Source organism: Candoia aspera, chromosome 3, assembly GCF_035149785.1.
Source record: "Candoia aspera isolate rCanAsp1 chromosome 3, rCanAsp1.hap2, whole genome shotgun sequence".
Classification (NCBI taxonomy): domain Eukaryota; kingdom Metazoa; phylum Chordata; class Lepidosauria; order Squamata; family Boidae; genus Candoia; species Candoia aspera.
This window is the reverse complement of record NC_086155.1, coordinates 23,640,258-23,712,346: the sequence shown is the minus strand read 5'-3', so window position 1 is coordinate 23,712,346 and position 72,089 is coordinate 23,640,258. Positions and strand designations below refer to the sequence as shown.

At 41.0% G+C, this 72,089-nt stretch overlaps 2 protein-coding genes and 1 pseudogene across 3 annotated transcripts in view; all 3 read right to left on the bottom strand.

The window, feature by feature from the left end:
- Positions 1 to 7,898, bottom strand: part of PIGT (phosphatidylinositol glycan anchor biosynthesis class T) — an 11,178-nt gene extending 3,280 nt beyond the window's left edge. For both annotated transcript variants that reach the window (XM_063297159.1, XM_063297160.1), the window contains exons 1-9: positions 7,699 to 7,898; positions 6,797 to 6,974; positions 4,977 to 5,104; positions 4,094 to 4,194; positions 3,763 to 3,849; positions 2,590 to 2,677; positions 2,411 to 2,508; positions 1,118 to 1,283; positions 207 to 407 (exon numbers count right to left, since the gene is read on the bottom strand). In XM_063297159.1, coding sequence (XP_063153229.1) covers positions 207 to 407; positions 1,118 to 1,283; positions 2,411 to 2,508; positions 2,590 to 2,677; positions 3,763 to 3,849; positions 4,094 to 4,194; positions 4,977 to 5,104; positions 6,797 to 6,974; positions 7,699 to 7,882 — 1,231 coding nt within the window. In that variant the 5' untranslated portion in view covers positions 7,883 to 7,898. The remainder of the gene's footprint in view (positions 1 to 206; positions 408 to 1,117; positions 1,284 to 2,410; positions 2,509 to 2,589; positions 2,678 to 3,762; positions 3,850 to 4,093; positions 4,195 to 4,976; positions 5,105 to 6,796; positions 6,975 to 7,698) is intronic.
- An 8,382-nt stretch (positions 7,899 to 16,280) lies between these two features.
- On the bottom strand, positions 16,281 to 42,899 carry DBNDD2 (dysbindin domain containing 2). The gene is made up of 4 exons (XM_063297146.1): positions 42,638 to 42,899; positions 24,000 to 24,155; positions 23,252 to 23,398; positions 16,281 to 17,184 (listed from the first exon to the last, which is right to left on the bottom strand). The coding sequence occupies exons 1-4, from the start codon at positions 42,681 to 42,683 to the stop codon at positions 16,982 to 16,984; spliced, it is 552 nt and encodes a 183-aa protein (XP_063153216.1). The 5' UTR covers positions 42,684 to 42,899; the 3' UTR covers positions 16,281 to 16,981.
- Positions 42,900 to 56,949: 14,050 nt separating this feature from the next.
- LOC134492974 (large ribosomal subunit protein eL20-like) lies at positions 56,950 to 57,690 on the bottom strand (annotated as a pseudogene).
- Between the last annotated feature and the right edge of the window lie 14,399 nt (positions 57,691 to 72,089).

Here is a 72,089-nt window from a genome sequence, read left to right as displayed (position 1 = left end):
ATAACAAGCAGCCCTAAAGGTGGATGGTAATCTTGGGCAATCCTCTAGATCTAAGTACCAATGGATACAAATTGGTTGTGGAGCAAACAAAGGAAAGACTAAGCAACAATTCTGCATTTCCACTGTTCTCTTCAAGAGGCAAGGGATTTCTCCTAAAAAGAAAAAGGATTAGAAAAAGCACGTATTAGAGGAAGTTTCTATCTTACTTGGTTTATTTTCCTTTCCTTTAGTGATAATGGTCAAGGTATGGATGTAGAGCCGTAGGTACCAGGGCACAGTCTCCAGCAGAAGCACAGGGAAAGCTCGATATGGATGTGCGTTATACACAAGAGTGCTGATTTCTCCTGTTTGGAGACCATAACCACTCACATAGCGCTGAGCATGGAGCACTGGTACTGCCAGGCCCACTGAAGAAAATAAACAAGACATGAGTTAGAAACACAGCTTCAGCATCTGTATCAATTGAAATACACTTAAAGCAATAGATTTTGCAACCAACATGATTTTCTGCCACCCGCCGCCCTCCATATATGTGGACGTGCAACATGCATCATCTTTATTAGCTGGGAATGATGGGCACTGTAGCTCCAAAAGATCTGGTGGTGCGGGGAAGGTTAGAAAGAAGCCACTTCCATTCAGCTCTCATTATTAACATAGAGACTGATGTCTTAAAACCTTAAAGGGAAAGTTCTATTTCCTTACTTACACAGGATTCCCCCATTGTTTGCATATTAGGAGGAAGGGCTATTTGTTTCCTACTTTTTATAATATGTGACCAAATCACTGCTTGATGATTTGAACACCTCTGCTAGGAAGGACAGTACACATTTCTCTGAATTTCTAGAGTTTTCATGTTGCTCCTTTAAAGAAAATTCTCCTGGATGGTTGGGAATACCACCAGATCTTCTACTGGTGTCCCAGTTCAAAGTAAAAAAATAACCTGAACCACCCATGGGGAAAATTCAGCTCTAAATTATTAGGCCATGGAATATGAGAGGACTAGTTAAGTATTAGTCCTAGTTAACAGACTCAACTGGCATAGCACAATGGTATCCTTTGTACTGATACACAGTCATCAAAATAGCAGAGGGAAGCCAGGAAACCACCGATCACTCACAGTTATCCTGAGGCCGTTTCCATCTCAACAGCACATTGAGGCTGCGAGATGTGTTGAAGAGTGTTGGATTCAGAAGGTCATAGACTGCATAGGTTCTCCTCTCTCCCTGGACAGTTGCTTCATAGACAGATAAAGGAGTTGGGGAAACATCCAGTAACTCTTGCTCCTGAGAATATAAGCAAATTCATTTGCCTTCAGAAATATACTCTCTACGTATGCCATCCTCATCATACCATAGCTATCTAAAACATGCTCAATGCCTCCTTCCACATGTGTGTTCAGCAGCAACTTCTTATATTTACGAGGGGAACTAGGCACAAGCTGTTTAGGCAGTCTCTCTGTGTATTCAGAATCACAACAGCCCAAGTTCCCCAATTCAGTGGAAACTCTACCAGTAAGACACTCTTCCAAGCAGCACACAGAAGCATGAAGGTTGGAAAACATACATAGCAAGGCAAAGGTGCTTTTTCTATGCACTGAATGTGTGCACATCAAGGCAGTCTCTTGAACATTTCTCCATTCTCACATATTCATGAGAATAACATTTTTTTCAAAAGAGCATGTAACAACCATTTCAGAAGTCAATTAAAACATCAGAACACCTAAGAGAACCAGTAATTGCAAATCCTTACACATAACACTATAGAAGCATGACCACCTTGTAAAAAAACAACCAATTTAGAGTCACTAATGTAGCAAAACCAAGTACGATACCCACAGTCCTATACACTACCAAAACTACAACAAAAACTAAAAATGGCATATATAAAAAAAATTACACGATACTGCCCTCACTAACAATAAGATTTTACTACTGAAGATACCAAGCACTTCCACTGCAAAAAGCTAAATCCCTGACGTACACTGGTTACCCATTCAGTCCAGTTCCATCTGGAGCTTCTATCGGGTTTTTTTTTCACCCACTGAGCTCAGTTTGAAGACCATTTCAGGAGATAGTTACACGATGGAAATACAGATAATGCTGGGGAGGGCAAACTGCTGTGTCCCACCCCCCACCCCCTGGCTATTATTATTTTATTGCAGATACACTACAGACATTGCCAAAATTTGGTTGAAATATGATAAGCACTCCTCCCCGCCCTCAGGCTTAAAACACCTATTTTACCTAAAAGGACCTCTCCAAAGCCTAGAAAGTTTCAAAAAGTCTTGTTCCCTCCAGTGGCATCATCCTGATTTTTTTTTTAAAGTCTAACTCAGGTCAAAAAAAGGCTGCTCATTTCAGTTTCTTAACATTCCATCTATATTCAAACATGGTTGACAAAGAAAAGTTACCTGGGTTTTGCTGGAAATATCAACGTAAACCTTGCTTTGAGATGCCAGAGGACAGGCTTCGGTAAGCGTGCGAGAGAAAATCTTTAAGAGCGACCAATCTGAAGAGAGATCAACACAAGGTCAGCTAAGGGATGAATCAGGACGAGCAGTAACAATACAGAGACAGGAGCCTGAGTTACCTTTCTTGCCCTGGGCACTGGCAAAACTATCAAAGACCACAGTGAGGATCTGCCTGAGTTCCCAAGATAAGCTCAGGCAAGATTTGTCCTGAAAGAAAAAGGGCAAAGGGAGAAAAAACACCCACATTTTAAAAATTTTAACATGTTAAAAACTATAGCAATCTCAACATTTCTTCTCAAAATTTCTGGAGAAATCTGCCCTGAGAATTGTAAATACTCCAGCAAAACAAATTTTACAATGTGGGAAATCCTAAGGCATGTAATGCCTGCGGTCTCCCACCACAACATAAATATACAGGGAGAACTTCTTTCTTTTGGTTCGTAAGAGCCCCAAAATAACTGCTTTGAACATTTCAGCTAAACTTGCTCATTACCAGTTGTAATTTTGCAGAACCAGTCTTTTATTCCAGGGTTTTTCAACCTTGGCAACTCTAAGCTGTGCAGACTTCAACTCCCAGAAAACAGGAACCCTGTTTTATTCAACCTGGATTTCAACACAGGCACATATCATTTGGTGGTATTTTTGTCTGTTAGAAAACACAATCACTGTCTTGGCGGCCAGCACTTTACCCCTGATGTCTATGTGCTCCAACATCTAATAAAACTCATATAAACACACCAACAAACAAGTGAAAAATAAGAAAACCCAACCTAATAGCTGAGGCAAAGCTTCGGATCCCTAGGTCAGTCAATGAAGTTGGTGGTGGAAGATTCAAGTCAGATAAAAGCAAATACTTCTTAATCTAGCTCATAATGAATCCCATAATATAACCAGGGGATGCAGATACAGCAATTGCCATCAACCTGGAGATTTAAAGGGAATTTCCTTCTAATTTTGTGGATGTTAGGCTTCCGGTTATGAAGGTTACCTTTCACCTCTGGTATCAGAGGCAACACTGCCTCTCATTACCAACTGCTGTGGATCACAAGCTGGATGCTGCTGTTGTTCTTGTGGACTTTTCAAAGGTATCAGGTTGACCATGGTGGAAACAGAACGCTGAACTAGATAAACCTTTGGACTGATCTACCAATTTTTTTTTACATTTAATTTTTAAGAGGATCACCTTCAGCTTAATTAAGGAACCAAGATTATAGATACAACATTCTCAAGTCTTGAGTATTCTGTCCTCAACTCTTCCAGCTGACTGATGAACCAAACACCCCAAAACCCACCCTGCAGATGGGACGGATGTGCACAGCCTGGGAGTGATAACTGCTGTGGAACAGTCGCTCAGCCTTCAGCAGAACAGCCAGGCCAGCCTGGAAAATAAAAAGAAGGTTTTTTTTCCCTGCAGAATCCAAAGCAAGCTTAGGAACTATGCAACTATGCACCTATGATACTCTGACCCAATTCCAAGTTACACATACCCACCAAAGAAGAGGCAAACCCCCTAAAGCAATGTTGCAGATATCCAACTAATATTTACAAGAGTAAAAGAAGTCCGGTGGTCAAGGACATGCTGCTGCTTCAAGGCTCAACTAGTGCAGCTGACACATGTCTCACCTTTGAGCTGCAAGGTAACAGTTTCTTCCAGGGTGTGAGGTTTTCGGTGCATACAACTTCACGGGGCAAGACAGCGTATCGTAGGAAACGATGATCTGTTACTGAATGAGGGAGCCAAAGATTAGAACCTTCCCCAACCTGGATTTTGCTAGGGATTATGGGAATTAAAAGTCCAGCACATTCAGAAGGCATCAAGCAGGGAACGCTTGGGTGAGAAGGTTTACAGACATGTGCACGTCCCCTGTAAACTTATATGATTCCAAGGATACACTGAAGAAATGTGGGGCTTGACTATCACTGAAATCTAGTCAACACTTAGCCTCCTCCTTTTTTACTATTTCTGTAAATCACATTATCCTACAAATAGCAGCATATATGGGCTGTGATGTTGCTGATGGACTGGATCTCTTGTACTTTTTGTATGCCTCAGATCAGTCCTGGGGGATGCAGGGAGGGAAAAAAGAGAAACTACTACTGAACATGTGATACCTATTTGTAAAACTTTTGATGGAAAATGGAATAGCCTTGCTCAGAAGTGGCAGCTCAACTGAGAACTCTTCCTAAGGAGGCTGAATAGTACTTTCAGTGAGTTTTACAAAACCTGTTAAAACTCCTTTGTTCCTTGTGGCTTTCTAATGATTATTAGCTCCATTCCTGGTTTGCTGCATGTCATTTTTAAAATAAAGAATCTCAGTGTTCTATATTGTAAACTGCCACAATCACAGTAACGATTTTTTCCAACTATCCAAGTACCCAGATTTTTTTAAATAGCACTATTCATTAAACCATTCTTATTATATTATTCTTACATTTTAATTTATTTTGGTTAATACCTATAGAATTATTTGATGAGATCCTTTACATCTAAGTAAGATAAACTCACCGTTCACCAGTCCCAGTGGCTTGAAGGATGCAGTTGGGATGATTGTGTTGGTGGAATCAATGAAGTTCAGAGAGGCACAGAATATTCCTGAGAGGATGTTACTAAGATCATTCCAAGCTTTGTCAACACTACAAAAGGAAAAACATTTCGTAAGCATTGTAATATGTATGTGAAGGAGTCATCTGAAACTTCTAAGATGATTTGCTAAACCATTTTAAGTAAGTGTTTGGTGTTTTGGCTAGTGAGCATACCTGAAACTTTCACAATGTATTGCAGGTACTCTCAGTCTGTTGGTGCTTAGCGATTTCAACACACATGCTAAGGCTAGTCTTTCAGGATCAGCTCAGAAGTACATGGTCACCTTGATTTCCATAGGCCTGTTACAAATTATATCTTCCTCCATACACCAAGTAGAACATACCCTATATTCGATTTTTGCACTGAGGGGAATGGTCTGTGGGTGAAAGACCCATAGGTGACTTCTTTTTCAGGGATAATCACTATTTGGTTAGAATGCATCCACTGAGGGCTGATTGTGAAGCCCACCCATGGCAGCTGTGGCACCAAAACTTTTGATTGAGGCTTTGATGGTGGACTGAAATGTCAAGCCATCTCAAGCCACAGGACATTTCACTCCTACGTGACCTCTATTCATAAAGCTTGTAGGTATGCTTGGTCTACTTAGGAGCTGCAGGCAGTAAAGGAGGCAGGGAGATGCCTGGAGCATAAGTGGTGGAAATCGAAAAGTATGACCAAATTTCAGGTTACAGCACATTGCATTGTGTATGCCTCACTTTTGAGGGTGGTGAAAAAGAGTTTTTTTCTCCTCCCTCATTGCATCTGAAGAAAAGAGAGCTGTTCCTGGGAGTGCAGAAGTATATGTGGCCTTCTATACAGCTGTCATGCCCTCAGCAGCCAACTATAAAAACCCTGATTTTTTTTTCTCAAAGTGACCCACATCCACATATAGACTGGAGACACCATTACTGAAGAAACTAGAAAGGATATCAGCACATGCTGCTGCTGCTGCTGAACTATCAACCATTGTTTTCAAACCTGAAAATCACCATGGTAGATTCATACAACCCTATAACCCAAAAATACAAAAACAAAAACCTAGATTATGTGTCTGATTCATGCCCATATACATCATATGATGAATAATGGATTATCAGGTCAAGCCTGTCCCAGCTGTCCAGAAGTGTTAGACTATATTTCCCGCCATCCTCTGTACATATGGTCAGGTTGACAGAAGCCAATCAGACGTATCTATAAACTATTATGTACTATAGTACTATGGCCCTACTGGAGGCTCCCATTGACTTAAGACACTGGGGTGGCCTTGGGCCCATCACTCTCTCTCAGCCCAATTCACCTCACAGGGTTGTTGTTGTGGGGAAAATAGGAGGAGGAAGGAGTATTAGGTATGTTCACCGCCTTGAGTTATTTATAAAAATAATAAAGGCAGGATAAAAATTAAATAAATAAATAAATAAATAATCACCATTTCCCTGCCAGCCTTTAAATGAGTAACCAAGTATAAGTAGCCAAGCAAAAAATGAAGGCTGAAATCACTTCTATATATTTGCTTTTAACTGTCACAGCCAACGTAGGGTAAGGTTTTAGATTAGGATCCATGAAACCGAGGTTCACATTCAGCATCAGCCCCAGAAACTCACTAGATGAACTGGGGCCACCTTTTAGCTCAGCCTACTTCACAGGGTTTCTACAGAGGAAAAAAAAACAGTTGGAAGAGTCCTACCTAGGATATAGGTAAATCAAATAAATATATAAATAATGGAGACTATGAACCTACTTACTCTGAGACAGTGTCCTGGAACCAGACCCAGAGTTCTGCACCTGCAGGAGCTTGCAAGTAAGGCTGTCCCCAGCTCCGTGTTCGCCAGAAGCCCTGAGTGAGGGAGAGATGTAACTCGCGCACTGAATACTTGGAAATAAGCTGGCCCAGGGCCTTAGGGAACAGTCGGTAATGGGAGACTGTGAGAAAACGAAGATAGAACAGGAAGGTAAAGTGAGAACAGCATCCATTCTCTCCCACCCCTATCTGCCCCACCTTGTATCTATCCCTCAACAACTTATTCTCCAGTTAAGATAATGGAAGCTATCACTCAGACTATTAAACAGACTTACTGCTAGCCTCCTGTGTTCTGGCATCCTCCAGATGGTTGCAACCACATGCCCTAGAAATCCTATGCCAAACCCAAAGGCTGGAAAGGTGCCCAGCTGGAGAAGGAGGCATTTTTAGGTAGAAGCTGCCAATTACAGCAGGGAGTGAAGTTACTGTGGGAAACAAGACGCTCTCTGCTATTTCAAATATTAACGTAATTGCTGGGATCAATAAAAAACAGTCCCAATCGGTCTGGAGGGCAGCAAATTGGGGAAAGCTGAGCTAGTCTGCAGATCACCTCTCCCGTTATTTCAAATGCGAGTGAACGCATAAAATCCCTCTGCTCGTCGAGGACTTCGAGAGTTGCAGTCCAGAAAATCTGGAGGGCATCAGGGCTTTTCTTAACCCCCTCTGGAAACCTTTTCCTACAAGTTATGATTCCTGAGCACAGGAAATTACACAAAGGTTGTCCAGAATGCACGAACATATGCATGTATGCATGTCCCCGGCCCCCCCACCCCGCAGCGCCCTGCCCCTGTCAAGCCCGCCGCCCAACGGCTGTGCCGGCCCCGGCCCCCGCGCCAGGTCTCTCACCGCCCCCGCGCTGTAGGTCCGAGTCCCAGCGGGTGCGGAACTGGAACGTGGCGGCCACATCCCCGGAAGGCAAGGGGCTGAGCACCAACTCCTCTCGCAAGGAGTCCCGAGGGGCGTCGGCGGCGCTCCCCACAGACCCCGAGGCCCAAAGGAGGAGACCCAGCAGCGGGACGGCCACCTCCATTCTCACGACGCCAGGAAGACGAAACCCCGCCCCTCCCCGGCTCTCACTGACCAATGGCGAGCCTCGGCAACTCCGCCTTCCTTCTCCCTAAAGCCAATGGGAGCTCTTTCTGCGATTCAGGGTAACGTAGAGACAAGAAAAATAAAGTGATGTGTCTCCTTTTAGTCTTACATAGGAATATTCCGAGTACACGGTGGAGATGCGAACTCTTTAAAATGTCTCTAAATCGGTGTTTAACTTCCCACTTTTAAAAATTAATGGAGAACTCCAAAAGAGCTTTTGTTTGTATGGATTATATTTATTGATATTTACAGCATTAACAATTAAAATTGACGCATTCATAGAATTGAATCATGTAAAAATAACAGTATTAAACCCATTAATACTTAATTAACTAATTACTTATTAACTAATATTTTTCATGAAAAACCCTGTTTTTTTAACAAATAAAAATAATAAGATTGACATTCTTTTACATTTTTGCACATATCTTCAATATCTAGCAAATAATTTTGATTTTGTGGACCCCTGAGAAGATCTTGGGAGACCCACAGGGGTCCTTGGACCACACTAAATCATCAGTTCTCAAAAGTGTCCTGGGCACCCCTGAGGGTCCCCAAGACCCTTTCAGGGGGGTCAGTGAAGTCAATGTAAACATATTTTAAAATTTCTCAGTTTTAATTTCTAATACAGTAAATATCAATAGCTATAACCCACATAAACCAAAGCTCTGATGTGCTAGCCTCACATTAACTGAATTTTGGGTTGCATTAAAATGTGACCTGGTATCAATTAACAATTCTCACTAAACTGAATGTTGCATTATTCAAACTCGCCCTGATCATGGCCAACCTGTACTCCAATCAAGGAACCACCAAAGAGGAAACCACACCCCTACCAACACTGGCAGGTCAAGCTACTATATATAAACAGGCAGCAAACTCCTCCCTCACTCTTGCTGATGATGTTACCTAGTCAGGTAATGAAATGTCCGCAAGCAAAGAACGAAGCTCAGAGAGCACCAAGGACTCCACAGTTCAACCTGGAGCTACATATACTGTATTCTCTTCTATTGATTTAAAAATAATTTTTGAAATAAATATTTACAGTCAGCATTCAACCCGATTTATCTGAGCTTTTTTCCCCCAGCCTTAAACTGAAAGAGGAAGAACATTTGAATCCTAGTTCTACTGAGCATTCCACTGATTTTGGTGGGGCTTATAGACATTAGCTTGCAGCTCAGTTGTTTGCTGAAGTTAAAGGCAGCTGCTCTGTAGGTATTCCAGGTTTTAAGAACTTCATTAATATATTTATCCAGCAGAGGGCAATCATGATCTTTTTTAGACTGCAGCCCCTTCTCTAGAGGCCTGTCCTGCAAGGTAGTTATGCTCTCATCCTTTTAAGCTTGAATAGGGCTTCTATATCTGCTGCCATCTAGTGGTCATTTGGATCTTTGCAGACTCTGCTTCAATCCCTGGAATAGCACACTGTACTTACACCATAAGGTGGTTTGCTTAATTGTGGTTTAGCAGGTCATGTGAATCCAGCCACTGCAGTTTGCCAACATTGGTTTATGGTAGGAGGGTGACAAGTTTTTGTGCCTCAGAGCCACATTTCTTATAAAAAGGGTTTTGTCTTACAAGGGCTTCAGGAGGAATGATTAGTGAGTGTCTCATTCATCCCTATCCAGAATGGCATTTTGAGGTTTAGGGATCAAGAATTTGGGGATACTAGGCTAGAGAAGATAGATATACGTTGGTTGCTAGAGTTACAGATGGGGATTGAGTGATTGATTTATACACTGCCTGACTCCCAAAAGACTCTGGGTGTTCTCCAGATAAAAATACACAGAACAATAAAATGATGCAATGATTAAAAACAACAAAATATGTTGTCAGTCATCCTTGCCAAAGGCCTTGCCAATTTTCTCAGCTTCGTTTGAAAATGCTGGTAACTGTACATGGGACCTTTAGAAAGCAAACGCTGATAAAACCCAATCAGTATTGCAGAAACAAAGCAAGAATCAGGCCAACCCTTTAAACTGCATAACAGTATTTACTTCTGAGTAATTATTTAAGAATATCTAAATTACCAATCAAAGAGAATATCTAGCTCAGATACTGTAGAGTCCTTGGTGCTCTCTGAGCCTGGTTGTTTACTTGCAGACATTTCATTGCCCGACTAGGTAACATCATCAGTGCTAGAAGGGAGTGGGGTTTGCTCATTGAACCAAGCTCAGAGAGCACCAAGGACTCCACAGTATTTACATTTTTTAATGTTTACACTGCACCTAATATGGAGTTTATCAGATTATTTTTTTGTCACTACCTTCAGAAAGCAAGACATTCTTTCAGCCCCTGCACTACAACTATGTTCAAACAGCTGCCTCTCTTCTACCCACTCCTTCCTTTTCTGCAGGGCTGAGGAAAGTCCTGTGATGCTGTTGGTTTCACTGGCCCTAGTGGGACATTTCTTCCAATGCAAACGTTTGCCTGAAGAAGTAGACTTTTTTCTCAAGACCACAACAGAGAGATGATTCCTCCATCCTGCTGCAGTGATCCTTTTGGTGATTAGTGGGCCTCTCCTGAATTTTGTGTCAAATGTGCATAACGACAGCTTAGTGTGAAGTGATTGTTTGATTGTGGCTTTGTGTGCTGTATGAACCCATACAATGTAATTTGAAACCCATTATTTATGGCTTAGCATCTGGTGCAAACAACTGATGTCAGCTGTGGCTTACAGGTAGTCCTCACTTAACAACCACATTTGGCACTGGAATTCTGGTTGCTAAGCAAAGTGGTCATTAAGCAAAGCTGACCTGATTTTACAACCATTTTTGCTGCAGTTGTTAAGCAAATCACAGCAGCGTTAAGTGAACCATGTGGTCATTAAGCAAATCATGCAGCTCCCCATTGATTTTGCTTGCCAGAAGCCAGCCGGGTAGGTCAAAAATGGCAATCACAGAACCATGGGACACAGTGATGGTCATAAATGTAAATCAGTTGCCAAGTGCCCAAATCGTGATCATGTGACCATGGGGATGCTGCAACAGTCATAAGTGTGAGAACTGGTTGTAAGTCATTTTTTCAACACCACTGTAAGTCTGAACTGTCACTAAATGAATGGTTGTTAAGTGAGGACTACCTGTATTCAGTATAGCATGGCTAAGCAAGCCATGCCTTAGCTCAGTGTGTGAACTCAGCTACTGTATGATTTAATATAGAACTGCTAGGTGCCAAAGAAGAGAGGCATTTTAATCTTTAATTTGTACAGAGGGAAGTGGAAACAGTCTAACTTTTATAAAGCCTCCTCTTCGCAGGTCTGCTCAAGAGGAAGGAGCTTCATTTTCCCTGCATCCGGCACCTAACTTAATGTTAAGCCTTGGCTGGCCTTTAGCCAAACTCAGATGTTGTGGCCAGTTACTGTTGTTCCTTAATTGAATGGTCACAGATTGTATCTTTTGTACTTTAATGCATTTTACTTGCTTAAGTTCCCCTTTCATCTATATCCACTTATCTACTAGCTGGCTCTACATATACTTTATGCACTCCAAAAAATAACACCGTTCTTGTTGCTTTTCTGTGAAAAGCTCTATACTAGGTGCTCAGATATGATTAATGTTAAGGACATTTTTTCCCTGCAAAGCTATTAAGAATTATTTTCTGACTGCAGTTCAGCTGTTGACCTTTTAAACATTTGCATTATTTCACTGGCTTTTTCCATACTATGGGGTGGGGGCTTCCAGATCTCTTTTTCTGGACTTTTCCCCCACCCACCTGTTCCTCCCAAAGTCTTCCTCCTTTCAGTTCCTCCCTCTCTATTCAACCTTTCTCTGGAAAACAATGACTAGAGCTGCACTTGCAAGGGAGGGTGAGGGAGGAGAGAGAAAGTCTATGAGTCATTTGCACCTGGACGGAAGTTTTAGTGCTAAAAGCTGCAACCAAGGCCACAAAGGGCTGGCTGATGTGTTGACTCAGTACAGATGCCAGGCAACTACAGAGAGCACCCCAGGAACTGGGCCAGCCCAAGGTTATTTATATATTGCATTCTTTTTGCCTCTTGGGCTTATTCTATTCTTTCAAGGATAGTTTTATATTCTCATTTATACTAGGTGCCACCTTTCTGGTTTAAACCAACCTGCAGTTGGACAACCTGAATATTCTTTTTAAGGCTATTGATTTCCTGTGTCAGTTTTCTAAGGGCTGTGGGCCACAGAAAACTAGCAAGCCACCTGTTTGGACTAAAGGGCTGTGTGAATATGCACATGAAATCAGTTAATGGTTCAGTGTTTCATGCAGACTCAGAAAAGTGGATTCACTGAGCAAACTACAGTAAGGTCAGGTTCACTGTGTAAACCCAGGGCTACCTGACAGCCCTCCCAGATAAACCAGACAGGAAACACAGCTACATGAGTTCATTCTACTTTATTGTAAGGCTACATTAACAGAATCTTGCAAATCTGAAAGTACAAACCTCCCGTCCTCCCTATTTACCGCCTGAGTAATTTGGACGGGTCCTTCCTAAGTTTCTTTCTCCGGCCGTTACTCTGTTGGGGGCTCCTTTCTCTTTTATCTGATCGTTCTCTAGGTGGCATCTCTTCCCTCATCTTCCAAGGTCACCCTCACATTCCATCACACTACCAGCCTAGGGCAAAAAAAATCCAGATGACCACTAGATGGCAGCAGAGAGTTGGAGCTGTCTTTATTTCTTGCTGCCATCTAGCTGTAGCCTGGATTTTTGCAGCCTCAAGTTGCTAGTCCTAATAAACCATGAAGAGAGAGAAAAAAGGAACTAGGAATAAAGTGAAGACCTAGAGAGAGAGAACTTTTCAAGGATGTGAAAGGATGCCACACAGAAAAATAAGACCTGTTTTCTTTCAGCACAGACAGCAGGACATGTCAGGAAAAAAATGATAAAAAATGGTAAAAATGTCCTTCCATTAATTAATTAATGTCCTTACGAATGACCACTGGTAATTGGGAGGGGCTCCCTTACCCTAGTAGCACTGTGCACACTTCAAAAATTATTTGAAGTAAATGCTTCAGACCTCAAGCAAGCATTAACACCTCTCTGCTATTCATTACAGCAGCCTGGTTCCTCCCTGCCTCCCTTTCCACATGGGTCTCAGAACAAGTTATAATTGTTTTAAAATTATATATTAACTTGAACCAGTCAATTCTGTAAAACATTCAGGGTTGGCTCCCCCCTCCTCCCTGGCTCTACCATTTAAATTATTCTGTGATTTATCTTTGGAGGAATAAATTTGCAGTGCCTGAAGTGGACTTCAGTGTTAAAAGGTTTAAATTTGCCCACAATATTTAGTTCTTCAGCCTTGGTTACCAATCTGTAAACTAACATCTTTAGCAGTCTCAAAACTGGCATGAGAACAAATATGATAGTTTTATATTCTCTGTTTACAGAATTGTATAAATTTTGTAACACAAAATGTGCTTTTCTCCCTCCCCCCCATATCCTTAATGCCTCCATCCATGGATCAATACATTATTGTCTTTAAAACTCAAGTTTCCCCCGCTTGATGAGATATACATCAAATCATGAGAATATCCACAAATCAGGTTGCTTTTGATTGCGTAACACTGCTGGTTGTAATTGACCCAACTGTTACTTGTCAACTATCGCTTGATTCAGCAGAGATTTAACTTGGAGACATTTTTTAGTCAGTGATCATGTTTTAATGGATTAATCCAACCAATTGACTAAAAGCTACAGGCAGGACTCTGTCCACAAAGGCAGTAATTTCACACAGTGAGGTTGTCAACAAATAAAAACAGACAAATTAAATATCAGGGATATTGAAACATTCCATATTCATTCTGTCCTGTGAGATTTCCAAATACTTGTGGACTACAACAGCTATCATTATTGTTCAGGATCACTTGCACAGGGAGGTTAAAACAAGTCAAAATGGCAGATGCAACCACACAATGGAAGCCTCTCCTCTTTTACACAGATAAAAATGGAGTGGGGCTCTGCTCATGCAGCTACCACCTTGACTTTTTTTTAAACCTCTTCCCCCACAGAGACCCCTGTGGCTGTTCATTCTCTATGCTGGCTGGGGCTAATGGGAGTTGGAATCCAACAATTTCCCCAAAGCCACAAATGTGCTCATTCAGATGAATAGTTTCATCTCTCACACTGGTTTAGTTACTGAATCTGCTACTAGTTTACTCTTAATGTTTCAGAATGTAAGATGTTAAGATGTTATCTTCAGTTCTAGAGTGCAGTGGGGGAAAATCCTATAAACTGTCCCCATTGGCAATGGAGTCACAAGTTGTGGTCTTTTCCTACCCTACTGCCTGAACTCCCTTTGACTGGAGGGAGGAAGGATGGCCTGATCCACATAACTTGCTAAGAAAGTGGTTTGGTTCTCATGATGTGCTAAACCATAAATTACCCATTTTAGTCTAATCTAGTATATTGCATGATCTCAAGCATGTTTTATGAAGAGCATCATCCCTCTCCAAACTATCAACTTACCTACTAAACATATCCATGATTTTGAGTTGTCCCTAATCACTAAAAAAAACCAAACCACCCTTGATAGTGAAACAATTTAGCATTTAATGTCTTTACATACATATACCTTCTAGGATTTTTTTCCCAAACTTCCCTGTGAGGTGGGGCACTTCTAAAACCTATACTGGATAGAAATAATTACACAAAGAAAAACATACATACAAAAACAAAAGAGATGATGTACCAATTTCTATAAACTATAGAATATAGAATTTGATACTGCAACTGACACATTTTTCAGTATTATTGTTCCCATAGTGAGGAAGGTTTTAGACAAGAGGTGAATCCATGCCATAGCTAACTCATTGGCTCATACTGGAGGTGAGATTTTACCAGGAACTTTCTGAGACTCATCTCATGCATCCTTCACATACGGCCATTACACATGAGAGGTAGGGAACCTCTTGATCTCCAGATTTGCTGAAATAAAATTTCCAGCATCTCTCATCATTAGCTATGAAGCAGTGGTCCAGCAACATCTGAAGGGACACAAGTTCCTATATAAAGGTACCTCTAACCAATGTTGGAAATGTGAAAAACGTGAAGGGTCATTTTACCATGCATGATGGACTTGCGAAAAAGCAAAAAAAAAAAAAAAAGGATACAAATACATATAATGATACAAAGAATTTTAAAGACTAATATTCAGATGAAACCACAACTTTTTTTACTGGGGCTTATGGATAGCCAATTAGAAAAGGTTTATGGAAGATTGGTTTCGTATATAGTAACTGCAGCTAAACTATTATATGCACAAAGATGAAAAAATACTGAAATACCCACAATGGGGGAGTGGATTATGAAGATGGCAGAACTGGTGGAAATGGCAAAATTGACTTCTTTGATCAGGGATAAGACAACAAGGATTTTTATAAAAGACTGGAAACCTCTTAGGGACCTGTTGCTGAAAATGGAAAAAAAAGAACTGGTGATTTTTGGATTTGCTGATTAAAAAGGGTTGAATATGGGAAGAAGGGAATCATGTAATATAATTTTAAAGAGGGAGGAGGGACAATAAGTTTGTAACTGCTGTAAAGGAGATTATAAGTTGCTTCTTTATATATCTTTTCTTTTTTTCTATTTGTACTATCTTTTACACTTTTTCTTTTATCTTTTCTTCTTTTTCTTGATCTCACTTTATATTATTTCATGTTTATCTTTTACTTATGTGAAAATTCTAATAAAAATTATATATATAAAAAACACAAGTTCCCCGTAATATATCAAAAGAAAAGCAAATTTAAATGCCAAAATCTATCCCCCAATTTTCCCAAAGTTTCCTTTTCCTGGAAAAGAGGCTTGTTTTTCTGCCTTATACTTTCTGCCTCATGCTAGGGAACTTATTTCTTTTGGAGACATTTTTAGTGTACTTAATTTTACAAAGAGGCAGTTAGTGGTACTTTTTCTTCCCTATTACCTGTATCTCCATCATTCCACAGAATCTCTGGCTACGCCTTCTTCTTAATCTGATAAAGTGCCATGGAAGGAGTTTTCCTCTGCAGTCTTTGCCCAGTTTGACTTTGACCAATATGGCTGAAGCATGGGAAGCCAGAGAGAGGGAGACATGGCTGTGCAATGAAAGACAGAGCACACACAAACACCTCTCAGGCGCCTTACAACTAAGGTAAATATAAAGACACAGCACCGCAGCCATGGGAAATCTACAAAATGTTCTTCTCCCTTGGAAAGATCTGAAAGCCATTTCTCTCCCATCAAACAAGAAGAATGATTGGGGAAAATGCAGAAGACATTTTCATCATAGAAATAATTGGGCCACTTTAAAACTCATGGGAGAACAAATAAAGTTTACTTTGCTACTGAGGTATTCAGTTTGGTGGGTCAGAGGGAGTTTTTCTCAGAAGAACTGTCCTGATTGTTTAGCTTTTCCTTAAGACCCATTTCTCTCCTCCAGAGCTCTTCCTGTGCTTTGTGATACATGCCATTCATTTGCAATATAAAAATGCAAAATCAGATGAATGAAAACATTAATAAAAATCTCTGATTCACTCTCAAAACCTTTCAAATTATTTTAGTCCCACCATCTTTCAGCCATCCCTTCTTCATCTTTCCTACCCAGGTAGCCTCATTGTTCCTTCCCCAGTAACACACGTCATCCCAGCTGCTTGCTTGAAAGGAATGTAATTTTCTATTATGTTACAATTAAAGGCATGCTGCATTCGTGTGTGTGTGTGTGTGTGTTAGGATTAGGGAGCCTGTCAGTTTGCACAAAGGACTTGCTTTAAATCTTTGTAGCTGAGCCACAGCAAACTGAGTCCTCCGTGTGAGTGAAGCAGAAGCATTACTGTATGGGTAAAAAGATAGAAGGTTAAATTCGATTTCAATCCTGTAGTGCCCTTGCCTCACCCTATTCTCCCTCTGCTGTTGCCTTATCCATGCATTGACCATCCTGCAGGGGGGAAGGATTATCTTGAATCTTCCCCAAGTACAACAATTGGACAGGGAGTTTCTGTGGGTTTTACACAGTGGGAGTCAGAGCCATCCAGCCATGTTCATAATCTCATGCTGGCAGGGTCCATATGGCATGATGGATGCAAAGCCCGGCTAGCTCTTGATCTCCTGTTCTTCAGACCCATCTTGCTCTAATTCTTCCTCATCTGACTGCACCACAGGCGTCTCAGCTCCTTCTTCACTGGTGTCCAGGCTATTCAGGTCTGTGGAGGCAGATGATGTGGACGAAATTCGTGATTTGACCTCAGCTGTATTGGGCACTTGCAGAGAAATCTCTTCCTGGAAGTGGTTAGAATCTGGCAAAGGAGATGGACAAAAGGGAAAGAAGGGAGAAATGAGATTATTGGCACTTCGCTCACACTGTCTCATCATATTCTGGTGTCAGCCCTCAGGGATAAGTGAATCTATTGAATCTGCTTTAGTTTTCACTTTCTGCAGCTACTGTATGTTACAATTGATTGGCCAAACTTGAGAATTCTGCATTAAAATTGCATAAATTTTGGTGCATATTTCTGTAAACATAGATACTTCTTTTGTCACATTAACCTACTGAACACCCTATCTGCAAATAATTTCCTAGTGTATTTTATTCTTTATTTTCATGAACATCTACCTCTTTGTGCAGACCTTTCCCTTAGCAACTTAGAAGCAAATTTGTTGGTAAACTGCCTGGTAAAATTTAGAAAAGTACAAATTTTGAATAACAAAAAATTTGTGTACTGCTTTAAGAGGCAAAATTAGATAGGTCTGCACTGAAATTTAAATTATAATTACTTTTCCATTTTTGTAAATGCATATATCCATGAAAAAACGTAAGTACTGGTTCAAATGCTATCCTATCCTAAAAGATTCTACCGCTTCATCTTTCAGAAAGTACAGCAGGAAATTTGAAGTATAGCTGCAGTTTTTCAAAGATATGCCTTGCTTATTGAAATCAGTTAACAGAGATATATATACCAGACTATTAACAGAAAATGCAAAACGCACTAGATTTTATCATTGCATCACCAGAGTTGTACAAAACAACACGTTCTACTGTTCTGGACCTAAAAGTGTTGCATGTAAATCACTTGCAAAGATATGGAACGCACAACAAAAATGTCATTTTAGGTCAGAGGAGTTTGAACTTCATTCCTGCTGAGAAGCCTTTATTCAATGATCAATTCATCTCCAACAAAAACACTTGTGGACTGCAGAGAATTCAGTGGTATCTAATGCCACAGACAATTACACACTATAGGGAATATTATGGCCTAAACATTAAACATCACACATATGTGCAGTTAAGCTACCCAGTTCCACAGACTGAGCTGATCTTTCCTTGCAGTCCCCTGCAGACAATGCATAGTGGATGAGTATCCCTTCTCTCTAGTTCTACATACCCTTCACGATGCCAGAAGAATCCAGCATAAGCAGCCTTTTCAGGCATCTTGTTATGACTGACCAAATTTTAAAATATTATGAACATTAACATTGTTGGATATATTCTGGCCATTAGACCGCACAGTTTAGAATACAAATCACAAAATGTAATCTGAGAAGCAGCAGTGAGAGAGCTTCCCCGCTTAAACATTCTGCGGTGGTCTAAAACTTGATGGCCGTGTATTCCAATTTGGTGGAAGGTGTGCCTACATCTTGCTTGAAAGATTGAGTGTACTGTTTGAATTATGAAGATGCATTATTTTTATTATTATATTTATTACAGCATGACTTCAGTCAGCATAAGTTGTTCAGGAAGTGCCTTAGTATAGATGCTGACTAGAGAAAGAGATGTGACTTGGATGAGAATGCTCTTGTAGGACTGCAGCACCAATACATCACCTCATATTTGTTATAAAAACTCATCTCTGTAGGATCTTGCTTTAAGATGAAAGAAGAGGAAAACATGTGTCAGCTCCTTGCAGTAGGCCAGGTCAAGAAACACACAATGCAGGGATTCCAGGAATGCTACTTTACTGTTGGAGGGATATTAACAGAATCTTGAAAGCCTGTCCAATATCTTCACTGCCCCTTTTTAAGGTCAGTAAGGTCAAGGTGGGGCTGGGCTGAACCTCTTTCTCATACTTCCCACTTTCTCAGGACTAGGCAGCCATTTTCCCTCTCCCACCTCCTTCTCAAGGGCAGAGCTAAATTCCTCTACAACATGTTTCTGGCTCCTTTGATCCTGGAGGAAAATTGGCAAATATGTGGGAGGTACCTGAGTAAACATCCCTGAGTCCAAATAGTTTCTGCAGTTGCTTGCTACTGCACCTGTGGTTATTAAGTGCCATTCCTCTCCCTTCTTATATTGTCTACATTCTGCCTCTCTCCTTCACATCCTCCAAACAGTAAGCAACTTATACAAAAATTTACATTTCAAAGGCAGAATTAATTATACAATAGAGGGTATGAACTTGGTACTGATCTCTCCTAATATTTCCTGGTTGCTGAAGTGATGTTATAATGATGGAAAACTTGGTCCCAAGTTGCCATAAGGTTCAGATACCTCAAGGTACCATTTAGTAAGAGTCCCCCTCAATGACCTTTAGGATCGATTGGCTAATGAAACATCAGGAAACATACCAATGAATACATGACCCACTGACCTCCAGTATGCGGGGGCAGGTGAAGCCAATGACCCTGTAACCTTCCACCCAGAGCCCGGCTGCTGCTTGGTCTAGATCTTATCCATGAATGAAGCTTTGAGCTTGTCATTATGCAAAACACATGCTTTACATTCCTTCTCCATTTTTGGCCACAGCAGCTTTTGTCCCTGGCTTGTAAATATCACAGCCTGGAGATTTCATCAGTGAGGCTACTTAACTGGAATGTGGAAGGCTGTGCTGGTAAAATGTCTGAATCATTCTCAGGGTGAATCACTGTGGTATAACTGAGTTCTGTGCCCTCCAGCATGAAACAGAGAGTCTCCTGGCATTAGAGGGAAGATGGGGTCAGCTCTAAATCCCAGCATTTAAAAAAGCTTTTAATCTACACAAATTCAAAAGTATTTTGGAGATATTAGCAATGCTGACTATCTAGGGACATCTAATCAAACTGATTAGATGCTTTGTTGGATTTTTTTTAAATTTCATTTTTTAACATAATTTTAAAGTTTTCATTCACTGTACAAGCATTCAATAGAAGCACAATGATGTCACATGCATCACAACAATTTGCATTATATGTTATGATGCAAATGCCATTTGGTACATAATTTGCATGATTTGCATGACGATGTCCTGTTGTGCATGATGCCTCTACCCCCACCCATGGTGGTAGGCAATCTGTGGCCTTCCAGATGTTGCTAAACTACAGCTTCAAACATCCCTCACCACTGGCTGGAGCTGCTAGAAGTTGTAGTTCAACATCTGGAGCATCACAGAAATCATCCTTGAACTGATGGTGGCAAAGGGTGTTTAACTTTAGAAGAAGTATTCTATATGGATCAGGAGATATAGCCAGCCTGTTTTATCCAACTCCCTTGTCATATTGCTGTTATTCTATTTTATGAAATGAGATTAGTCTAGGCCACAGAGCGATGAAATGAAAGTTGTGATAGAAAATGGTCCCTCACTGTAAAATAAGCTTGGCTTAAGATATTCAGAAGTCATAAACTGGTAAACGCAGCAAAGAGTAAGCAATATTAAGCACCTTCTAACAGGGATGCCACCTGAACAAAACACACACACAGAGTTTATTCCTGTGCATTTATCCATAGCTTGATTTGAATGAAATCAGTTAATTTAGCTATTCACAAGAGTATTAAGTCACATGGCCTTTTACTACTGAAGATGCAGAATCAGAGGACAAGAGAAATACAGGCAACTCTGTTAGAAATCTTAGTGTTCTGAGACTCATCAAGGGGAACTTGACCGTGTCTTTGGAGCAGTTACTTCTTTTCATAAATTTCAGACATTGTTATTTATGCAAACGTAGAAAGAGAGGAGTAAGGAAAGCACTGTTGCCTAGCAACAAGTATGTGGTTGTTAAGCAACAGCCTCCCTGCACTTTCCATTGCCCACTCCTCAGAATAAATATCATTGTTAAGTTCACAAAAGATAATTAAAAAAAAAACAGGGGAGGAAATGTGATAAGTAGAAAGCCAGGGGGAAGAAGACAAGATACGATAAAAGCAGTTCACAATGTGCAGGCAGCAGACTCTGCAGGCAGGCAAGTCACTTCTGTCACCAGATAGGTTGTTTTTCTGTTTAAATTTTGAACAGCAGATCCAAATGGCCCAAAGCACCTGTTTTCTAACCCAAACAGAGCTGTTTCTAGCTTGAAACAGTTCCAGTGAAGTCAGAACAATCCGTTTTGAGCTTCAAAACAGCAGGTTCTTTTCCATGTTGAGCTTGAAACATTTCTGCTCTGAAACATTTTGCACACACCCCTGTGCAGCTCTCCACCTCAGGACACAAACAAGGTCAGACCTGCAGCAGATTCAGTCTACCTCTTGGCACCAAAGTAGGCAAATCCACACTTTCAACACTCAGGCCACCCTGGCTGCCTGTCCTAACCCCCCTCTTTAGGCTGGCTGCTTTATTTTATCCAAGACCAGCCAGGCAGCAATAGGATGTATCTGCCACAGAGGCCTCCTCTGTTGCCAGACATTTCCAGGAGGGGACTTGTCTTGAAAAGCCCAGAAGGGGTTTCTCCAAGCTGATACCATATGTGGCTAGAAACTGTACTGCTCACTTTTTAACAATCTGTATTTATTTTATTTATTTATTTACAAGGCTTATAAACCATTCCAATTGAAGCCAACTCTGAAAGGGTTTCAAGTGCTCACTGAGCATGGCCACTAACACAGGGATGTCATGAGGACGGTCAGGGCAAAAATGTTTAATGTAATTTAGGGGTTCAATTTATGGAGTGAAATAGCTGTATTAAACTTAAGGGGGCCATACTGTTCCTGTTTTGCTCCTTATTTTGCTCCCAAACCCCTAATTTTGCCACCCTGGTTAGTGTGAGCTGGAGATTCTCTGGGGATCACAATAGGGCAAGAGGCCTTAAACCAAGATTACTATTGCTAAGGTTCAGGAATGAACAGATAGCCAAACCTTGTCAGTGGGACTAAGAAAGCCAATTGTTTCCTTAGGCCTTAATCCACACAAATGTCTGTGATGCTTCATATTTGAATAGAATGCCAGAATTATCCATTGCCAACAGTATATCCATTGTCTTTGGTGCTTATTTCATTGTTTATTTCAATTTTGTTCAATACAAATTAATACAGAAGGCACCAGAAATGGTAACAGGAAGGTTTTTCAGAAAGAATACGTATGTGGTAATAGGAAGTACTAAAAAGTTTGGAGCAAATAAAGTATGGCCTGGAGATGTTTATTTTTCTGTAGGAAAGAAAGGAATTTCTGTGTACTAATAGCAGAGCATTAGTTGGTATTGTGATATTTCTGGATTAACACAGAGGTACAGTATATGATGACTTCTGGGTTTCAATTAATTGATTACATGTATTTGAATTTTTCAGCCACAGTTGGGAACTTATAAATCAAAAAGCTTAAGCCTTATCCAGTGGCCATTTGAAAATTTGTTCTGGGTTATGACTTCACCTCCCAAATCAACACTCCCACTAAGAAGCAATAACAATCTCACTTGAAAGGAATGTGCCTGGACATAGAGCTTGTTTGACCCTGTTTGGTACCATAATTTTTCAATGCATTATAAAAGAGTGGTTTCATTGTATACCAATCCACTTATGAATATGTTTCTTGGTACCTCCTTGATTAAAGTCACCTGACCTTAATTTTAGAAAACAGAGCAAGAGAATGTGACAGAACAAAAAAAGGTATTATCTCTCATGGTTGCAGAGAAAAGTACCAATGAAAGCAGAGCCATAGGCTTAGCAGATAGCTCAAGATGGTACTTCTAATGACCAGGATGCCAGGATTTTTGCCTAGCTGGCCATCTCTTTTCTGCTGTCAGCCCTTCAAGGTAGACCAGACTAGGAAACCAAAGTCAAGAATGCTAATACTACTTTTATTATATGGTTACAGTAACAGAAACTTTCAAGTCTGAATGCACCTCCCCCTCCCTCCCTTCTTCTTCAACAGAATTAGGAAGTGCCAAGTCTGAGATGATTTCTCAAATTACATTTCTGCCTCAGATTCAAATTTATTCTGTCAGACCATTGTCTTGATTGTGGCTCTTCCTGTTCTTCAAGGTTATTCTTGCTGCCCATTACATCTGCATGTATATTAATTTCTACCACTAATGCCCATGGTGTACCTGTGTTGGTGAACTTCATATGCACAAATACTTGGCTAAATTTCCAACTCTTTCCCTGAACAAAGAGTTTTGTCATAACACGTCCCAGATGGAACACAGGCCAACAATTGACAGGGATAGTATGGAAGTTGTACATACCTGGCAATAGGGTAGCTACATTGTTGTTGTCCTCTGTCCCACAGCTAAGGAATACATCAACATTGTCTTGGTCAGAGAGATCCAACATGTCCATCTGTTCCAGCATGTCCACATTGACCTCCATGGAAGAAATGCTGCCTAGGGGAGCTGGAAAGATGTGGAAACTATCAGAGCTCATACCACATGAAGAATTCTCATTATTACACAGGGGAATATAGCAACACCTACACCCAGCTTGACAAATGCTTACACCTACACCTACCATGGCAGAAATGGATCTCCATTTCATAGCTTGCTGCCCAAATTAGTCACAAGTAAATTACAGATTTATTGACTTTTCTCACACAAGTAATACAGAGCTTCCCCATGCTCTCAGTCATTGTTTATAGCAGGGTAGGCAGCCTTTCCTGGATCCTGGAGGCTAAATTGAGCTGCACAATGATGCACACAGGGTAAGGCTGCATCAAGGGTACTGGCAGGACTGGGTTTTTCTGTTTTTTTTTCTCCCTTCTCCCTCTGGGCTTTGTGTATGGTGATGTTTTGTTATTTTAACATGGTTGAGCCTATTTGAAGACATATGCTTATGTGTTTTTGGTCTCAAGATGGGAAAAAGCTGTCTTGCTGCTGAAAAGCAGTGGTACAATTGAAGGGGCTGCAAGATGTCACAAAAAGAGGTTGGGGTGGCATGCAGGTCCTTGGTGATGCAGCTTGCCCACCCATGGCCTATGACCTTGACACTTGAACTTACGTCTCCTGTGTTCTATCTGCAGGTGTGATACCGGGAAGAAGAAGTCAACATCATGCTGGAAAACTTCCTCAAAGAATCTCTGCCTTTCCCAAAGTTTGAGCTGCTGTTGCTGCATCTGCTCTGGGTCTCGCCCTCGCTGCCCATTTTCAATATCAGCTGAAATGGAACCAGAATGAAAAGTTGAAACACAGAAATCAGTGTTCTCTCCTGTTCCTTTCAGAAGTGAAAAACGTCCCTGACAACCATGCAGGGTAGAAACACATTTCTTTAAAGAGAAATACAAATGGTTTGAGATGGTTTCACTTCTGTGGGTTCTTGCACTGGGCAGTGAGTTGGACTAAAATTATCTCCAAGATCCCTTCCCACCTTTACATACTTTCATCCATGGTTTCATGGTTTTGCCTTATTGTCACTTCCTGCCAAGCAGGAACAAAGCCCAGTAGAGTGCATTTACTTGTGGTGAAAATCAGAACACATAACACTTCATAATTAGTATTAATTATTCTCTCATTTCAAGCTACCTCGAATTATATGAAGAAAGCAGACCCAACAATTTCTGTCTAGCCAAACCAGCTATACTGTTTCCTGCGGTACTATAGTGTGATGCAAGATGATGCACAACAAAGAGAAGGCAGGCTAATCCTCTTCTCTTTCCAAAATCTCAAATAATTTACAATCCTTTCTAGTATGTACAGTATTCCTACTGCAACGTAGTTTACATCACAGAATTGCTGTGAGGAAAAAAAATACTGTATACACTGCCTTGAGCTCTTGGATGAAAGGTGGGGTAGAGATGCAACAAACTATACAAACCCCTTATTTGTTTAGATGAGAAAAAACATTAACAATCTGCACTACTCATTCCCAAACAAACTAACTTTGTGAGATACATATGTGCCAGAAAATTATATGGAAAAATTCATCAAATTTCCTAGGCTACAGGAATCAGCAAGAAAGACTACTTTCAAAATGTCAAATTGATTGATTCCTTCCAATTCACTAAAAAGATCAAAAGACTTTACTTCCAAAAGATGCTGATAAAACATCTCAGAAGGATCTATTTGGGGGCAGATTTAATCTTTGTCCAATATGAAACCATTTTGACACACCGGAAAGAATCTTCCTTATTCTACATTTAATATTTCTTCCCTTTTGACTTTTCTATCTATCTATCTATCTATCTATCTATCTATCTATCTATCTATCTATCTATCTATCTATCATTTGGTTTGACTTACTTCTAATCCATCTAATGAACTCTACAATAAAAAAATAAAATATAACCAATAAGTAGCACAAGAAATGTATAATTCATTTAAATTCATTATTTCAGGATAGGGGGCTTGCATAACTGAGTAAAGGGCCATATTGATAAATTAAAACCCTTGTGGCCTGCAAATATCTGGAGTACCAATCAGCTGTTCCATGGCTAGTATAGCAGCAGGAGCTCTGGAGTTGGCAGCAGCGGCGGGCAGTTCTAAATTTACTAGTTTTTAAAAAACGGCGGGCCACACAAGACTGCTCGGGGGGCTGTATGTTGTGCAGGCCTGCTATAGACTGAAACATCCTGTAAATGAATAGACTTTGCTCTGTGTAAAGTATGAACTGAACTACTGGGATTTATAATCCATGGCTTGCAAATATAGTATATTTAATAAACTGTGGTTGAACAAACCTTGGCTTAGTGCATTGCATAAATGAAGTCTATGAGTCATTAGGTTACTGCCTTTTTTGGCTCTCCCTCTCTTCCTGTCTTTCCCTCTTTACTGTTCGTTATATAATGTTTTGTACTCCAAATTTCTTAAAATTCAAAGGGAAAAGGTTTCTTTCCTTCTCCCATCATCATGAAAGCACCATTTTTGTCTCTACTGCCAAACCTATGATTAACTTTTTAAAAAAGTCAATATTTCAATACATGCTTTCACATATTTGTTAAGATGCTAAATTTAAATCCGTGCTCAACCATGGAACTCATTCTGTGCCTTTAGGTCAATCAATGTAAGCAACAGTTTGGTCTACTTGGAATTCATTTAACATGTCGTGTGCATCCAGCTATTATAGTTTGCTAACTACATTTTATGACTCAGTGCAATTTGAGAATAAGATAATTATTGTGTCTTATTCAACAAAACATAGTCAAAAGAAACCATGATTTAATATGATACGTAAATTCAACAACCATCTCTCTGCCTAACCTGAGAGGACTGTAGCTGGAAGGATAAAGCGAGAGGAGGTCCTAGTGTACGTTGACTTGCACTCCCAGAAGAAAAGTGGGAACATGGATAGTCTGCCAATATTTTGATGCTAAACAAATGACAAAAGCTTTGTTCAACTTTTGTTGAAAACCTTTGCATATCCTCTGCCAGCTAGTCTTAATTAGTTTTCAAGATTACTAAATTCTTATAGTGTAGTCTTCTGCTTGAAGCTAACGGTTCAGGTTCTGCCTAGCTTATGATGTTGCAAGAAACTACTTATGCTAAGCAAAGAGATTGTCTTGTAATCTTACTAGGCTCACCTAATATGGGGCTTGTTGCAAAGCTCATCACCCTGATCAGTCACTGGACAATTTGTTTATTTTCTGTATTAGGAAACTGATCAAAATAAAATTGAAATAATGAAGCCCGTTTCAGAGGGAAAGTAAGTCATCCCTTTTGAGTATCTTTTTCTTTAAAAGGAAAGGTTGCTAAATCTGCTTCTTTTCAGTATGATTAATACGAAAGAAATCCACTCACATTTTCTTTTTTGGTCCTATAATCCCTTTACATTTTTCCCCAAGCATATACAATAATTAGTCCTTGAACATGGATAAAGATAAGCAAGTTTTTGCTTGCATTTTTTTTTGGTAAATTATTTCAAGGATGCAACCCACAAAGGAGACAAAAAGGAACCAAATTCAATCAAGTAAGCATAACCCATTATGAAAAGGCTGAATGTTGAGAGATCTCTTTTTTTTATTGGGAGAAACCCAAGGAATCAAAGAACAAAGTACAGCTGGAATAAGAACGACCCCTTGACCTTGTCTAGGAGATTTTCCATAGCATATATCAGATGCCTTTAAAAATTAAAGACATTTCAGCTCCTCTATTCAACAACTGATGATGCAGGGACTGGCTAGACGGATATAAGGAAAATGTGATTACTGAGCTGGGCAGTGCCATAACCAAGGAAACCAAACAAATAGTGAAAATTGTAATTGTCTCAAGTAGAACAGCCTTTTCAATTGCCTCAGGGGAAATTTCAGCTCAACAGCAACAACTTGTAAATTTCCTGTCATGGGAAGCAAAAAAAAAAAGGAAGGAGAGAGTGAGGCAGTGTCTCTATGCTGTGGCCTATGAATTCAGTTCCAGATGGCAAAAAAACCCTAAATCTATTGGTACCAACCAAAATGACATAAAGAATATGCAGTGTTGTTCTCCAGAACACTTCATCAAGCACGTCTCTGAATTCAGGAGGACTAGGAAACTAGACCCCTATCATTTGGCTAGTCCCAAGAAAGGTATCACCCAATGTTTGATTTGAAACTATTTTTCCCATGGGTCAGCCTGGCTATCATGGCCTTTTTCTTCAAGAAGTAATTCAAGAACCTCTACAACAACTACCAAATAAAAGGAAGCATGCTTAACCACTAGGTATAGATGTGGCTCATACACTATTTAATACAAGTTCATCAGCCAACAAACATGATTTTCTACCTGAGCAATTAGTCAAGAGCAAATTTATCTAACCCAGCACTCTTCCAATATGCTGGGATTTCAACTTCCAGAATTCCCAGCTAGCACAAGCTTCAATTATAAGGGATTCAGTACCAGTTGATGAAAATAATCTCTCCCCTATCTTGGAGACTTGCAATTAGAACAGAGTAATTCAACCAGATGTGTTGGACCATAATTTCCAATCAGCATAGCCAAAATCTAAGCATTCTGGGAGCTCTTGTTCAGTTACTCACTTGCCTTTAATTTGTCCAAGCATCAAGTTCTTTTCCAATGACTCCTACCTTTGCATTATGGTCCAAAATATCTAAGCTTTACCTTCATTATTACTGTTTTCAGTGAGCTGCCTGGTTTCACTTGATCTACCACTGAATGATTTGTTCTTCCTCCCTTCCAAGGTATTTTCAACTTTCTCCAGCACAATTGAAAGATGTCATTTTTTCTTCATTCAGATTTTCTTATGGTCCAGTTTTCACACCCATATGTTACAATTAGAAAAACCATGGCCTTGACAATGCATACCCTTGTTGTCAATGTAATATCTCTGCACTTCCTGTATATTGGTAAAAACTGGATATTTTTGTTTGCATCACCATTAATGATGCCATGAATTTCATTTCAGAGTTCTTCAGGCACTCTGTTTATCAAATCTAATCCATTTAATCTAGTTTTGTTTTTACTGCATAATCATATATCCTTTATCTAAATGAGTTTGACCTGGTAGTTCAAAAGAGTTCAAAAGAAATACCCATGTAATGCTGTATTGTAATTTCTATAGAGACATATAGAATTCTCTCTTTTTGCCATTTCTGTGACAGTATCCAGGACAAACACATTATTATTACACAATAAAAATAATGCCTACCTACTGATTCTACAGCTAGCATTACCAGTGCTATGGCTAAATTGTGGGTTACATCAGTTAAAATGCACCATCAAATATTGCACCTCTATTATGTTTTCATGTGGTTTATTGATTGTAATAAAAATAAGCAAAGCACAATCATATAGAATATTGCTGAGGTTGTATTTTGTTGATCTGATGGTTATTGTGAGGTTTCAGCCGGGGTCTGACTCCGAAAATGAAACTTATCCAGAGTCAGAGAGGGGAAATGAAACTGATCTGGAGAGGGTTGAAGAAGCTGAACCAGGAAGTGACTCAGCAGAGTGGGAGAATTTGCAAACGTGGATTGGACAAACTTCGGTGGGGGATTTGAACTCTCCAATCAGCGCGTGAGACAGAAGAGCTGAGAAGCACATGAATCAGAAAGCAGCTCGATTGGCTGCTGGAGAGAAAAGGTGCAGAAAGGATCAGCATAAAAGGCAGGCGCACCGAGAGCAAGCTGCCGGAGACAACCGATCCTTCAAGCTCACAGCCATTGCGGAAGAGTCCTTACCTGTGTCGGATGCCTTGCCTGTAGCCAGAGTGGAATCAGCACCAGCATCTTCTACCTCCACAGAATCGCCTTCTGCACAAATTGCTCCAGTGGATCCTCTTCCTGCTGTCCCTGCTGAGAACAGCCTCGCATCTAGCTCTGGACCTCGTCACCATGTTTCGAAGCAATCCAGGTGTGCATCCAGTCTTGCTCCCAGCTCTCAGCCTTGCCTAGGATCTCCAGTCCAGTCCAGTCTCTCTCCAAGCCCACAGCCTTGCCTAGGATCTCCAGTCTAGTCCAGTTGTGCTTCAAGCTCCCAGCCGTGACTAAAAACTCCAGTCCAGTCCAGTCGTGCTTCAAGCTCTCAGCTTTGTCTAGGATCTCCAGTCCAGTCCAGTCCAGTCCAGTCGTGCTTCAAGCTCTCAGCCTTGCCTAGGATCTCCAGTCCAGTCTAGCCTGGCTTCCAGCTATCAACCTTGCCTGGGATCTCCAGTCCAGTGTAGCCTTGCTTCCAGTTCTCAGCGTTGCCTAGAATATCCAGTCCAGCCCAGCCCAGCTTAGCCTTCAGAGCCAAGCCTTGCCCAGAGGTTCCAGTTCAGTCTTGCCTAGCCTCCACGTGTCAGTTCAGGCCTATCTGCGTGGCAGTCCACAGAACCTTGCCTCCAGCTTCTGCCTTGCCATGCACTCTAGCTTCACCAAGCCTGACAGCTTCGATCAGAGAGTTAGCTGAATTCTGCTTTGCTGTTCTGCCACAGTCTGATCCTGCAGACATGCCTGTTCATCCATCATTGCCTGGGTGGTCTTGATTGAAATTGCTTTGCCTTATTTATTCACCAGGACTTTACTACTGTAAATAGTTGTTTTAAATAAAGAGTTTTGATAATAATTCTGTCTGGCCATCTCATAGTCTCAACAGGACAGTTATATTTGCTTTCTTTAGTTTAAGTTGTAATTTTGCAAAGAGTTTATGAGTACCCAATCTTGCTTTTGCCAACCTAATTGAGCTTCTATATTTCTGCTTGCCAAGAATATAGTCAATTTGGTTTCCAAATCAATCCAGTAATGTAATGTGCAGAGTAATCTTTTAGGCAGTTGGAAGAAGGTATTTGCTATAAACATTGAATTTTCCTGACAACGTTCTAATTTGTCTGATTCTTGTGTCATTTCATACACAAAGGACAAGTTTTCCCATTATTTCAGATGCTATTTTATTTGCGGTTTCAGCATTCCACTCGTCTATAATTAGTATGACGTCTTTTTTGGTACTGTGTCAATTAGGTGTCAATAAGGTGTTGCAAGTCACCACAGATTCTGCTTTCACAGTGTAATATTGATTGGCTTGCCTTGGACTCATACTGAGATCATTCTATCATTTGGAGTTGTATCTGAGTACTAACTTTGACACCTTTTTGCTAATAATGACGTCTACTCCATTTGTTCTATGATTTTCTTGCCTGCAGTAGAATATTTAATGCTCTGATGTGATGTGACCCATTCCAGTCCATTTCAGTTTGCTGCTTCCCAGTCTTGATATTTTTATTCTGAGAAGATGAAGTCTGCCTTGATTCATGGTTCTGACATTCAGTGAAAGGAAGAAAGGGAGAGAGGGAGGGAGAAAAAGATCTTTTCAGCATCAGATCATCCTTTTATCCCTGGGCACATCAGCAGGTGGATATACTTTCAGATTCTGTCCAGCCACATCATAAACACTAGTGCTCCTCATAACTGATCTCTCCTACTCCCTCGTAGTTTGTTGGATACTTTCTGGCCTTCGGAAGCGGGGGCTTGTCTTCTGTTACTGTGCTGACATTGTTTCAGTTTTGAATGTACACTTTATTTTCTTGGTAGAATACTCGGTACATCTCCAATGGATCAAATTTAGTCTAATCTCTTACTAATGACCCAACTGTCATATGTGACCCTTCTGGGAGTGCACATTCCCAGTGATATAGTTCAGAGCATCAGTGGGAAGCACAAGCCGTTCATGACTACAAGGAAATGATCCATACAGGAGCCAATAGATCAAGAGGTCAGCAAACTAGGGAAAGGTCATGGGCAGACAATACTGACTACATGGTCAACACCAATTCCTGTGTTTCAGCTTTTGAGTCATGTGCATGCGTCTGCAGTCTCAAAATACTGAACTGTTGCTATTGCATGTCTCTTCAGCCACAGTGGTTTCTCTTTATTCCAGTAAGATCTAGATGCATCACATCTGAATCCTTTATTAACAGACAAGAATAGTCAGTTGCTTAGCTGAGTTTTCCTATAGAAAGCAACCAGCAATTAAAGCAAGAGCAAATTTTTGATGAAAAAGAAGCTGATTTTGATTTGATCTGAGGCAATTGTTTCTAAACACTGAAGGTGCACTTGTTCAATTTCCCAAAGCCTTTGCACCATGAGAGCTGGCATAAGCTGAGGCTTTACTTCCAAAATAACATCCTCAGCAAGAGAGTAAAGTATCTGCAATGAGTAAATTGTGTTTGTTTTGCATGATCGACTTGGTTTCTGATTTTCATGGAATTGAAAAGCAATTCAAGTACAATATCTTACTGTCAACACCCTTCACACTTTGAGGTCCATCAGGATGGACACTCCAGATGTTGCAGAACTTCAGCACCCATGGCAAATGGTGGGGAATGCTGGGAACTGTAGTTCAGAAACATCAGGAAGGCCACAGGTTGCCACCCGTAGACTTAGAGACTTACTTAAAACATGAAAGGAAAAGAAGAAAGCCCAATGCTTGGAAAGCTCATTCCATTCTTCAGCAACTGCAGCAGCACATGGAATCAGAAAATGCACCAATAATAATGCTGCATATGTGAGAACCACATATTTGATCTCTATAAAATCAGAGAGGAATGCTGAAATCAACACATTGCAAGGGAGCCCATTGCCAGTGATCAGAGTTCCAAGGTATTCCAACTCTTCCTTGCTGCTCCTGTCTTCAACAGGATGCTCCTGCTGCCTGTTCACCATTTCTCTGGGCAGAGGTAGAAACAACCTCTGCTTGACTTATCTTCTCCTTGTTGGAGCATAAAAGAGAAAGGAAACAAATAGTAGCAGCAATTGCAATGAGGGGAGGGAAGCACCAAGAACATTTTGCCCAAGAGAACCCTAAGTTCACATCGGGGAAGGTATCTTGAGCTAGTATATTCACGTTAATATAATAAATACTTCAGAATCTGGACTTGAACTTCCAGCCTTGCTGCAGACAAAGGGAACATTCATCCAGTTGACAATACCAGCAGAAAAAAAAATGGACACTAATACAGCCACATATTTTTCTGTCAATTTTTCTGTCTTCAACAGGATGCCATGAAAGCTACAGACACAACCAGTGTGATACTTTGTTTAGAGCTAGTGTGCAAATCTAGTCTAGCCTATGATTCTCACAAAAAGTGCTCACAGCAGTCACCATTACTTAATGTGAGACATCCCCAGTTGAGATTTTCAGGGTGGAAGCGCCATGCCTTATTTGCATAATGTTTCAGTGGGTTTAGAAATCATCTTCCATTTGTACACGCTCTAATATACCTGCATTTTTTTCCTAAGAAAAAAGCATCTTTAAAGAAGGAAAGACAATAAACCAGTATTTTGATTGCTAAAGCTTAGGTGCTCCCTCAGTTTGGAAGTAGCATTGACTATGACCTACTTCACTGGATTGTTGTAGGGATAATATTGTGTGAAGAATGAGGAAAAGTACCATATATAGGCTTTAAAAGGGGACCGGTAAATTAATGGAGAACAGGTAAGTCTTGAAGACTCATGCCTCCAAGTTCTAGCTGCAGGAGAACAATGGTGGGAGAAGGGTGTATTGTCACCTCTTGCTTGTGAACATCCCAGAATTATCCAGTTGGCTATAGTGAGAAACAAAACACAGGTCAAGGATGTGCCTTAGCCTGAATTAGCAGGGCTATTATGTTCTTGTGCTCTTCCTTTAGAAAGCACAGCCTTCTCTTTAAATAGCCTTCACCAACCTTGGCACCCTCTACATATGCAGACTTTAGTTCCCAGAATTCACCAGAAATCATGGCTAGTCTAAAGTTATATTTCATTTTGGAGTGGGGTAACTGTAGCTTCCCACATATTAGTGTACGATTTATTGACTGAGGCTGATAGAGGTTATACTTCAACAATATCTGAAAGGTTACAAGTTGCCTGTCCCAGCTCTGTCTGAAGCCATCCAAGCTACCTGAGTTAAAAATTGAAGAATCCTAAGAAAGGAAAACAGAAAGCATCAATAGTTAGCTCCTGCGCAGCAGACTGAGTAGCCTCACAAAATCCTCATAATATCTACATGTATGCATACGTCTAAATTAACACATGCAATTTTATGTAAACCTATGCTTTAGTTGTTATTGTTCTCTGTTTTGTTGATTCATTTCCTGTTTTTGTTGATATGTAACTGGGCAAACTACCCACAGTGCACTCATAAATATTATTAGGTCTCACTCATGAATTCATTTGACATAGAGTTGCAGCCTAGGACTTGTTGGAATGCTGTGCTCTTAAGGAAAGACAACTAAATAGCCAGAGCCAACCCATATTCCCACCGCTTGAGAATACAAGGTTTAGTTTCAGCTCAGAAAGCAAGCTTTCTAGAATTAATTGCAGTTCTTATTTAATGATGGCCTAATTCAACACTGGTCAGCAAATACGCTGTGAAACCAAGCTGAAGAAAGAGGCACTAGGCACTGAGACAAAGAGAGATGGAACGGATTGGTACTATGTAACAGCATGCCATGGTTTGGACAAAATGCTTTATGTTAGAGCCTGAATCAAAAAGATGTGTTGGGATTTATTTCCCAGATAAATTAACAAACCTGCTGATAAATTCCCTGATGAAATTTCATTAGCCAGCTGGGCAGCTCGCCACAAGCATTGAACTGCCGTTACGTAACTCTTGCTGATAGCCATCTGGTTTGTTGAGCAGCTGGTGGTGGGCCCAGACTGCACTAGGACAGCAGCTGAGGGTCAGAAATGGCGCCATCTTCTTTATCCTACCTTCTCCTTTTTGTTCGCTAGGTTCCCCATATATCTTGGGCACAAAAGAAGGCAAAGGGGTCTAGATACAAGCTTTTTCACATCTTTCCATTTTGCTCCTGCTTAGCAAAGAACAGAGCAGAGCCTTCCCTTCTCTTAGTGACTGATGGTCTCTCTCACACACTGCCGGGTGCTAAGATTGCCTCACTAGGATGGCATGTACCCCATGACTGTTATGTATTCATTCACAATGCTCCCTCTTGTGTGCTGCATTCTGTGTTTCAGGGGAGAAAAATACCTGCTGCTGCATTTTCTTTCCCATGGCATCCAACCAAGAGGGGCCTGCACTCATTCACAACTGGGGGTGGGGTGGACGTGTCACAGTGCGTTCTCTTGAAATGCTGGTCGCCCAGTGCGTCTGCCACTTGGGTTCCAAAAGCACGGGCCTCCCTATTGCCTGCTAATCCTTTCGACTCTCACTGCACACCCATTATGTGCTGAAGTCTGGGGCTGAATGTGAAAGTGAGGACTGTAAGAAAGGAATGAAACTGGGAATGAGACCCGTAGATTTGCTTCTCATTCCTCTTTTCATCATGCACATGAAAGACTTTTTAGACAAAAAGAGGCTTCCCAGCAGCTGGATTAGCCTTAGCATCAGGTGTCGTACCTTTATCCAAAGGAAGAAGCATATAAAGTCCCCAAAAGATGGGTTTATTTGGTTAGAAATTTTATTGCTGACATGTAACAGATTTCTACTGAATATATTCTGCAGAAGAATCGGTCACTCAGATTTTAATTTGGTTTCAAATGAGATCAGTATATTAATGTCTTCTGAAGATCGTGATAGCATATAAGTCAAGAATATTAACACTGAACGTGTTGCACATCCACATCACTTAAAATCAATATATTAAACTCTTCTATCAAATACAATAGACTCTCTTGAAGGTATTGTATTACCATCTCTAGTGGTACTCATTTGAGTTTAAAGTTATCAAGAGATTAGATAACAGTCCAACAACTGATGCTAGTGTAGCTTTATAGTCCATTTTTCTCAGGATATATAACACAAGAAATTTAATTTTCATTGTTAGCTGCAGATTTACAACAGCAAAATACCAGGAAACTAAGAACACATTTTGTATTTAATCATATTTAAAAGTGGCAAATAGCATGGGCTGCAAATTTAGCAGAATGTTAAAGTGTCATTTAATTAAAATAGTTTTATTCATATTTGTTCTCTGTTTTTTAGTTAGATTAGCAAACTAATTCCTCATAGATTACCTCTATCTACACAAATGTATTTTTGGAAAGAAATATTGAACAACGGAATTTTGAAACTGTGTATCTCTCTTCCATACACACACACACTCAAAACAGTGTTGGATTTTGTGATTTTGTTTCCTTGGTTTTGTCTAGCTTCTATTTTCTGTTCATTCATTTTTGGAGGCTTACATTTTTAAATTTTCATTGTTCATGTATATTCACTGTTGATCATTGCATATTTCCTTTGTAAAGAAAAAAGAAAAAGAGAAGAAAGGTGGGCCCATTTTAATGAATAAATAAAGCCCAATTTTTTGCAACCCCCTCTTATGTTTTACTATGGGGTACTATATTTATATGGATCATCATCCTTCTCCTGCCAGGAGCTCAGGAAGAGGACATGTGTTCCCTCTATTTATATCTTCACACCAGCTCCATCAGGTGGATCAGGTTGGAGGACAGTATCTAGGTAAGATTAAGATTTATCAGTGAATTTCATAGTTCAGGGAGGAGTTCAACTTGGCTCTCTCGGACTTGTAATCTATTGCATTCAGCACTAGTAAGAGTTACTGAAATCTGACCACCAGGGACCCCCTAAATGATTAGGAAGTAGCAGGTTGTTGTGGCAACAACAAATGTCTACAGCGTCAGCATCTGGGCCTATATGGGTAGGATGGAGTCTATCATGGTTGCTGCTGATCACTTTTTCTTTCTTTGTCAAAGCATTTCTTTGCCAGGGGCAAGGTACTGTAACTGGATATGTACACAATTATACATGCCCGCTATATTTCTTAACAGCTGTTTATTGCCAAATTATCTTGATGCTTCTGCAACTTCTGCAACTAAAAGAACACAAATGGTCATATTGTGTGGGCCCATTAAATCCTTAGGGCCAGAGTATAAAATTATCTAACCACAACACTGTGGCTTCCTTCTTCTCCAGTATGGTAATGATCCATACTTTGGCTCCCACAAAGTCCCTGAATGTTTGTCTGTCTGTATTATTAAAGTAAAAGCCTCTTTTGATTCAAGCTTCATGGATACATTTATGTAGTTTTCTTAGCAACAATATGTAAGTGGTTTGCCATTGCCTTTGTCCAGGTGTTTTTTTTTTCCTTTTAATTTTCCAATCTAGCCTACAGCTCTGGTATATCTTGCATACTCCTGTCCAAGTATTAACCAGGTCTGACCTTTCTTAGCTTTTTGAGATTAGCCAGGGTCAGCCAAAACATCCAAAATGACTTCCTATCTCTTATGTTCCTTGGTCTGCTTCACAGTTTGAAGTGTACAGTACTGATAAATAACATCACTCACTATTCTGAATTAACATGGTCAGCCTATGAGACCCAAGTTAAAGGCAGCAGGTGATAAACATGACAATTCAAATCCCATTTCAGATATGAGATCACCAGGTGATGTGGTGCAAGTTACTAATCTCACAGCTATCTTACATTTGATTGTCTGTAAAATGTGAACAACAGTGAGCTATTGTAGATAGTTATGAGGAAGTGTAACATAAAGACTATCAGTGAGCATGAACAAGATTCCAGAGTTACTGTAGTCACATACGTAAGGCACTCCAAATTCACTGTTAATTCTAAATGCTACTGTCATTCAGAAGTTATGGACATGATAAATAAGAACAAAACAAACCCTGTCAGTCAGTTCTTTTAACCCAATATTTTGTTCCCTATAGTGATCAACCAAGAAATCCAAGAGGAGGGAAGGACAGCAACACTCCATCCATGCTGTTGCTTCAAGTAACAGATGTTTAATGAGGTATTGCTTTTAATAGAATAATAAAGCTTGAAAAGGCCTCCTATTCAACACTGGAATTCAAATTAAAGCATCTCCAGCAACTGTTTACTTAACCTCTGGTTGCAAACATCAATTAAGAGGAGCTCACAACATCTCTCCAGTAATTGATTTTATCATCAAACTACTCTTACTATTGGGAAACATTTTCATAATATCCAACTGGAAGAATCAGCTTTCCTAAAATCTAAGACATTATTCTGCTCTTGTATTCTGGGGGATTTTTTATTCTTTTTGACCCTCCTTCTGGTATCTGAAAAGTGCTATCATCTTCCTTTCAGGTGTCTTTTTTTAAGGCTAAGCATAGTTCTTTCAGCCTCTCCTGGTGGGGCAATAATTATTCCTCTGATCATCCTTACTGCCTCAGCTTGCATCTCTTCCAGTATGAACAAAGTGCTATTTTAGCAGTCTTGCTAAATCCAAACACCAAATGAGGACAGCATGTAGCAGCCTTCCCCAGTCCGGTGCCTTCCAAACACACGGCCACAATAGCTGGGGAGCTGAAATCCCCACACATCTGGTGGTTACATGGTCTAACAAGGCTCACTTACAGTAAAACCTTTTCTATCTTCAACAGAAATAAACTTGCAAGAAAACCTGCCAAGTCTGGTGATGAAAAACTGCAGAAGTGTCAGGAACAGAGAATATATTTAACCCAAGAGTTCTAGGGCAGGCTTAGATTTTCTGGGCTGCCTTGAGACTAAGAAGCAATGTCTTGGTTTAGACAAGACTTGACAAAATTGTCAGTTGGATTTCTACTGGGAGTGGTAATCTTTGCCATTCTTTCTTGTCCAGCTAGATCCTGAATACAAAACACCTACTGTGCTGCAGGCAGCATGAATGAAAGGAGGAAATGGAGGAGGAGTGTTGTTAACATAGGCATACATCCAGGAGAAGATGGTGGGTGGTGGCTTTTCTCCATTAAGAGGCTCTTAAAACTCCTTGTGTTTTAAAACTCAGCGCCTTAAGAGTAAAAAATCATGTCTGGAAGAGGTATATCACATCTGGAATTCTTTCCAAGCCACAAAAACTGCAGATGTAGATGCTAGGCTGGGTTGAATTGCAATTGCTAATCCTAATGGCTCATGGTTTGCCCACCTAGCCACCACATAAACCAAAGGGCTTCCCTTTGTGTGAAAGGAGGCAGTTTTCCAGGCCTGTTTTGTTAGGCCATGATAACACATTATTTATGTTTATCATTAATGTGCGTACAGAATTTGGTTCCCCCAGACAGTTTTAAGCTTTTATGGCTGAAAAAATGGGAAGTTGACAATGTTCAGTCAGGAAAGTTCAGAAACCAAAAGGGGTGTTAAGGGTGGTCCTAGTTTCTGGTTTCAGTAGCATTCATTTATTGAATTAGAAGGAATATAAAGAACATTTTCTTTACTGCATGTACTGATTGGCATTCTATATATTGTCAGAAAGTCAGCATCCAACAGCCAGACATAGAGCTTGCACAAGGAGGTCAGTTTTCCCAAACTGGGCAATAATTTCAAAATGTGGTAGAACTCTATCCTTCTTATTTTGCAACTTAGCACTTTCTGAATGAGGGTTTTCCAGACAAAGGAATCCTGATACTGATATTACCAGTAAAAGGCACTTTTATAAATTATCCCATCTTTTCCTTTTCAATAAAGAAAAGCATGGAGGAAGGGGTGAACAAACAGAAGAGAGTTAACAAATGAAACATAATATTGCCTGGATACAAATACAATTGTAAATTCCATGAATGAGCTAGGGAAATTGCAAAAACTTCCAAAACTTATTTCAATATGCTATATAACAATTCAACTTTATTACTATATCGATGGAAACTGAACTTTAAGGCCGGCTAAAGTGCTATCTTAAGAGTTAATAATTCAAGTCATATTTGGATGTTTCCAGTTCACACTCTTTGCATTACCTGTTTCCAGGACTGCAAAAAGTATAGTTATAGAACTCTGCCTGAGTTTCAGTACACAAGTTCTTCAGGCCCAAAAGATGAATTCTATGTATAAATGGTATGTATTTGTCACAGTTCCTTTTTGTATAATTTAACTTATTTTTGCAAGTCATGGGGGATTTTTTTCCCCTTCTTTTTTTCCTTTGAGTAAGACTTGACTCCTGGTGACTGCATGAACAACTCCCTACAGTTTTCTAAGCAACATTTTTGGAAGTAGTTTGCCATTACTTCTTCCTAGGGCTGTGAGGGAGTGACTAGCCCAAGGTCACCCAGCTGGCTTTCATGCTTAAGGCAAGACTACAACTCAGGTTTTCCTCTCCTAGTCTAGCACTTTAACCATTAGACCAAACTGGCTGTCATTTATTTCCCATGAAAGAATGCAAAGTACCATAGCACTGAAAAACAACCATAGGTCCTCATTTCTGTTCCTGTGGGATATAGGAGAATGCATTCTGTGATTAGTTGGTAATTCTCTACTGTAAACCTAGCACCTTTGGAGGGCTTCAGACTTAGGAATGCTGATCTATATGGGCCATAAATTATTTGCCACCCAGAGGTACATCCTACAATGCTACTACTAAGGTTATTCAACCCATTCAATGTACTTACTTTCAGGAAAGATTCTAGATTCTAGTTATGCATGAACATAAATGGATCGTTTTTTTCTGCATTTGCATGACAGCTACAGACAGCTCTTCTGTATGTGCCAAATGCTTTAATCGCATTGCATGTAGTTGCATGTGTTTGTATGAAGTGGTAAATTTTCTTCAGCAAAAGGTGTGATTTCCATTCAGATTTGAGCTCTGATGCCTTTCTTTCCCATCCACCCACCCTTCTTTTTTACACACTGCCTTTGGGCTCCTGATTTAATCCACACTCCTGGTGTTCCTGCAACGGAAACAAAATCTTCAAGCGATCAGCAAGAGTTAGGGAATAGATGCAGGAAAATTCTTTTAATATAGAGCATACTTCAAACATCTAGAGAATTAAGACAGCTCCCAGAATGAACCAAGGATGCTGACCTCACAGCTTGGATCAAGCACAACAGAGAAGCTGCCTCCTTTTGTTGTCCTTGGGGTTTTGAACATCTTTTGTCCTCCCATCAACCTCTCTAAAGTGTTCCTGGTTTTATCCTGCTCGTCATTCTATATAAAGCAACTCGTGGCCCTGTAAATAGCCAGGTCTTATGATGTTGCCTCTGCTGGGGAGAGAGCTGTGGACGGTGAAGGTATTTTTAGCTCCAAAACTCAAGGGATTTGAGGATAGGCTGTCTAGCTTTTATTATTGTGAATTTGAGACAGAGGGAAGGGTCACAGGATAACGTCTCCTCACCTCACTCTCTTTCTCTCAAGGCACCAGCTCTTCAATCTTCCCTCCCTCCTTCCCTATTCTTCTTGCATTTCATCTCCTTGTGGTTTGACTTATTTTATGCTTGTACTGCAGTAGCACACCCCAAAGGAAGGCTGAGTAGAGCGTTTGAATGGGAGTTGTTGATGGATTTTAAATCTCCAGTTTTAGGCCACTTCATCTTCTTGTGCATGTTGTTCCTAAGATGTGTTTCTCCACTATCTCCTATGGAATAGAAGGGTTTTCTTTTCTTTTTCGATAAAGGAAATCTACCACCAATCTTTCAACAATTTCCGGTAATTTGCCATAGGCCAACAGATCTCACAAAGCCAATGTTACTCAATTGCACTTCACAGCCTGGGGGAAAAGACCTTAATGTAGATCAAAAGAGACTTGTTTCTAGCAACCTCATCTGAAAAATGAAGGCTCTTCACCCCAACAGCAACAAAGCTAGCCTACGGGCAGAACTGGACATGACATTAAATGCATCTTTGCATTAAAAAAAATACATTTCTAATTTTTTAAAAAATTAAAATTGTTAATAGCAAAGGTTGCATGTAAGGGGGGGGGGAATACATTATGGAAAGGGAATATGGCATATTTGTGTATGAAGTAATGCAAAGATAAATCTAGCCCTTGTCCTTTGCATCAAGAAAGTTGTCAATGTACAAAAATGGCCTCAGTGTAAGAGTCATGTGAATTCATCAGAACTGACATCCTGAGGAGAGATTATAGCAGATGATGCATTTCTCAGGAATAAGTGTTCATGAGCAGCTTTTCATGGGGGTGGCAAATATCTTTACACTGTCATGAACATGACATCACTATCACACCACCTCAGGCCTCATCACCCACTACAGCTAAAAGGTCTCCTTAAGTCAGAGCAAGGGGATATAACAGACAGCAAGGTTGAAATTGCAGGGGTGGTCAACAAAAGAAGCCTAACCTCTTAACTGCAGGGTTTTTTTTAGAAAGCTATGGGGGAAGGAGGAGGGCATGCGCTGACTAAAATGAGGGGGAGGAAACTGGGAGTGGGTTTGTTGCTTTTATTCTTATCCTGCTGTCTTATAGCAATTATCCACCACTTGCACCTTGTGAAACTACACATAAACTCCCACTGAATCTGCCCATGAGAACAATACTTCCTTTTTGCCAAAAAAAAAAGTTTCAGCATGTGCTCCTATACTGATCACAGAGGGAAAGAAAAAGCAGAATTGGTGCCTATATTTTTGTTAGCCAAGATGTGACCAAACCCATTTATACTACTCATATGTAAACTGAACATTTTACTAGACTTCACAGAAGGGTGGGAAGTGGGGAACTACTGCTTAGATCAGTATGTAGGTATTTCCTGAATGCTAATCAGGGAGAGACTGGAAGAGGTACAAAGTCCAAGGTTAGCAGGTGAATATTTGTAAGCTGGAGTGACAAACATGTGGACCATTCCCATGCTGGTTGGGGTTGATGCAAGTTGCAACTTCTTAAGAGGAGGGAGAAAATACCTCAACATATAAATGATGTGGCCATATAAATTAGATTGAAATAAAAGAAAAACATGCAAGCATGAGAGTCAGTTTGTCTTGAGAAAGAAATGCTGTGGGCTGTTGAAGTGAAAAATTCTAAGAGACCAACTGCATTTATAAGGCAATGGTGAGGATCGTCCCCAGCTGTTGATCAAGAGGTGTGGATCCTGAGACTTGTGCCCAAGCGACTCCACTGCACCTGAAACGATGCCTAGTCAAGCTACTTTCCCACAATAGGGCAGGAAAGGGATCTGGAAAATATTCCTGCTCTCGGATAAAAGCTCTTTTTCTCTGGGTATATATGGAGAGAAGCTGGCCCTGCGTTCCAACTGGGAACGAGGAGTCTCTGGACTGGGGGCATTAGGGGAAGACAGGGCTTCTCCTCTGCCTGGATGTGTTGGACTACAGTCCCCAGTACTCCAAGCCAGTGGACACAACCCCTTCACACCTGCTGGCTGGGCAGGGCGCGCGAAGTCTGGAGGGGAGTCGGATCCGGGAAGGCTGAAACGAAGCCCTATTTTTCACCTCGATATTTTCTCCTGCCAAGAGCCCGGTGCCACGTCCGTCTGCCTTGGCGCCCTAAAGCCCGTTTCTCAGAAATGCCTAATAAAAGCTTCGGTCCGAAGGTCGGGGAGCGGGGGCGCCCTGGCTTTCCCTAGGAGAAGGACGGACTTACAGGGCAGCCTCCGGCTGTGGCCGTGATGGGTTTCGGGTCCTGACATCGCTTTCCGAGGGTAAGAACGCGCTGGTTCGCCTGGATAGTCCACGGCCTTCCCGAGCAGAAGCGCTCTCTCACGGCAGATCCGACGCGAACACTCCCGCCGCTCCGAAGCGCCTCCTCATCTTCCCAGGGAGTGGTCCAGCTCGGGGACTCCTCCAGCCACCAGCAACTCCGACTGTCTGACTCAGGCAGGGCTGGCTGGGACTTCGGGCAGCAGAATGTACCAAGTGGCGGAGCAGCGAAGGGGGTGGAGGCGCGGATCGCGGGGTGGGGGGGGGGGCGGTGTTGCTCTTCGCGCTGACATTCTGTCCGCCCGGCTTGCCGAGGTCGGAAGCGGAGGACGAGGCGAGGAGGCTGCATGTGCCGCAGCCATTCCCGAGCACATCAGCGCACCCCCGGACTCGCCCGTGGTTTTTTGTTTTTATTAAGGCCATTTTCGCAGCGCCGCTGTAGGCGTGAAAGACGGACGAGGATTACGGGGGTGCGGGGTGCGGGGAGGCGCTGGCGGCCGCAGTTGGAGAAGAAGAGGCTTAGGGCTGCAAAGTTGGGCGGTCGGGGCTGGCCTCCAGGGCCGATTAGCAGAACTAGCAGACACTCGTCGTCTTAGGCGCTCCTCATTCAGCCCACCATACCTTGCAGGGTGGTTGTTGTGGAAGGGAAATGAAGGAGGAGCCGTGTCTTAAGCAGCAGGCTTGGGCTCCTAAAGACGTGTGGAAATACGAAGAAAATGAGAATAATACAGCTGACATAGCCTCAAATGTACCTTCAGACAAGTAAAAGCCAGCAGGCTATTTCTGTCATTCAAAAGGGTACGCGCCAAGCACGTAGAGCAGTGTTTCTCAACCTCGGCAGTAAATGCCTAAAGCTTTCGGGAGCTGTAGCTCGCTGTATCAGGTGCAATCATATCTTTTGCCCCCATAGACTAACACGGCTCTCCTCCCGCAATCTCGCTTGTCTGATGATATAAGTGATGAACGCTGAGGGCTTCAGAAAAACGTATGAGGTATAAAGATCAATGCTGGGGGAAAGAAGAAAAAGCTGCTTGAGCAGCTAATAGTTCTGGGAGTCCATTGTTACTTAATCCACTGGTAGTGTCTAATGCCTCCCTGCGCACAGATTTTCTCTCCTAGATATCCTGTTCCTGTGAAATGATTTGATCTGCTTTGGTCTATTATTAATCAGTTTGAAGTACTTCTGCACATTGAGCACAATTAATTGATGGGATTCAGTGTGCTACTTGAGATGCAGTAATGGCTGCTAGCCCAGATAAATTAAAGGGTGATGCTATGAATGGCCATTAACCAGGATGGTGCAGAGAATCACTGTATGTGGGAGAGATAAGGGGGGAGGGGGGCGCAATCCTGCCAGACCCCACGTTTCTTTGCTGAAGGATAAAATTTTACCCATGGTGCTGAATTCAACTCAAAGCAACTGAAATACCTGATTTCAGGATGTGGTATTCATTTAGGGTGCATCCTGTAGTTTTGTAATTTGGCAAAAATATTAACCAGTCTTCATGGGCACTGAAGGTAATAACACATAATAGCTTTTTTCACATATACATTTTCTAAATCCTGACTCACCAATGCCTTAAAAGTGAAGAGCGACAATACAGTATTTGAACAAAGGGGATAATTATAAGCTCCCCTTACAACCCTTTGCTGACCACATTGTCCACCTCCATTCCTCCCCCTCCTCTTGCCATTTTTGGTGCCACTTTGAATGACTGGCAGACACACGTCACTGTTATATTTGTAATATTCCTGATGCTGCCATGCAAATAAATCAGGGGATGAGAATTGCACAAAGTATAATTCTGCTTGCTATGCAGCCAGGTCACCCTAAAAGGACAATGGCACTCCAACTCTAGCTGTATAATAGCTTTTCCAACTTTACCATTTTTAATTTAGTGTATTCTCCTTCCAGAAGGTTAACTCCGAGTCTTGACTGTGTCTGCTTTGTCTCATGGCGGATCATGGAAGAGAAAGATGGGTGACAACCAGATCTTTCCCCCATTCTATGCCATTGGCCAAATCAGGCTGGTTCTTCCACGTTGAGGGATGATTTGTCACCTCCAGGGCAAGAGAGTGCCGTAGAGACTCATCCACACAAGTTACCATTGAACACATTTTTGGCTTCCTCCACCAAGTGGTCTTCATAGGAGTCTATTAGCATCCATAATCACAGAGCCACTACAGAAGGTCCCAGGGACTATCGTGAAGATGTTGGCCTGACTTGTCCCCTTTTCGACCTTAAGCCCCCCCCCCCCCACATAAAAAGGTTGGAGGACTGGAATGCAGAGAATTCCCAGCTAACACATCTGGAAGATATCAGATTTGAGGAGGCTCTCTTGCTCATTGTGCTACAGGCTTCCTTAAATCTTTTGCGTGCCTTGTCTTTCCTTTCATGCCTTTCTGTTTCACTTCAGGCTGCCTCTCTGATTTTGGACCAAACTTTTTGTCTTTTCCTTTGGGATCACTTCCTCTTGTTCTTTTATCATCAGAAACAACTGGAACCTTTCCATGTCAGCTGTTCCTAAGTGGATGACATGGGGCAGGTGATCGCCTTGTAGAGTTGAAAAGTGAAAGTTCCAAGAACTCATGTCTGCACCTAGATTATGGAGCAGGAGGAGAGAAGCTATGGCATTCCAAATGCTGTTGAACAAGAACTAGCCTGCATGGCCAAGGGTAAACTATATGTGGTTCAGCGACACGAGGAGGGCCACAGACGACCCCCACCCCCGACCCCCACTGCCACATAGACTAAGAAGGTTGGAGCTACGCAAGGTTGGGAGGAGAATTCCCAGACAGAGGAATTTTGGGCGTTTTACTGAATTTCCATGCACTGCAATCACTACTGAATTCTGACTGTTTTTGCAGTCTTATTTACATGCAGAGAGAGGTATGTCTAGAATCTGCTTATTAACAAAAGAAGTATTTTTAAGAGTCAGAGCAGCAGTCATCATCAGTGAATTGACTCACTGCCAGTTGAAAGCTGGAATTAAAATTGGATTTTATTTAAAGCTGTCCCTTATAAAAGGAACTACATTGCCAAGTTGTTTGCACTTTTTAAATTCAGGCAATGCTCTTAGTATAATTTGCTGAACACAACACACAGTTCTTCTGTCTATGGATTTGATACAGGAGACTTAATGACTGGAAAGTTAAATGAGAAAGTATGACTTCCTGTTCTAAATGCAAACAGGAAGTGATAGACTACAGTTCCCACACAGCTCAACCAACAAAGTTGGGGATAGGAGTTCAGGAATTAAATCTAATATATATGGGAAGCATCAGGTTTGAGAAGTTTATATATAACATGTTCACATTTAAAATGCTGTGTACAATTCTGCATAACTTATCAGACAGGCTCTCATGGAGTTTGAAAATGAACCAGAACAATGAAACCATATTACTGAGGGTTCAAGCACTCCTTGTGAAGAAAAGCTAAAACTTTGAGTTTTTGTTGGTGGGGAAGAGGAGAGACCCCACCTAAGAAAACACATGGCTATCATTTGTAAAATGATGGAGATTCTCCCACCAAAACTCATAGAATTTACACTCACTTAGTGAAATTGACTGGAGCAGAATCACAACATACCAAAAACAAAACAAAAAAACCCCACAACCATGTGTGTTATTTTATTTATTTTTGTTATTGACTTGGAGTTCCCTGCCACAAAATATTTATGACTCACATAATTATGTGCATTGCACATTGCATAAAAACCAGACAGAGTTTTGATTACACTATCATGGCTGCCATGCTGACTTTTTGACTACACCCTGTGGACAGCCCTGTTGCAGGTTTTTATTTATTTATTCATTTTTGGTGCCTTCAAGTCAATGTTGACTCCTAGCAACTGCCTGGACTAGTTCCTCAATTTTCTTAGCAAGATTTCGGAAGTGTTTTGCCACTGCCTGCTTCTTAGGGCTGAGGGAAAATGACTGGCCCAAGGTCACCCGGCTGGCTTCATGCCTAAGCCAGCACTAGAACACTCAGTCTTCCAGTTTCTAGCCTGACGCCTTAACCACTACACCACACTGGCTCTGTTGCAATAACTGGCAGAAAAAGGAATTACATTTTGGCTTAATCTAGCAGAAAGCTTTTGTGCTTCAAGGTAGGGTTAGGATTAGGGTTGTTGGTAGTATGTGTCCACCAAGCCCATTGTTGTTGCTCAACACTCTAGATTCCATCTCCAAAAGTAGGTAGACTCACTTCTGAGTCAAGCCTTTCTCCTGCTAATTTTATGGACATGTTTGCATAGTTTTCCGGGCATGATATACAAATAGTTTGCCATCACATTCTTCCTGGATGATTTTTAGACTTCTCAGTCTAGACTACTGCAGTGGTATATTTTGGCAGCCTCCCAACAAATGCTAATTGATCAACAGAGCTGACTGTGTTTAATTTAGATCAGTGTTCCTCAGTCTTGGCAGCTTTAAGGTCTGTGGACTTCAACTCCCAGAATTCCCTAGCCAGCATGCTGGCTAGGGAATTCTGGGAGTTGAAGTCCCACATCTTAAAGCTGCCAAGAATGAGAAACACTGATTTAGATCAACTAAGATCAGGTAGATGCTACTATTGTCAGCAAATTGCCAAATTGTGGTGGCATGATATTGTGGAAGGCAGGCAGGCAGGCAGGAGTAACATAAACTACAGTAGTAAAACTCTGGTAGATTTAATGCACTTGTTTTCTGTTAATGGCTGAAATTCCTGGCCTCATCTCTGCCAGAGGTAGTACTGGGTCAAGTGCACACCCTCCTCTGGCTTCCAGGGGCCAAAAAGTATTGCTTTGTTGATTGCCCTTGATCTTAAAGCTGCAGCATGACCCTTTGCCTGAGTTTCTTGAAACTCTGTGGGGCTTTCCTATTGTAGAAATGTAGTATAAATGTCTTTTAAGTATGGTACCACCTATTTGTGACACACTTCAGTGTTTATTTTAACAGGTGAATGAATCAAAATGTTAAACGCCAGTCAGTGGATGGACTAGTCATTTTTATTACCTGACAGTTCTATTAAAAATAAGGATGCAATTTTCCTTACTTATCTGTCCTGCTTTACTGTTTCCATGGCGATTTTAATCTGAGCTACATTGCCCCCTGCTGATAAAATACCAAAGAATCCTGCATTCTGTAGTCTACTTAACATTTTTAGTCCTGCAATCAGTTTGACAAAGTCTGGCTTGCTTGATAATTTCATTCCTTTCTACCTCCCCTTTCCTAACATGTGAGAACAATTGCTTTCCACACTGTTCACAGTGTCTAAAATGAAAGATGGGATGTCAGGACTCAATGGCACATGTGAGATTTTGCTCCAAAATCTGTAGGAAAACTTTTAAAAAAAAATAAACACTCTACATGCCTAGGCCATGAATAATCCATAAATGATTGGCTCATTCTGCTCTAATCATGAAAATAAAATATAATCTGAAAAAGTATAATTTTGATTCTCTGTTCCATCTATCTCCCTATTTATTTGTCTTTCTCTCTTCTAAACAAAGCAGGAACTACTTCAGAAAGAATAAATAAAGAATTTCAGGGAGAAATGCAAATAGGACTCAACCATGTCTTGATGACTATCTGGTACCTTCTGAGTCACAAGAAGCTAATACAAGTTGCTGGAGAGCAATGGCAAAAGAGTGTGGTCCATCCCATTGTCTGTGCTTGTGTGTTTTCCTTTTGACCAATATGTAACAGAATGCTGGAATAGATGGTCCAGTAGGAATCTTATGTTTTTGCATACCGAACACCCTCCCCATGCCCAAAGAACTGTGAGTCATACCTGTAACTTTATTCACATTTGCTCCTGCCCTACAATTTTTTAGTCTGGAATGGAGGCAGTTTTTGACCAATGTAACAAAGACTTCAACAAGAGTTTGAATGGTAAAAACAGTCCTCTTAGAAGGGTATTCAGATCTGCTTGACAATAGCCATAGTTTGGATTAGTAATATTTATTGGTTTTAATGTTTCATTTTATGAATATATGAATATGAATTTTATAGATGCTTTATTGTGTTATTATAAGCTGCCTAGAATCCTGGGAATAGGAGGCATAAAAATGTTCCTAAATAAAATAAATAAATAAATAAATAAATAAACAAGACAAAGATTTTCATCTCCATTCTGCAGGGCACAGCTTCTTTCCTTAGGATCTCTGGGTGTTATTTCTTTGACTGGACACATGACTCCTGGCTACAGCTTGGTATTGACTCTAGCATGTAGGTATAACTGTGTGCATGTGAACAGTTGAGGGCTATGGAATTTCCATCCATTATTGTACATCTTGTGCTATGTTTTTTGATATATTTTGAACTCTTGATTGTATGACAATTCTGTTTTTCAAATAATTTTTCAATATCACAAATGCCAAAACTGTTCACACCTTAAAACATATTTTCAACATCAGAACTGAGTCCTGAAAGTAAACAATTAAATGTCACCCTCAGTAATTCAGGGTAAACATCTGGCAACATCAACTCGATCAGATACTGCCTAGCTCTTCTCCTAGAACAGTCCTAATAAGAGCAAACTGCACAAGAAAATGCCCTTCACATTTACAGCAAGTCCTTGACAACAAAGTACCCTCTATATACAAGTAGCCACACAAGTGCTTCTAAACTTGTGTCCTGTAAACTTCTAAACTTCTGTATTTCAGGGATCTGAACCAGCTGAAAAGCATATCGTGCAGAATATGATTTAATATTTTCTGATGCTTCTATACAGAGAAAGCCCAGTAGGTGTCGGAGCACTTTCAGAAAAGACCTTTAAAAGAGTCTCACTATAATTCCTTTTTCTGTGCTCACTAGCACTGGCTGCATCATTGGCTAATTCGGGAATCCCCAGCCTGATGCTCACCTGACGTGCTGGGAACATAACTCCAACACACAATTCCTAGCCAGTACAGTTAGTATATTGTTTTTCTGCTACAGAGGTTAAGGTTACTGTGGTAACAAATGGTTTTGGCTGGGTGAAGTGGTTGAATTTAATTGTCATCTTTTTAGGTGATAATAGTTGCATTGCCTGAGGCGAGGGCAGCTTGCTTGTTACTTAGTTCCTTCTTTTTAGACTTGTAGAGAGTATGCAGCTAAGAGAGCTCTCCCCTCTCTGACAGCATGTGCAAATGCACAAAGCCTGTAAATAAGTTTTTGTGCCTTCTGTAAATAAATTTATTTTTATAGAAATGCCTGGTGTGTGACTTTTCTGATCTCTCCTGGGCCAAATGCTTTCCAGCACTCGGCCAACAAGTACAGCCTGTAGTTGCTATAGTCCCAACATATCTAGGGCAACAGTTGTAGGTGGCTGAACTAATTACTCAGCACTATGAGTTGCTGTATGAGCATTAAAATAGCACCATATTAAACCATGCTGAAGCATTTCACAACTCCTGTTACCACAGCAGGGGCCACATACAGGGGCCACATACAGCAGGGGCCATCAGTAGAGGAAATTATGGTAAGTTAGAGACACAAGTCTACAGGAGAGCTACCTACACCAACCAAGTGGTCCATTACCAAAGTAACAATCCAACCTCCCACAAGAGAAGCTGTGTAAGAACATTATTCAGACAAGCACTTACACACTGCAGCAACCCAGAACACCAGAAAAAAAGAAAAATGTATCTGTACAGCATCTTCCAACAAAATGGATACCCGCTCAACTTTATCAAAAAGTGCCTCACCACCCAACCCACTACAACCCAACCAATAGAAACTATGAAAAGGATAACTCTGCCATACATCAGAAACATCTCAGAAACCACCAACAGACTGTTACAACAACATGGCATCACTGTAGCACATAAACCAACTAAAACTCTTCAAAACATATTAAGCAACCCAAAAGACCCAATAAGCCCAAGAAGAAAAAACAGGAGTTATTTACGACATACAGTGCAAAGACTGTAACAGCCACTATGTAGGACAGACAGGCAGAAGACTAGCAGAGCGCATCCACAAACACCAACTAGCAGTCAGAAGACACGATGAGAACTCCTTAATCTCACAACACATGGACAGACTCAACCATACTTTCAACTGGGAAATGGTGAGCATCCTAAACCAAGCCAAATCCAAAACCACCAGAGAATTCCTGGAAGCCTGGCACTCAGACAAAGCAGCCATCAACAGACACATAGAGGTAAACAACATATACATACCATTCGAAAGAGACAATAGAAAAGCCAAAAGACCAGTACTGTCCTAACAGCCAGGAACCACGCTGAAACAAGGAATAGGTCTCTAGTGCTTTATTACTGCTACATTAGACAGAAAATCCTAACAAACTGAAGAAGTGTGGGAAAAACCCAGACAGATAAACCCCAAAGGTTAAGGCGGGTCTGATCTGTGTCTCTTTGAATGGCTGCTTAACTCTTCAGTACTACGCATGTGTTTTCCCCCCTGGATAGAGGCCCCCTCCTGCTCACCATCAGTACTCATGACAAGTACACTCCCTTGCCAGCAATCAACACCAGATATGCAAAAATCAACACTAGGATTAACACCAGATGAACCATCAAACAACACAATACACCCTAATCAAGGAACTATTAACTCACACAATCAACCAAGCAGCAAACAACAGCCCAATCAAAGAACTCCCAAGGAGAGAACAATACCCGCACCAACACAAGCAGAGCAAGCCATGGTATATAAACCGAGAGCAAGGCCCACTCCCTCTTTGCATGGAAGATGTTGCCTAGTCTGGCAATGAAATGTCTGCAAGAAAACAACAAGGCTCAGAGAGCACCAAGGACTCCACAGTTCAACCTGAGCTACAAATATTCACTTCGATTGGTGCCACATACTCAGTTGGGGTACTGCAAGAAAATATCATGATATGGCACTTCGTTAAATTGAGTGCTCAGTGGTTAAGAAATCAGATGAGAGGTCCCTTCTTGATCACTGGATTCTCTGAATGACTTTGGGCCAGATATTTTCCTTCAGCCCAACCACATTTATTTGTTTGTTTGTTTGTTTATTTTTCAAACTTCTATTACCGCCCATCTCCCCCAAGAAACGAGGACTCTGGGTGGTTTACAATAACACTTTGAATGACTAGAGCACTTATCTAGACAAGGGACAAATTGTTTGGCAATTTTGACTGGGAATTCTGCAGATCTCGCTCTCCATATCTGAAGAACAATGCATCAAAGAAGGCTGTCCTAATGTAATATGAAGCAGTTAGGGCTACTTCTTCCATTGTGGGCTGTTGGTGCTTTCCAGACTTGGCTGAAGGGTATATGATGCCCCTAGGCTGCATTGATTGATGGTGCCACCTCCCGTCAATGTGAAGATTTGCATTTTTAGAATGATTTGGAAGCAGTGGTGTTGGCACCCCATAAGCTTTGGCACCCTAGGCTACTGCCTACTCAGTCTTAGCCTAAAGCCAGCCATAGGGCTCTCTGATTGGAGTCTGCCTCTGCCTCTCAGAAAAGACTCCAGTAATATTTCCCATTTTTTCCCATAATCCTGCTCTTCCTACCCTTTCCCCCTCCCAAGCTCCAACACTGTAATTTATCTGCCATTACTGTCATGGCTTCTGATGTCACAAAGAAATGATGTCACAGCATCTGTGTAGCTTGGACATCACTCATGGCTCCCCAAACCCAAGAGGGCCAGTAGCTTCTCAGAGCCAAAGGGAGCAGTCACCTTTTCTCTCAGTTATCTTGCTTATGAGCTACAGGACCTCTTGTGAAGCTCCTGCTGAACCACCTAAAAGAAGATGAAGGCTGTTGAGAAGAAGAAAGAATATCCTAATGTATTCCCTCTTGAGGCATTTTGAATATTATGGACCTAAGTTTCATTTGAAAGTTGATTATCATGTTAATAGTGACTCTGACAATCTCCAATTATGGAATTATTTGTAACTTTTGTGATATTGTGTTCTATTTGAAAGGATATTTTATTGCATTATTGGATTTGTGCATTAATTCTGAGGGGTTAAATTGTTCTTTTTAGAAGTATGACCAATTAATTTCAACAAGCCTTAATGCTCTGGTAAATGTGAAGAGAATGGTGTGACCCTCCAGATGTTGCTGAACCACATATTCTGTAATCCCTACCATTGACCATATTGCCTGGGGTTGGTTAGAGTTTGAGTTAGCAATATTGGGAAGACCCTATGTTGCCCATCCTGGTATATAGGATTATATGCTAAGTTATTAAATAATTAATAAAAGGAAGGAAAGAAATTTGTTCTTGGGGAAGGAAGCTAATGAATCACAGTCTGCTAACTGCAATTGCTAGAAATTTCATTTTAAGACAGATACATTGAATTATCTTCTATAGAAGCAAAACTGATAAGGGCCTCTTTCCATTGTAATCAGTGTTATATATTGATCATAGTGTTACAGATCAGTAATTAGCTATAAATCTAACAGATGATATTGCAGCAATGCTGTGTATTCAAAACCCTTAAAATCATGGTTCTCATACATGGCGTCACATTATCTAAGAGGGACTATCAGCCAACAGTAAAAGTGATTTGGAGACTTCAGGTGATAGAGAGGATAGCCAGAGTAGTTGGTGGGTGGTATATGCCATATGACAAGATTGCATGCCACTCTGTCTCTGCCATCCCATCTCTCAAAACTGAATGAAATTAAGCATTCATAGAAGTAAACCAGTGTTATATGATATCCACAATTTGTAGGTCTCCCAGTCCAGTTCTAGGCAGTTGTTAGAATAGATATTTGCATCCAGTTGGTTAAGATTTGACTGGGCACTTCAATGGTCCAGGAAAAACAGCATTACTGATATACACCCTGCCAGTCAAAGGAATGAGTGGTTGGTATCACATAATGAGTATAGATTTTATTCCTCATATAAATCTGCCTGCTGCCATATAAACCTGTCCAACTTTCAAAACTTCTGATAGTGATCCAGTTATAGATGGCACCTCCATCTTCTGAAGTGAAACAGATGGCTGCCAAGGGTAGTGGCAACTTATTGATGGAACTCTCCCCCAAGGCAACTCATGTGATGCCTATTTCGATGGCTTTCAGATGCTAAGTGAAAATATGGGATACTCAAAGAAGCAGGGGTTTTGCCATTGGTTTTTACGGCATTTTTGCTAATTGTATTTCCCGAGTTTCTGCTCTTTCTGTTTCTGTCCTATCTTCTTATTTTAATCAGGTTGGATCCTAATTTAATTATGTTTATCACAGACTCATTGAAATTAGTGAGAGCTGAAGCTAATCACGTCTAACTTGCTACGGCCTGATATTTCTATTAAGTCTGTTCCAGATGTAATAATGCTTAACAAAAGTATTTTGAATTCAGTGTCTTAATTTTTCCAATAAGTGTTCTCTAATCCTGTCTATAGTCTCTTCTGCATGCAAGGATTGCACTGATCAATGATCAGGACTGTCCCGTCTTGTCTCCATGTCACCATGGGGAGTGTGGGATTAGCAGCTTCTGCTGTAGAGGAAACACTGGAAAGGATGATTTGCAGCATTCTCTTTGAAGCTATGGGGCAGTCCATTTCCCACTAGAACCCCCACCTCATCCCACCTCCTGGGTCCTGTGACTTCCCCATTCTCTCTTGTACCCAAGGCACTTGCACCCAACACAACTGCCTTGGATATATCTTTCTTCCTCCTATCTTTTCCAGTCAGTTCAATGGATGGCATTGTTGCCCTCTTGCACAGTGGACAGTTAGGTATGTTTTTCTTAGGTGAAAAAAGGAAACATGGTTAGGCATGGTTAGGTTCAGGGTGAAAATTACCCACTTTTTTGGGAGAGAGTCCTTCTTATGGGTCAGCTGGAGGGAATGCTGGCAGCTCCATAAGCACAGAAATTGGGATGATAGTGTGGCAGCATGGGACTCTTGCTGAGGATAAAAGGGACAAAGCAATGACTGGGTGGAAGGACCTTAAGTCTGGGTCCAACCCATCGTATTTTTAAAGACACAGACACCTTGAGAATCTTGGTTTGGAATGCACAGCAAAATATTTGAATCAAAAGATAGGTTGATACAAACAAAGCAAATTAAATTGGATTGAACTCAAATATGCACGAGGTGGTAAGCTTAAGCCCAAGCAGATCATCTTGGCATTTGGTCACAAAGCTGAGCCACCCATCTTTGTTGTGTCATGTGTATTTTTACTTATAGCTCACCTCCTGCAGTTTTTTCCAACTGGCGTCCTCCAAATGTGCTGGGGGACTGCCAAGCCATGTTGGTTCATGATTCTGGTGGGTCTGCATTCTCAACAAAGCACCTTATTGGGGAAGGCCATTCTATGCAGTAGTTTCAGAGTATTTTTAAGCAATTCTATGGCAAATTAATTAAAGAACTAGGGGCTACTTTTGCATCAAATACTAAGCTTGGATATTTTGAACCCTTTAAAGTTTGTGTGTGCATGTAGCATACAGTGACCATATGTCCTTTATTATAAAAGACAGCCCTTTATTCCAGAAAGCTGTCCTTTAGATTTATTATTTTTCAAAAACTCACTTTTGTCCTTTATTTTTGTCCTTTAACTTTTACTGTACAAATGGTACCGATTAATGCACAGTCTTTCACATTCATGTGAAAAACATGGAAATTGAATTGTCTTTCTAAAATAAATTTACATATACTGTTTGATTTTAGATACTTTTATTGGAAAATGCATTTTTGTAAATTTTCTTCTTGGTTTTGCTCTTGAATTTTCCTTTGGAAATCAAAGTTATAAACATAAACAATTAATTTTTTTTATACTTATGAACCTCTTTCAGATTTGCCCCTTTTTCAGGTTTGTTCTTTATTTTTTCCAAGAAAATATGGTCACCAGTATAGCCTAATTTTCAGCTCCAGGCCTTTGGGTTAGTGTATGATCCAATGTATTGTGTTAACCTAGAAATTTGATTAACTCAGCAACTGTGTTAAATCCATGAACAGACGCTTGTTCCAGAACAATATATGTAATGTGATATTTGTGCCTTAGATTCATAGCATGTAAGGATTAGAAGGGATCTCTTGGAAAGCATGAAGTTCAATCCCTTGCACGGTGCAAGAATCCACCATCCTGGGAGAGGCTCTTTATGACATTGTGTTATCAAGCTCTAAGCTAGCATGTTTTTAATTGGATTCCAAATATCTGTGAGAAGCCCCTGTTAAGCTGTATCTAGTTTGCTCATTTGGACACACAGTGCCCACCACACTATAGCAATTTTTCTAACCTATTACCCAGTCCAGTTTCAGATCTCTTAGATTTTATTTTGAGGGTGCAGATCATAACCACTTTCATTCCTCTGAGGTAGTTTTTAAGGTTATTATACTGATGTCTATTGGGGCCCCTTGCTGCTTTATGAGAGTTGGCCTTGGGCACATGGGCTTCACCTCTGAAGCCCCAAGTTGCAACCAGCCTTAAATATTATGGATATAGTAACCCAAAGACTTTCCAAGCATTGCTTGGAACTTCTATCACACCAAAACTATAATTTTGTGTGATAGAAGAGAAAAAAATGATGAAATAGCAATAATATTTGCTTTATTTAATTACATTATTTTCATTAATTTTAAATGTAAATAAAATAAATTCCATTGATATTTTTGCCCTGGCCAAGCTTACTTTTCAGATTACAGTTTCCAGCACCTTAAATATGGCTTTAAAAAGTTGCACTGGTATAGGGTCATTCAATATTATAAAATTAGAAATCCTAATTTATTGGATGAGGCTATTCTAATACTGTATTGCTATTAAGCATGGGTCCTTTTCTCTTATCCCCATAATCCATCCTCCCTCCCTCCCTCCCTTCCTCTCCCTCTTTCAGATCACTGATGTGAAAAATGAAGTATCTCAGACAAGCAATTTAGTACGAGCAAGGAGCCACCTCAAAAGGGTAAGATGGCATTTCTTCCTCCGTGGTAGCTGAGGGCCACAATAGAGGGGGAGCAGTGATGTAATGAAGGGTCAAAGGCGCCCCCCAAAGGATTTTCAGGGAGTACATGGAGCACGTGGCCCACAGGTTGTCCACTCTTGGTCATATTATGAGACAAATAATTGAGAATGGTTCAGGAAGAAGCAACTTTGTTAGATTACAAAACAAAAACAAAAAACAAAACAAAAAAACAACCATGTTCTTCAAGATCTCATAGGACACCCTCATCACATTAACATCTGGTGAGGTAGATTGGACTGAAAGACTGTGACTGGCCCAAGGCTACCCAGTGAATGTCTGGCTAAGGGCAAACTCTTCAGTCCTCATCCAGGATATTTTGTTTTTTGTTTTTTAAATGTTCAAAAAGAACTTTATTGATATCTGGAGCATATCAATCAAGTCTTACATCTTGAAGAATGTATTTGGTCTCTTGGTAGAGAAGTATGGCATATGTTTGATGGCACGTCACTCTGTGTGGCAGTGGGAACTTAACTCTGGAATCATGGAACTGTTTGACAGCAGATCTGCAGAATTTGCCAGCAGCAGTCTCTTCAACCTTCACAATCTGAAAAGAATGAGCATGGGTTGTATGATGTGCTCCCATATCACAATTGCAATGTGTAGCAGCTCCAGCAGTTGTCAAATCCCTATATTCCTTGTTCATATTGTGAGCTCCACTATGAGAATCATAGCACAGCCAGATACCAAAGTTTTTCACTTTCAGAGGAGACTTCTCAAACACTTGTCCACAGCATACAATTTTCCCAGAAGATATTTTTCATCTTTTTTTTTCCCCTGTTCAATCTTGTCTGATTCTCGGAGACTGCCTGGACAAGTCCCTGCAGTTTTCTTAGCAAGATTTTTTAGAAGTGGTTTGCCATTGCCTCCTTCCTAGGGCTGAGAGAAAGTGACTGGCCAAGGTCACCCAGCTGCCTTTGTGCCTAGAACTCCCGGTCTCCCAGTTTCTAGCCTGATGCCTTAATCACTACACCAAACTGGCTCTCACTTCATCCTCTTAGCTGAGTACAAAACACTAGAAACAGGATTTTGCAACAACATGGTTAGGAGCAAAGCTGCGCATACAATAGAGAGTTGGAGTTGGACACTTGGGAGTTGGATCCCAACAACTTTATACTCCCTCATGGTGTCATCCCTCTCATAGCCATCAGAAAAGCAGCTTCTTAACAACTGCAACACACTGGCTCAGGAATGTGGTCCACTATTAAGGAAGACAAAGTTAAGAGTAGAAAACTGTAGAATGCATTTGCAAACTTGCCTTATTTCTCTCTGCACTCTGATAGATAATCAAGAAATTGGTTCTACTCAAAATGCTCAAGAGACAGAACCGCAGAATTAAGTGGCTTTGTGAATTAGCCCACAAATACCGGAAAATGCTAGCACCTGAGTGCTCACTGAACATCTTCACTTCCATTTCAGGGTGAGTGAGAATAATTGAGAAATTTTTGTGTGTGCATTTGCCCAAATGAGACAAAGTTGGATCATTAAAGTGAGATTTAAAACTCACTATCAGAAAGCTAAAGACTCCCTTGAGTTGAGTTGAGTTGAGATGAACTCCTAATGAACATCTCCAGATAGTTTTCTTGGCAATAATATGGAAGTGATTTGCTATTGCTTTTTCTGGGAATGGTTTTAACTTCCTGGTCTAGACAACAGACCTGAGATATTCTGGTGGCTTCTCATCCAAATATTATTTCACCTATCATGACAGTGGTTATTCACAAGTCAACTTATTAATACTTAAGTGACCTCACTGTGGCCATTGGATCTCAGAGAAGGATGGGAAAGTAACATGATAAACCAGGAATCTGTGACTGTTGAGTTGAGACAGAACTCCATATGGTCCTCCCCTTAGAAAGCAGTAATGTAAAAGATTTTCCCAGTTCAGTCAGAAAGGCCATGCTGCAGATTTCAAATGTATTAATGAAAATATAATAGTATTTTAACAACCCAACATTGTCAAAATTTAGACCAGCTAATTTGGTAAATGCAAATATACTGAGATTGCAAATCCTCTTTAGCCAGATTGGCTTAAAGCTGCAGTCCTAGCACCTCTGGGGGATACCAGTCTGTGGCATTACATTATTATTAAAGCCAAGTATCAATTCAATGGGTGGTTCCAGAGGACCAGCCAACAATTTTTCTATATTCCATGGTAGAAGACAGAGCAAACCATAATGCAGATCCATAATAATGCTTCCATTGTGCTCATATGACAGGATGAGTGTCACCTCTGAAGATAATCTGAGTTCTAATGCAGATGTGGTCGATGAGCCTGTCACAGATATTGCTGAAGTGTCTATCAACAAGGAGGTTGAAGATTATTGTTTTCCTGCGACGTCCTTAGAGGCTTCATCCTCAGAACTTTTTGAAGCGCTCTGCCTGAAAGGCCTGCCTCAGCGGTTCCATATGCCAGCACCCAGAATGCTCTGTAGACCTTCACCTCTGAGGTGGACCAAGCCCTGCTGCACCAGATCATGTAATGAGACTCTGGAGCACGTCATCACCATCCATTATTCAGAATGTCAGAAGTCATATTCTGTGAGCAACCAAACTTCAATTATTGTTGCCTGGGGTGGAGAGTCTCTTACAGAAACTCATGCCTGTCTAAGAAGCCAGCTTTTGCCTACATGCCAAGCTTGAGTCTCTTTAGGAGTCCTGTCAGTAGCTGCAGCACTTTAATGTGAGGCAATCTGGGAACATTTCTCAGTCACTACAATGTCTCTGTGGCTGTTCCCATCCTGCTTACTCTTGAAGTGAGCAAGGTTAGAGACTCTATAAGCAGCAGCTCAGGCTTCAAAGTGCTCACCTGATCTAAGTCATCAAGAGGGGCTAGATTCATTAAGGTAATGGAAAATGCTGCAGCAATAGGTCAAGATCCATTAGAAATGAAAACACCAGGAATGGAGTTGTTGAACCAGCCTGCAACCAACAAGGCGAATGTCTTTGCATTTTCAGATTGAGGAAGCCAATTTACAGTTAAGAATCTACATTCATTTCTTGCAAGACCTTTTGCATAGAATTAAAACAGAGATAGGCTATCTCTTTGGGATTGGTGGTCACAGCTGAAACTTTGAGAAGATCTTGTAGGCACTCTGCCAAAAAGAATTACCATGGTGTCAAGGCCAATCTCACTCACTCACTCACACACCATTTAGCAGAGAGCAAACTGGTCAGAGTGCTTCTTGTTAGCTTCTATAGTTCTTCCTCAAGACCTTTGCTATTGATCCCCCAGACAACTTTGTCCTTTTTTGGACCAAGTGGGTTCACATCCAAACAAAATTGGAGGGTGGGCTATAGCCATCATCCAGTTTTATTTGCTAGGAATATCTCTGAGACCTATGTGATACAGGAGGCTGAGGCTTCACACTGCAGGATGGTAGTTTTCTATGTTTTTTTAAGCTATAACAATTTTTTTTAAAGTAAATAAAATCAGGTGTTCCCCCCCACCCCAGATTTAAATGAAAGGCTTTGATGAATACTGTATATATGAGATGATTACTGGAGTGATTTTAATAGGTCCAAAGTAGGTGGAAAATATTTTTGCCCTAGGCAGGAGAAAGGTACATAAGGGACTAAACTTTAACATTAATAATAAGTAGCAGCAGTAGTAGAATTTTGGAACTGTGATTTGGCAAATCTTACATGTGAGCATCCTTGCTGCATCTTCTCTTTTAAGAAACTGGATTGACTGGCCTGACGCTCATTTCAGACGTTCTGAAGATAGTAAGAAGAGCCCTGAAGAGATAGATCTATTGAGTGTCCTATTGACTCATATTCCTGCAATAAATGGAATATTGAACATCCTTTAAATACAAAACTTGTCTGCAGTTTGCAATGAAGTGTGCACGTTTATACAGAACAAGGGAGGGGAATGGTATGGGAAAAACAGTTGAATTTAATTTGGAAACATGAAAGTTACAAATTTCTCTACTTTGCCTAGGAATATAGTGAGCCTCTTGCTATGGTTCTATTGGAGCACCAGTTGCCTATGGCAAAATACGTGAAAAGGAACTACCTAAAATCTCATTAACCCAGGCAATCTGAAAGAGCCTTGTTGCTGGCCAAAACTCAGTGGCCTCTATGGTATTTCAGAGAAGGCTCTTGGGGAAACATTAAAATGTACAGAGCATCTGAATGCAGAAGCAATATTTCCTTTGCTAAATGCCAGGAACTTATTCTTTATGCCTAAGAGGGCAGGACCAGAACCACTGGATTAAAGCTACAAGGAAGAAGGCTGGGGCTAAATGTCCGCAGGAACTTCCTGACTCTGTGAGCTGTCAGCCTGTGGAATAGCCTGCATGTGAAATTGAATGGTCATCTGCTCATGTGGATCTTGCACTCAACAGAGGTGGACTAGATGATTTATAAGGTCTTTCCCACCTCTATGATTCTATGAAAACACATTTCTCTTAGTATTCTGGTTTTGCAAGAGATTAATAGAACTCCCTTGTTCTGAAAAAGTGATATGGTTTGCCTATTCAGTAGGTACAGAGCTCATCGGTGAGCAGATGGAATAAAAATGTCTGCTCTCCAGGGTTCTGTCATTATGAATAAATGACATCAGGATCTTTGATGGGCCAACATTTTAGGATATTGACACACAATAAGCTTTAGTATTTTTGTATGCCTGCTTTGTGCAATGTAATCATGAAACGGGCACAGGCTGGAAAGTAGAACTGATTTCTCTCTTGCAGCAGCAGCATTTGCAGAGAGAGGCTCAAATGAGCTCTTAAGCAACTCACTCAAAAAATATCCCCAGAACAGGGTTGTCAGCTGGCCAGGAAAGAGCATTATTGTAATACAGTAGCATTAACTGAATCGGGGTTTACTAATTTATCCCAATTGCCTCTACTTGTGCAACACACTGAGCCAACCACAGTTTAGCATTGTGCAGGGATCTCTAAGCTTTTAGAGGACTTTAAATAGCAGATTATGAGAGCCAGTTTGGTGTAATGGTTAAGGCACCAGGCTAGAAAGCGGGAGACTGTGAGTTCTAGTCCTGCCTTAGGCATGAAGCTAGCTGGGTGACCTTGGGCCAGTCCCTCTCTCAGCCCTAGGAAGAAGGAGGCAATGGCAAACTGCTTCCAAAATCTTGCCAAGAATACTACAAGGACTTGTCAGGAGTCAACACTGACCTGAAGGCACATGCACAATAGCATATAATGGTACACTTGGAAAATTTAGTTGAAGAACTTCTATTCACAACATGGTGACTGTAAGAGACATAAGCAGCTACAGAGCACTGATTTACTAGAATTCTGTCTAAATTCTGACACCCCCCCCCCCCATGCCTTTGCTGTTTTTCTAGACAGGTGTGCACATTCCCGGCCAAAGCATTCCACTGGGGCCATACATCTAGAAACCTCTCAGAAATAAACTTAATGCTGGAATCCGGCAGTTGAGAGTCTTATTTCAAAAATGAATACTATTTTTTTAGCAAGAAAAGTCAGATAAAGCAGGAAATCAAAGAAGGTATCTATAGGTATCTTGGCACCCCAGGGCACCATGTGGGGAACTTCTGATCTAGGATATTGTGCTGGATGGTCTAAGAGTGCCTGCTTTTTTAATAGCAGCTTGATTTGCAAGAACCAACAAGGCTGCAGGTTAGTTAGGCATGATCTCTTGCTGCCCCCTCCTACAAATTGAGCTGCTAGTAAAGGCAGGCACCGCAACCAGAAAACCTTCCTCAGAGCTGTGAATTGTCTGACAGCCTCAGCAGGATGCATGCAAAAGATGCTCTGAAGGACAGCCAGTTCAATTAAAGCCAACACCTTTCCTGAGGGTCAGGAGAATACACGCATCCTTAATCTTTGCTTTCACTGCACTGAGTATCCTGAAGTATGGCTACTCAGGACTTCAGAAGCAAGGAGTTAAGGCTGAGTTAAGAAATCTTAGTAATTAGAAATGTTTCTATATGTTGGCTAGAGCCTTATCTTCTGTGTTATCTATTCTGACTGATAAACATACTTTAAAAGTAATCTCACATGTTCTGAAGGGGTAGATTCTGATCGGGCACGTCCTGAACATGTACAACTGCCTCTGACTTCTTTGCCAAGCTACTGAACTTTAGGATGAGTTGGTTAAGCAGAATTGGGAACTTTAGAATGATGGCTTGGAAGGCTAGTCAAGAATGTTATTGCTATTATTAATTTAGGGCAGCTCCAAATTTGTGGGCTCTAGGGGGATAAATTCAGTTCCAGAGGAAACACAAAGCAATTCAGAAACTCTGCAAAATGGCTTACACCTTTCAATAGAACCAGGTTAATAAGAGAAGATTGAGGACACTGTGAAGGAACCAGAGAACCCTCATCACAGTGGCCATGGCAACTTGTACAGCAACCCTTCCCCAATCTGACATCCTCCAGAGAAACAGCAGTAGGAAGAACTGTGGCTCCCAAGGCTGATAAAGGGGCTTCCTTTAGCATCTGAGACATGTCCAAAGTGTACCATGTAGAAGTAATTCTGAGGTGGTCAGCCTGCTGTTCTTTGGGTGCTTGGAATTATGATTCCCATCATCCCTGATCATTGGCTAGGCCTAATGGACGTCGTAGGGTTGCAATGGCCAACCCTTGATGTAGCTATTCTAGATCCCAGACCTTTTTAAGAACCTGCCCCAGTTTTCCGCATTAATAACTCGGTGCTAAGATCCACAGCTGCAGCTGACCGGAATGGACTCAATCAGCTTTACTTGGAAGCGGGCTTGTTCTGCCCGGTCCCTCGTCTCCCCTCCCTGCCCACCTCAACTAGCAGCATCCTCTTCCGCGTCCCTCTCGTGGCTGCTCCGCAAGGCACCTGGGCAAGGTCTGGCCTGCCCTCAGCGCTACCGACACCGACCGAAGGCGAGGGCAGAAACTGAGCACGCGCTCCCGGAACGGGGGTCGCCGCGCAGTTCCCCGCGGTGGGGAGGCGCCGGCGGAGCTTCGCCGGGGTCACTTTCCCGCCTTGTCTTTCTCGTCGGGAAGTCGAGAAGCTCCCCAGGGAAGAGGAATGGGCGGGGTGGCGGGGACCGAGTTTACCCGGAGCCCCTGAGCAAGGCAGCGGCAGCGGCAGCGGCGACAATGGGACTCCGACCGGGCACGGCGATGCTGCTCGTCACGCTGGGTAAGCCCAAACCTCGCCCCGATCCCGGGCAGCGGTCTGGCAGGAGCGGCATCTTCCGGGGTGGATGCGTGGTTCGGGCGAAACGATAAAGGGAACTTTTTAAAATTTTTATTTTCAGGTATGTTAAGGCAGTTTTGTAGGCAAGGATTCGTGTTACTCGTCTTTCTCTGCATCGTTAGAAGGTTTCAGAAAATGTTCATCTGTCAACTTCCTGAAATTGTTGAGATGGTACAGGAGCCCAGGATAGTGTTGGTGATGGGCAACTGCCAACTTTATCTTTCTTTATTTCATTGCTTCATTTCCAGGGAAAACTTTCCAAGGAACAGTTTACGAATTCAGTTAAATTGGTGCTTTCTAAAATCAGTGCATTCAGAATGAAGCAAGTTTAATTTTCAGCTCATATACAGTACTGATTCATTCTATTTTTCACCACTGCTTTTTCTCTAAATACCAGGTTTACCTCTTTCTCCATTTTACTTTTCAAATAGCCTTGTAAAAGAGGACAGTTTACAAAAGATAATACTGGCTGAGCTCAGGGTTGAGTCCCCCCCTTTGAAACCAGATATTCCAGGTCAAAATCCCAAACACTGATCTGATCAAGCAAGCTGTGCCTTAGTGTGCAAAGTTATGGTTTGTTAAAGCATGGTTTCTTGAATAAACCACAACTGGCTGGGTTTACACAACATAGTAAACCATATGCTGTGATTTTCAAATAATAATGACATCTTACAGCTTAGTGCAATGTTTGAAGCAGAACTCTACCTACTAAGTAATTCTGGTTCCTGGCTCTTGTATAATGACCATTCACTGTGTGTGCATGTATGTATTGTACACATACATTTTATACTTCTTATTTAACAGCAATTGCTCTTTGTCCTTAGACGAGGGCGCCTGGAAGAAGATGTGTGTTATCAGGATGCTGCATTAATCCCCTTTCCATTTGCAGGGCACCTGTTCAAGTTACTGACGGCAGAAACTCCGTGTGAAAATATTTATCAAGATTTCTCTGGCTGCATCTTAAAATTAGGAGAAAATATGGCCAGATATGAAGAAGAAGCTGAAGAAGATAAAGAGAATCAGAGTCTGCTGCAAGGGCTGCAGGTTGTTTGTGGGTGAGCAGCAAACCTCTGAACTGTATGGATATCACATCATGATGTGCATCTGTAGCAGATACACCGAGCTTCTAAATCAGAATGATTGATATCCCCTTCCCTTTTCTCCTCTGTGACTGTTCCCACTGAATATTCTCCAAATACTACTGGAAGATAGGAAGGTATCTGTCTCTCATAGTAGAGTAGCTGGTCTCATGTCTATTAGTGGGCAGCAAACTGTTACCCACAGGAAATGGTTCCGCCTTTCTGCTTAGCCATAGGAACCTCAATAATGGAGGGAAACTTGCTTTTGAGACTGGCCTGGAACTACTACGTTTCATCATAGGAAGCGCAGCTTAGGCCCTTCCTCAAAAGCAGGTATCCATTGGAAGCAAACGACCAGTTGAAGCTAGTACCGATGCAAGAGAACAGATTCCTCACTGATGAGAAGTGCTTGCTCTCCATTATTGAACTGTTACAAAACTAGATTCTAATCACAGTTAGAAATACCATTTTGTAGACAGCAAAGGCAAAGCCAGTTCTGGTGCCTCATTATGATACATGCTTTTGCTTTCAGGTAAAGAATGGGACATCACACTAGGATTTTAAGAAACTTGTTTCCATGAATACAGTTTGAGCCCGGGCAATCTGGCTTGGCTATCAACTCAGTTTGGGGGCTTTCAGCCCATCAGTGCCCTTCAGTCCTGGGTATAACATGATTAGACCTCCCTAAGTCCAGTTCTTTGATTAAGGGCAGCTATGAATGGAGAGTGGTATGGAATTAGGGCTATAGTACTGGGTGGCATTCATCCATTAGCATGCATAATTTCTCCACCTGTTTTAATCCCACAGCCTTCAAAACTTCTATTCATATAGCTTTACCTTTTGTTTTGTGATGCTTGTTGCATTTTCTGGGTTGGCAGTGGCCCTTGGCTCTAAGCTATGCACTTTCTATCTACCAATATTAACCATAATGGTAGTGTTTTGTTATCCCCACTCTTCTTTGCCAAGGTTTGGTTTGCCCAACTTGGGCAGCTTCACAGCCAGAGGACTGAGGAGAATACAGATGCAGCTGTTTGTTTATTTTTAATCTAATCAAGTGCAAGAAGGCAGCAAAATAGCAAAGGCATCGAGGTGTTTGAAATTCAGCTTGGAGCATGTCTGTGTAGAGAACCTGATTATAGGCAGGCAAGGGAGTGGGACGAAATAAAGGATTTGTAGAGATAAATGCACATCATCGAAGGATCCAAGGGTGAATATGCTGGACTGAGCAAACCAAGAGAGAAACTAGGAAATGTACAAAGCAATCCAGGAAAAAGCCAGAAGTTCTGGAGAGGCATCATCCTGCCAGACCTCTGTGAGAAATGCTATTGAGATTGGAAAGGCAGAAACCACAACGAATTAAATTAGGAGCTGACAAAAAGACCAAACAGAAGAAGGCAAAGACATTTTTCATATAGCAAGATGAAGGGATTAATAAAGAAAAATAAAGGTTTGGTAGAGGACAGATAAAGGGAATGTGATGTAAAGAACGTTACCGGATGTGGAGCCCTAGAGCTAGGTGGTGGGGATGCTGATGGAGATTATTGGATAGCACTTTCAAGAGAGCCAGCCTGATGTAGTGGTGAAGATACTGGGTTAGGAGTGGGGAGATTCCGGTTCCAGTCCTCTCTTAGGCATGGAAACCAGTTGAGTGACCGTGGGCCAGTCACTCCCTCTCAGCCCTACTCGGTGTCAGGCTTTGCAACAAGCTGGCAGGAAAACAAAACCTCTTGTTGCATCATGCATTGCTAGCTTTGCTGTGTGAACTAGGTTAGCATAATGCAAAAGAAGCAGACCCTGAGACCAAGAGGAGCAGAAGTTAAGTTTGCATAGTACTTTCAAGTATTACAAGCACTTTAAATGCATTATTTTGTTGAAATACAACAATCCTGCCAGGTCATTCAGCATTATTGTTCCCAGTACTTTTGAATAGGGAGGGTGGAGTTGAGGGCAACAGGAATGTAATGCCACCATAATTCATGGGAGAGGCAAGATTTGAAATGGATGTTTTCTAATCCATCACTCACTTTGTAGCCTCTGCACAGAATCGGCTGTGTTTATCTTGAAAGAAAATGGTAGTGAAGATGCTTATGAGTCCACCACTCCAGCTAAAATGGAATACTGAAAGCTAGACACACTTATTTCAGATTGTGTGGAGGGGATAGAGAATGGTCTTGAAGGACAGGAGGAAGAGACACTGTCCAGTCAACAGTCAGATAAGAGGGGCTTGAGCCTCAGCCAAGAAGATAACTTGAGAAAACGTCTCAGACAAGCCACTCCTTTGTTCACACAAAGATAAATGAGGGAGGGGGCAGTACATTCAGACTTGCAAGATTCTATTACAGTACTATACCTGTTACAATAAAAGTAGCCTGGACCTATGTGGCATTGGTTTCTTAGCCTGCTCTACCTTTGGGGGCTGACAGATTGCAAGAAGATGCCAAATAATTTCTTTTCTCCCATCTATCACATAACAGAACAAGATTTTCTAAAACTCAGTCCAATCTTTTCAAAAAGAAAGGAGAAATCAGTTACCAGAAGAACCTTCACACTTAAATGTGTGCTGGCATAAGGCCTATTTGCAGATTCAGAGGTGAAGAAATGGAAAACGGTGGTACAGAATGTACTAGCAAATAAGCCAATAGACTGATAATGCAGCTTGCCTAAAGAACCATTGAAAAATGAAAGTAGTTCTTGACTGAGAGAACATGTTTACACACAGGAACAATGGACAATGTGCAACCTTGAGAAAAAACAAAGATGAGGAATGTATTGAAACACACTGGGGAAGAAAAAAGGATGGAGCTACTGCAGAGGACTTGATGTAAAAGGTGTAGCTCAACTGATTATTGGTACAAGGGAGAGGGTCATAGTTGCCTGCCTTAAAAGATCTGCACTACTGCCAGTTGCTTGCCAAGCACAATTGAAGATGTTGGTCTTGGCTTTTAAAGCCCTAAATAACTTAGGGTGTGGCTATCCAAGAGGCCCCCATCTCTTTTTCAATGAACCTGGCCTGCAGAAGAAGCCCTTTTGAAAAATGCCCCTATTGGGCTCCTTGTTCTGGTACTTCAGAGAGAGGCTCTCTTTCTGTGTTGCTCCCAGTCAATAGGATGCTGTTGCTCAGGAGTTATATTTGACCCCCAATATCTCAGCATTTAGAAAAATATGTTAAACCTTTTGCAAGGCTTTTAATTGTTCAATGGTTTTAGTATCAGCAATGTGGTTAATTTTTATTTGTTTTAAACCTTTTCATACTCTGTCTTTGTTTTTCATAAATTTTGTTAGCCTCCTTGAGTATTTGGAAGATGGGGTTGAAAGCAAATAAATAAGCAAATAATTAAATAATACATGGACACTTTACTGAAAAGTTTGTCCTTCCATACCCATGTTACATTGGTCACATAGATTCCTAGCAGATGTCATGTTTGCAGTGTTGGTGGGAAGGCTACTTGGCATTTTCCTGCTCACATGTCATATTCTTATTTTTCTAACTTTTTCCCCTTCTTTATGAAGAAGCACTCTGTTGTGTGAACCTTATAAGTCTTGCTAGTACCTCTGGATCAGGAGCATTTAGGGTTCCTGAGGGGTTTTAGCACTGAATAAACAAAGTCCCTATTATTGTGATGCAAGGCTTGAATCAGAATGGCCTCAATAATCGAACAAGGACAAAAATCCAGGGAATTTCTTAGTCTTCCTTCTACAGTACCATTGTGCAACTAAAAAGAGTACCTTTTCTGAGGAAGCTTCTGTATTTCTCCATCTACAAGAAGAAAAAGCTAATCAATGACAGATATGATCAGAACTGATGCTTTGGAAAGTGATCTATAATAGAATTGGTTTTTTCCCCCTTTGGGGGTTGAATTGTGCAACATTACCCAAAGTCTAGGATTAACAGGGCATGTGACATAAGTTGATTCCCAAACAGATGAAGGCTGCAAAACCAGGCACTGGAAAATTGAAATTATCCAGTCGAAAGGGGAAAGGGGCAAAGGGAGAATCCTGATTTGGTGTCCTCTGGCAATTGTCACTTCAGCCCTTCCTCCTTATTCCTCCTTCCCTTTTGTTTTAATTTTTAATATGCAGCCAGGTAACATCCAACTGCCTTCAGACTGGATTGCTTCCCCTTATTCTACCCACCCATACTACACTCCTGCAGGATTCAAAGGAAACGACCTGTACAAAATCAAAACAGAGTTTACCTTGTTTGGCACCGATCTCTCTCATTATTGTCTCAGAAGATTTTTTCTACCACATTTCTTCTATTTAATGAGTTCTTGACAGTTGGCAGTCAACTAGAGGCACTTCAGTGTTGTTTCGGGGACTTTTTAAGGGGAAGGCAATTGCCCTGGGCACCACACATGGTGGAGGCTCCCTCCAAAGGATAATTTAATATTTGAAATCATCCAATAGTTCAATATTTTTCATGCAAATTGGCAGAGGCTATCTGACAACTTTATACTGGTTTATTAGCAGGCTATGGATTTCAATGGACAAAATAAAAATAGAGAAAAGTATTATACTGATGTAGGATACAGTAAGAAAGTGTGGTGATGGGTTGTTTAGATGAATGTTTAGTAGTAAAAAAGCTGCTTTTCAGCAATAAAGCTCTCCCCCACTTGAAACTTTTGGAGGGGAAATAAACCTAAGGGCAAAATGACATTATCAGTCAGAGAGCAAAACAGGAATGCTTTTACTGTTCTCCAACAATCACTCCAAACTCCATCCAGATACAACTGAATTTAGTGTCATCCAGTAACTAAACTGTCCACACTGGAACTGGCTGTTGCAAACTGACTGTTGAGGAACATGCTGCATTGGCAGGTAGCAAACCTCTTGTCCATGGTAAAGATGTAAACAAATAAACTTTTTATTTGTAAGCCACCCAGAGTCACTTTTACAGTGAGATGGGCAGTGTATAAATTTAATAATTTAATAATAAACAAACAAGGGAAGAAAGAAAGCAGGGTTCCAAGCTCAGCACCCACCTAGATCAGTGTTTTTCAAACTTGGCAACATTAAGATGGGTGGACAGTTTGAAAAACACTGACCTAAATGAAGGGTTGCCTCTGAAACCCTTCATTGCCGCCCCAATAATCCTTCCTGATCATAACTGCTAAAAATCAGTGGAACGATTTCTTGCAGTTTTGAGGCAGGAAGCTTACACAAAGCATAGTTAAAGCCCTAGAATAGGCTTTAGTTGAACACGTAAGGAAAAAGCCCCAACCTAAAAAAATTAAAAACCTTCAGAAAATAGCAGTTTAATCAACATGTGTGATTCACTTTGTTTTGCTTACTGTTTCCACTCCCCCATCATGCACCCACCCATCTGAAGACTGCCTGTTCCTGACTAGATAAACTTTTCTGGAGTATACAGTCTTGTATGTGCATGCACTCATGTTTTTTCAGCTGCATAGTGTTAAACACTGAATTAGGATTATTTCGGAGATCCTGCTGTACACATGTACTGGAAAAGACTTTGTGCAAAGGAACTATGTATTAGTTATAGCCATCACATGAGGATATTACAGAGGTTTCTTTACTTCTCAGAATTGTCTTTCTACAATGGATAGAATTAAAGCAGGTCATAAAAAAATAAGAACTAAAGTAGGTCATAATCACATGGACCAATTAACTGGATAGTGGACGGATGGATAGACAGCGTATGTTCTTCATAGATGGCCCGTGTCTATCTGTGACTTTTGTTTTGTGGCAAATAACTTATTGTTTACTCTTTCTTTTGCAGATATTGGAATGAATTTCACAGTTGTGCAATGGCTACCCTTTGGGTGTGCCAGAAGGAGATGGTGACTGTCTGGGAAAAGTTGAAAAAGGAATCTAGAAAAATCAAGTTTGAAGGCAATCTTTTTGACCTCTGCCTCTCCAGTAACTACCAGAATTTACACTCAGCGCAGATCCCAACCCTTTTTTTATTAGGCATCACTCTGATGCTCATTTGGCTCAATTTATGAAGGCATCAGCTCTGCAATTTCGTACAAATAGACACATATTTCTTTCCCCTAATATTTGGTAAATATTGTTTGTGGCTTTTGTTTGCTTCTTTAGTGAATACTTCATTGTGGTAACAGATTTCCTAACATTTAATTTTTCCAGTGAAATCAATTGTTAATTTGGCAAGTATTCCAACTGAATTTTGACAAGTTGCGCATGCCTTAAGGATCTCAGAATTAAATGACTAAAATGCAGTTTCTGTAGGAAATTGTGGCACAAGTGGAATGGTGTCACTAGATTTTGGATCTTGGCTTGCTAATTAGGGTGTGTTTTGATAAGCCTTTCACTCCAATTGTTGTATTGACTTCCACATCTAAAGAACTTTCTAGCAGCTTTCTTTTTGTATATAGGGGTAAATATAGTAATTAAGAGATTACATTTTTAGGACAAAAAGTACTGGGGAACTCAAAAGGGTTGCATGAGGTTTTAAAAGAACTGGATTCTCTCAGCAAAACGAATGCTAGTTTCATTACCTCCCTGAAATGTCCAAAGGAAGATCACCGTGCTGGTTACAGGCTGATGACTGACTTGTTATAGCGGTATTTGAAGGAACAATTAGTCACGCAAGGAATTTGTCCTATGTTGGCTTATGACTTCAGAACTCAGAACTAAAGATGGTTGATAGAAACCCTGAGGTAGCTTAAAGTAGAACCTCGAATTCTTGTCTACATATATTTACAAGGAATAATGTTGTGATATCCTCTTTCCCCCATTCCTGACAACCAGTTTTTCCTCGTCCCTCATTTTCCCATGAATGTTGTGAAAATAAAGTCTTGTAAATGTTTCTGAAATCGAAAGGAATATTGAGAAGTAAGCACCCTTGCAATTTTCTAAGGAAAACTTCTGTATTGCAAGATGGTTGGTGTTCAGGGGATCACTTGAGTGAAGTATGGCCATTGCTGTAAGATAGGGGTGGAGAAAAGTAACTGTTCGCTGCTTCTCCAAGTATCCCTTGCAATTGCCTATTCCGGTTGAGGATAGTGGGAATTGTAATTCAACTTTTGAAGTTCCCTACATTCCCCTTACCCTGCTCTAAAATCCATATGAATTCTTGTATAACTCTATGTATATGAAGTAGGATATCCCATGTGCTGCAGCTATTTCCCCCACATTCTTATAATCTCTCCCACTATCCAATTCCACCGGCCTAATTTGCACTGAACATACAGAGCAACCTTATATTGTCAGAATATTTATCTCCTTAGACATTAATATTTTTAATTTTGACTATAATGGCTAAGGCTTCAGGTAGAGGTCTCCCAGCCCTGTTGGGTTAAA

Bases quoted from the DNA above. Each gene is read 5' to 3' on its own strand.
- DBNDD2 (XM_063297146.1), bottom strand. From the start codon at position 42,683: ATGTCAGGACCCGAAACCCATCACGGCCACAGCCGGAGGCTGCCCT. The intron at 23,399-23,999 runs GTAAGTTCAAGT...ACATCTTTCCAG, and splicing joins GCAGATAGAACACAGGAGAC to CTCCCCTAGGCAGCATTTCT. The intron at 17,185-23,251 runs GTATGTACAACT...CTCCTTTGCCAG, and splicing joins TGTAGCTACCCTATTGCCAG to ATTCTAACCACTTCCAGGAA.